General features: G+C 36.7%; 4 protein-coding genes across 9 annotated transcripts; 2 read left to right on the plus strand and 2 right to left on the minus strand.

Annotated features, from left to right (window-relative positions):
* Positions 1 to 7,061: 7,061 nt before the first annotated feature.
* LOC108994736 (FCS-Like Zinc finger 15) lies at positions 7,062 to 7,644 on the plus strand. Its single transcript, XM_035683781.1, has 2 exons — positions 7,062 to 7,207; positions 7,353 to 7,644. The coding sequence occupies exons 1-2, from the start codon at positions 7,062 to 7,064 to the stop codon at positions 7,564 to 7,566; spliced, it is 360 nt and encodes a 119-aa protein (XP_035539674.1). The 3' UTR covers positions 7,567 to 7,644.
* Positions 7,645 to 10,287: 2,643 nt separating this feature from the next.
* Positions 10,288 to 13,450, minus strand: LOC108994837 (dynein light chain 1, cytoplasmic-like). 2 transcript variants are annotated; one of them, XM_018970225.2, is made up of 3 exons: positions 13,143 to 13,450; positions 12,919 to 13,024; positions 10,288 to 10,618 (listed from the first exon to the last, which is right to left on the minus strand). In XM_018970225.2, the coding sequence occupies exons 1-3, from the start codon at positions 13,317 to 13,319 to the stop codon at positions 10,536 to 10,538; spliced, it is 366 nt and encodes a 121-aa protein (XP_018825770.1). In that variant the 5' UTR covers positions 13,320 to 13,450; the 3' UTR covers positions 10,288 to 10,535. The 2 variants fall into 2 exon arrangements, with proteins under 2 accessions (XP_018825770.1, XP_018825771.1); XM_018970226.2 differs by having other exon boundaries at positions 13,099 to 13,444.
* Positions 13,451 to 17,439: 3,989 nt separating this feature from the next.
* LOC108994717 (Fanconi anemia group I protein) lies at positions 17,440 to 23,831 on the minus strand. Its single transcript, XM_018970042.2, has 13 exons — positions 22,739 to 23,831; positions 22,091 to 22,172; positions 21,790 to 21,981; positions 21,656 to 21,720; positions 21,417 to 21,576; positions 20,940 to 21,185; positions 20,725 to 20,841; positions 20,414 to 20,602; positions 20,253 to 20,334; positions 19,160 to 20,088; positions 18,532 to 19,033; positions 18,242 to 18,432; positions 17,440 to 18,132 (listed from the first exon to the last, which is right to left on the minus strand). Exons 1-13 carry the CDS (start codon positions 23,770 to 23,772, stop codon positions 17,707 to 17,709), a joined length of 4,215 nt encoding a protein of 1,404 aa, XP_018825587.1. The 5' UTR covers positions 23,773 to 23,831; the 3' UTR covers positions 17,440 to 17,706.
* A 107-nt stretch (positions 23,832 to 23,938) lies between these two features.
* LOC108994697 lies at positions 23,939 to 46,551 on the plus strand. Of its 5 annotated transcripts, none has more exons than XM_018970012.2 (8): positions 23,954 to 24,044; positions 24,152 to 24,218; positions 25,221 to 25,404; positions 25,984 to 26,309; positions 27,555 to 27,596; positions 44,971 to 45,009; positions 45,277 to 45,606; positions 45,794 to 46,551. In XM_018970012.2, the coding sequence occupies exons 4-8, from the start codon at positions 26,181 to 26,183 to the stop codon at positions 46,361 to 46,363; spliced, it is 1,110 nt and encodes a 369-aa protein (XP_018825557.1). In that variant the 5' UTR covers positions 23,954 to 24,044; positions 24,152 to 24,218; positions 25,221 to 25,404; positions 25,984 to 26,180; the 3' UTR covers positions 46,364 to 46,551. The 5 variants fall into 5 exon arrangements, with proteins under 5 accessions (XP_035539109.1, XP_018825555.1, XP_018825557.1 ...); XM_018970011.2 differs by having other exon boundaries at positions 45,274 to 45,606; positions 45,794 to 46,510; XM_018970009.2 differs by lacking the exons at positions 44,971 to 45,009; positions 45,277 to 45,606; positions 45,794 to 46,551 and adding exons at positions 36,280 to 36,324; positions 36,434 to 36,769; positions 36,873 to 37,756.
* The last annotated feature ends 14,397 nt before the right edge of the window (positions 46,552 to 60,948 follow it).

Here is a 60,948-nt window from a genome sequence, read left to right on the forward strand (position 1 = left end):
AGAGATAGAAAGAAGGAGGTGGTGGCTTACGGGTTGCATTGCATGGCTATGGTTCAATTGGAGGAGGAAAATGGCATTGGAAGCAGCTGGAGGAGGAAGGAACCCAAAGGAAGAAGAAAGAAAGAAGAATAAAAGAAAGGGACGGCGCATGAAGAACAGGATGAAATCCTAAGGGTTTCTTCAAAACGGCGCCGTTCCAATTAGAAAGGGGCTGGACTACAAAAAACACATTGGTCGGGTCCTCATTACACCTGGGTTGGGACAATTAACTACACGGGTTGGCCATTGGGCTCTCCTAACTCACACACCCATGACCCACAAGGAAGAACACACACACACAAAGCCCAAAAATAAATTACAAAGTAAAATAAATTAAAATAATATTAATAAAATAACACATTTAAATAAAAATATAAGGAATTAAAATACATGAAAATTTAGGGATCTCATAATAGATAGTGGGGGACCTGGGAGGAATTGAAATCTTTCACACAAGTGCCAGGCTCTTAGGGGACTACCTCTAGTGGCAGGAGTTCCGCTTGCGTATCAGGAATCAAAGGTGAAGTCACTAAGGGGCATGCTGTAGGGAAAGATGTTCCCGTAGAGAACAACTGACTGATTCACCGAAAGGTTGGTAAAGGATCCATCATCCCTGCTAATCCTCAGAGCGTTAGTTGAACTATTAGCAGCAGCAACCGTAGGGACCTCCTCCCCGGAAATGACAATGGGCGAGGGTGCACTATTTTGGGAAGTTGCCACCCCGCAAAAATCTCCTCAACGGCAAAGAGAATTTCCTCCCCCAAAGCCATGAGATGTCCTAAGGATGCAAATTAATAAGTGGCAACTTCGACACTCTTTACTGACGTCTTAGGAATGCTTGGAGGAAGCTTTTCACCACCAACTTTCAGCACTTCAAAGATATGCTAAAGGCCAAAGAAGATGTTGACGACTTCAGGTTATCATGTAGTACCTCAAGAAAGGAGCCCGGAAAGATGTCAGAATTCGTGTCAAAAAATGCAGTATCTAACAATGAGTCCAGATCTTGGCCCCTTGGCTAATCACATCAACAAGGTGATTAGGATGCAATGTGGGGGTGAACGTTGGGTCTCTTAACAATTCCCAGAAGAAGGAGTAGTAGGAGGCAACAAGAAGGGTTAGGGCAAGCGTGTGACCACCACGGACTCCTTCACCCTTGATACAGGGTATTTTCCTTTGATGTTCAATGAATTAGGGCAAACCTCTTGCTCCTACAGGCCGGGTGTGCCTCAGATGCGCTGAACTAGGAATTTGACGACCCACAACAAGTAATTGATCTAGTAACACCAAGAAATGGTTGATTTCCTCTCAAGTAAGGAGTACATCGGAACCAACAGAATTTGAGTTTTCTTTAACCTTCACAAGAAACTCACGACAGTTGGCCTTGCTAACGGGAAATTCCCAACCAAGTGTACAGGCCTTGAGGAGTCAACTCCATGGATGGATTCCGTGGAGTTGAGTTGAACGAGAAGATCAAGAAAGATTGCAAGAAGGATTTATGGGAGCCATTGAAACAAGAGAAGTATGAAACACCCAAAGATGGAGGAAATGGAAGGCAAAGGAAAACGAGGAGTAAGGGAATACAAAATGCGAAGTAGGAGAAGTAAAGAAAGAAGAAAAATGATATCATTTATAAAAAGGTGGAGTACAAGAATGCATGCAGCAAGCCAATAAGAGAACAACATGTGGCAAAGAGGCATCAAAAGAGGCGTCATCTTTTGCATTGCACCAAGTGACGGGTGTGATATGTGTCAAAAGAGGCGTCAAATTTCACGCTGCATAATGAGATGAATCAAAGCGTGTCAGATGAATCGTCAAATAGAAGAAACTCATGAATTGTGTGCACTACAAGGCAAGGATGTGTGTCTAGAGAAATGTATTAGATTTGAAATGGGTGAGGTGGAATGAAAAAATTCCTACCAGCACACGTGCGGCAAAAATTTGCGAGGTAACTGTTGGGTACAAATTAGCTGACGGGCAAAGATAGTCTCACATGGGACTCACGTGGTAGAGGACAATTAAATGATAAAGATACGTCAAATGCACCATATGGAGTCAAGGATAAACTCAACTATGTGTATCCTCTAATATCGAGATCAATCTATAGAGATAAACCTCATTAATATGGAAACCTAGTTAACTATATCCAAATGAGATATGAATATACATAGATAAGTTCAAGCAAGATACTCACACCGGATGGACGCTATCAATAGTCGAATCATGCTCAAGCATATCAAATTGAGTACCGAGAATCATGCCTCCGAAGAGGTTTTGTCTTAATAAAACACCTCAATCTTTATAAATAGTTTACCAAGTGTGTGCCAAAGATTCATCCACTATTAATTAGAAAGGTTAACTACTCTATGATTTATCATCAAAAGCATCGGTCCCCCACTAGATTTTTCAAGTTTTTTCTTTTTAATTGCATTTTGTTTGAGTACATTACAAACATGACTAGAAATTGCATAAAAAAAATTAAAAGGTAATGATACATGATACATCTACAACTTTTTTATAACTATTTTATAAATTATTTTAAATCAATCAATATAATTTTACTATTTTTTAAAAATAAATATTTTACATGACTACCCTTCATCATAAATAAAATTATAAATTAATTATAAATTAATGGTAAGTTTAAAAAATAATTATAAAACCCAAACCCATATGCGGGCTGAGTTCAATTAAGTTGAATCAATAAATAGTGGGTGCAAATTGGTCGGTCTAGTCCAATTCAGCGATGGACCGAACATTTTCGATCCATTATTTTCCGGACTGGACCGAACACCCTTAGAGACCCGTTGGTACATTCGGTCCGGTCTAATTAATTTTTTTTTTAGTTTTTTAAATCAATTAATTTTATTTAAAATACTAAATTAAACTAAATGACTTATTAATGTGTATTATGTAACAAACTCAATAAAAAAAATATTTTATATGGTCAATGATAATAAATTAGATGAAAATTATATTGTTAATTTATATAATTACTATATAATTAACTAATTGATACTATATATTAGTTAATTAATAGAATATTAACAAGTGTTAATAATATAATTAAAACTTTATATTGTTAATAGTGATAGGTTAGATGAAGATATTTATAAAATATTGTTAATTTATAGAATATTTACAAGTACTAATAATATAGTTAAAATTTTATATTGTTAATTGTACAATTATTATATAAATAATATATATAAACATTTTTTTTTCATTCAGTCTAGTCCAGGATGAAAAAATTCTAGACCGTGGACCGGACCGAAACATTTCGGTCCTCTAAAGACTAAAACATGGATCGAGACCAACCGGTCTCAATCTTGATCTTGTTTTCAGTTCAGATCGAGACGGTCGGTCCGATCTATCACCCCTAATTATTAAACACCATGTATACTAATAGACGAAAGTAATTTATATAAGGGTTTTGATAGATACAAGCGAGTTCGTGCACCATATCGCGTACCGATGATTTTTTTTATTTAAAAAAAATGAAAAAAAAAATTTAAGAGAAGAAGAAAATCTCATATATTATAAAAATTATTTTCATCTTTAATTCACATCGTTTTGTTAAACATATATATTATATATTAATATTAGTGCACGAATTGGTGCACAAACTTACTTGCAATAAAATTTTTCCTTTATATAATATTGATGAGCATTGATGAGGTGGCTGGTGGGTATATGTAGGTATGTTGGAGAAGTGCCAGCAGTCTCTTGTGGCTTTAGATATAGAATAATATTAAATACAGTTATAAATTATGTAAATATCACGTATTTATTTTATAAAAAAGTGAGATTTATTTTTAAAAAATTAATTTTTTTACATAAATTTCATATTTATTTATTTTTTTAAAAATAATATAATAATAAATAATATATACATATTTTATAATTACAAATATCATTTACATATATATTTTTTTTAACTGGTGATTGATCACTGCGTATTTGTTACTAGCGAGAGAGAGAGAGAGAGTGAGAGAGAGAGGAGCTGGGAGGTAAAAAGGAGCATGGTTGGCCTCGACAATCGACATGACCTCATCACCCTCCTCATTGTACTCACCTGGACTCAGACTCACTGGATGGAAGAAAGAAAAGAAAACGTAATGTTGTTTCGTCTTTACAGCTGCCTCCTGCATGCATGCAGTACTGCTATCCATTATTTAACCTTCCTTCCGATCACCCTCATCACAGCGTCATCATCTACGGCCTGTGCCTATCTTTCTTTTTCAACTCTTCCACCTTCAACTTCCATTTTTCGAAAGAAAAAAAGAAAAAACTACTAATTGCCTCGTCTACTCCAAACAAGACGCACTTTCATGCGGCCACCTAATTTGTTAATTAATTATTAAACCCGTCTCTTCTTGGAACTATGTACATGATATTCTTGTACTGGTGCATGTGTGTGGCTTTTTCCAGTATATTCATTATACAAAGGGTTTAAATATGATCGGAGGCTAGCTACGTATCACTCGATCGTTTAAATATGAGCTATTTTTCAGTTTTTTATTTTCAAATTTTATCAGTTTAAATCGATCACTAATTACTAATATAACGCATTATAATTAATTTATATATTAATCATTTAAAACATATTACATTAACAAGTCATGTAAATAAAATCATAAGAATTTAAGATAAAAACAACGTCATTCGTTAACGAATTTTAACGTCGTACTTATAATTATCACAATCCAAAAGAATTTTAACGTAGAAAGAATTTTTTGAAAAGCTGCTTTAAGAAGGCTCATGATATTTCTCTCAAGACAAGTACTTATGTATTAAATTACTGTATCCATTTTTCTTTATAATTTTGGAATTAATTGTAAAATTAATACTTGAGTTTTCAATTTTCACTATATAATTAAATACTTAACCAATTAATAATATCTCAATCAATTTTTTGTAAAAAGTTTTATTAACCAAAGCAATGCCTAATATATATATATATAGTAAGATTGATCATGTGGTGGATGAAACTGAAAGCTGGTGATCATGATCAAACAAACCCCTCTGATCCGAGATTAATGTTTTGCTTTGTTTGCCGATCGATCGAGTTAATTTCGTCTTTTGAGAAAGAGAGGTTCGAAGTTGCTCATGTAGATGATCAGAGTCAGGATATTGACAGGTACATTCGTATGGAACTTATATAGTACTAGGACTGCTCTGATCAAATAATTAAGATAGAGATCAGAATCCCAAATCATGCATTTTGTGATAAAAAAGAATAATAATATTAATTGATGCGTCATTTATATATATATATATATATATATATTATATATATATATATATACTAATTAATTGACTTTTTATTTAAATAATCTATATATATATAATCACTTAGAATAACGTTTAATACAGTACTACTTTCGAATAATATTGATCCAAAATAGTATGCTTAATATTTTGATTTCAAATTGTATTTATTAATGGACCGGCAGTCTTCCATATGATCTTCAGTACTACGTTTAATACGTTAACGTTATATATATCTTCCATATGATCTTCAAATTTATAATATGGTTCGATTTTCACATGACCAAAAAGCTCATCACAATCATGCACTTATATATAATATAACCACCATGAAGTGGATATCCCGTGAATTGAATAAAAATAAATAAATAAACTATGGAATATTGGGGGTACTAGATCACTTTAATTATAATGGACCCCCTAACGAACTAGCTAGCTAGATGCATGGGGAAGATGAAGATAAGATACATCAATGATCAGGAAATGTTTGTAAAACATGAAAGTGATCAAAGCATCCCCTACATATACATATATATCATCATATATATTAATCCGATCTATATATATATATATATATATTTAGTTTCTTGTAGGTGCTTTCTTGTACGTGGTCAAAGAACATCATGATCATCATCATGAAAGTAAATGCATCATGTATATATAGATGTTAATATATATATATATAGTTATATACGGGTTAGGCCCAGTCATGATACCAATTAAGTGCAAAAATAAAACCTATATATATATATATATATGAGCCTCCAGTGAAGAATATGTATAGCCATGCATGTGTTACTCTGCATATGGTTAACATGTTCTCAGATTAGGTTAGGTGTAACGTTAAGATTACAAGCGGTAAGGATCGTAACAGCAAATGGTAGGTATAAGGTACCGCGTGAGATTTATGTGTGTATGTATGTGTGTATGTAATTCACAAATAGATATTATAAAAAATAGTAAAGTTCATGACTAATATCATGAATTAATGTGTAGTGTATCAGATTGGTAAACCTTTTTTTTAGGGCAGGTTTGGGGCACAAGACAAAATCTAAAATTCTTATCTCAGCTCATCTTATCATTACACTTTTTTCAGATCTCCATATAAAATATAATAAATAATTCAACTTTTTCAAATCTCAATACACATTTTTTAAATTCCAAAACAATAATAATATTAAAACATAATATTTTAAACTTTAAAACAAAATACAAAATTCTCATCTCACCCCCCAAACCTGCTCTTAGTGTAAAACAGATCTACTACTATACATGCATGCATGCATGAAGTACTGCAGTTGTTGTGTTTAAGAAAGGAACATATATGATGCATGCATGTCTACTATATTATATACATACATGATTATAAAAGGCTTTCATCATGCATGTGGGCTTGCCTCTGAATTTCAGTTCCCTGTAAACTCACGACAAGTCCTGCATGCATGCATGAAGTGCAGTACTTCATGTTGTGTTTTTCAGTTTTACAAGAGATCATCGAATGTTTTAAGAAACACAAAGACCAAACCAGAACAACTAAATTAAAGAAGCTGTCTTTGCTACTATATTAATGTCATGTAATCAGCTTATAATATTTATATATATATGTGGTATCTATTGGCTCATATATATCTCCTGAAAAACGACAGCAACTTGGTGTGTAATGTGTTTTCAGGACACTTGGATTTACAGGAAACTGAAAACCAAAGATACAAAACCCTAGAACAGTTTTTTTGGCTTTGGGAACGAGACATGCAATGAACAAGCCCTTATCTCCTTCTGATCTCTCCTCCTCTTCCTGTAAAAACCTCCATTCGCTAATTCCTCCAGGACCCACTTTCCTTGACCAGTGTTTTCTCTGCTACGAAAACCTCTTGCCTGGAAAAGACATCTACATGTACAAGTAACCCCCCCCCCCCCCCCCCCCACCAACCAAATCTGTCTGTCTGTCTCTCATGTTCTTCTTTGGGGCTTTCTTGGGTTTATTTGTTTTGTGTTAATGTTTTAATTTTTGTTGTAATATATTTTGGTGTATATGCCTTATGCAGAGGGGACAGGGCATTTTGTAGCGTGGAGTGCAGGTGCAGACAAATTTTTATGGACGAGGAAGAGAGTCTTAGCAAAAACCACTGTTCATTGGCTGCCATGAAACCAACTTCTTCGTCGTCGTCTTCTACTTCTTCATCTTCTTCTTCTTCTTCCTCCACGGCTCGTCGTCAACGCAAAGGGGCAAAAATCCGAGCAGGCGGGTTTGCGTACTGACTACTGAGAGAGAGTATTATGAAACTGAGAAAATGGATTTTTTTTTTCTTTGGAACTGTAATCCAGTGTTAACCTGATCCGTTGATTTTGTATTGACATTGATATCCTTTCTATTTTTATTTTCTTCTTTTATCAAGCCATATGTGATTCATTACCCCCAACCCCCAAACACATATACGAGGTCATTAATGGTATTTACTATATATGAGCCGGTTTAGTTAGTAATATCACACATCATATTTTATTTTTTATCTTTTTGTTTTACTCTTGCTAAATAAAAGAAATTTTTCTCATTTATCCACAACATATTTAATAAGAAAAATAAATTAGGTGTGGTGTAGAAATATGAGTAGAATTTCCTATATATATAAAAAATAAATATTCTCATCAACTGAAACTTACACTCCACACCCTACATTTGAACCGAGTTCACTAACAAGTGAATCAGTTCTGAATTTTTTCCCTCCTTGTTGAAGAGAGAGAACTGGATGAGAGAGAACTTAAGAAGAGAATTGGATGAGAGAGTTAGGGGTTTGATGAGAGAGAGAGCTTGAGGAGAACGAGAGGTCGAAGAGAGAGAAGTCGGAGAGAGAGGGGTTGAAGAGAGAGAAATTGGATGAGAGAGCTAGGGATTTGGTGAGAGAGAGCTAGGGGGTTTGATGAGAGAGAGATAGCTTGAGGAGAGAGCTAAGGGGAATAATGATAGAGAGAGCTTGGGGGGGAGAGAGAGAGCTTGTTCGATAAGAGAGAGATTGAAATTAGAATGATGGGCCTGTGATGAGTCTGACATAAAATAAAAATAAAAACTACGTCAAGTGCGAGATGAACAGTAATTAATATATAATATATCTCATATAAACATGGTGCTCTTTAGAATGAGAATGTGTGGTTTTTTTATTCTTTGTAGAAAAATGAAAATGCAAAGCCATTAATATTGTTTCCTCGGATGCTGGTCTTTATTACAGTTTGTGAGGGTGAATGTGTAGCTAAGGTACCTAAAAGTAGAAGAGTGCTTTAATGGAGGTAGGGAAGATGGTCCGTAATTAAGGAGAAATATGCTATATAAAAAGAATAATTATACTTATTATCTCTACACACTACACACATTACACATATTTTATTTTTTTTTTTATTTTTTCTATAACAAATATATAGTATATGGAAGATAAGTAAAACAATTCAATTAGTTTAATCAAAATAAAATAAAATAAAAAATAATAATTTTAAAATATGTAAAGTGTATGGTATGGGATGATGAATAATATTCCTCATATAAAATAGAAATGATAGTAACAGTCGTGAGTGCGTAAGCGTCATGCAACATTTTGAAAAAAGTGAATAAATACGGAATCCACGTAAAAGGAAATTAATTTTTTAATAGTGGATCTCACTATTTTTTCAAAGTTACTGTACGATATTTACGCATTTCACGATTATATGTAACATTACTTTTAAATTAAAATTAAGGTGTTTATAAAACAAGTAGAACTGTATTGATATCCCAGAATATTTTCCTAAACCTATAGCATTTTCAAAAAAAAAAAAAAAACATAAATATCTTATATCAGTGTAGCGGTTACCACCACCTCTTCAACAATGTGTCACGCAAATGCCATTCTTGAAGTTCTGGAATTAAAACATGGTGCTTGATTTGATTGGAACATGTCCATCACCAGGAGTGTTCTCTCTCTCTCTCTCTCTCTCAAATGGTGTGATTTATAATAGAACGCACGAATCTCATCTCTTTATTATAATTTTTTTTAATTTTTATATAAAATATAATAAATAATTTAATTTTTTTAAATTTTAAAATAATAATAATAATAATAAATAATATTATAATATTTAACTTTTAATTTTTATCTTATCTTAATTCACTTTTCAAACCGCATAATTTGTGCATGGCCCTGAATTCAGGAAGTTGGTTAGATTTGGGGTTTTCTGTTCTCGCCCCACAACTTCACAAGGTGGGCCTGAAATAGATGTTCAAAGCATAGAATATAATTGGGGAACAGGAATTTGAAGTTTTGGACCACAGAATCTATACTCTCCGATGTGGGCATGCAGTACCTTAAAGTTGGAACATGGAACCCTAGAAAGAGTACCATAAGGAGGGAGAGAGAGAGAGAGAGAGAGAGAGAGGGGTGTACTAAAGGACTAAGGAGGGGTTTACAATTTGTTTGTCTTTACGCTCTGTCACACGTCCATTTTACATTAGTGGAAAAGGACAGAGGCAGCTGTTTGGCTCGCAAGATGAAAATGCCTTTTCATTTCACTTTTGAGAGGTGGAGAATGCTTTGGTTCTGACAGTGTGAGAACTCATTGTGCCACCTTGTAAAAGGGGGGATACGTTCTTCTTAAGCCACGCCAAATCAGATTTACCCCATTGCCTCATTCAGCCTTTTGGAACCACGTATAATATACACAACATCAATCAAGATCAAGGCGCACTAGGTACAGTTATAAGCTTGAATATCCAGTATATCTAGGAACACAAAAGCCATCAAAATAAGGTTTACATTTCAGGCTAATTAGCAATTCTCTAGGCTGGAATATGGCTGAAAAAGCTTTCATCGAGGTATCCTACTGGGTTGGCCTCACTGTTCTTTATATTTTTAGACCTGGGGATACTTTTGCCACAACTATAAGCAGCAAAGATGGAAGAAGTCAGGCCATTCATCCAACCTGAATGCATATTAACTTTAAATTGGACAACAACAGTTAAACATAGATATGCTTTGATACCCAATGCACTAATTCCGAATTGCACTCGAGTCAAGAACACGACTGCTATCCAAAGTTAAAAGCCAATTGAAGTTATACAAGATATACAAGTTGAACACAGGAATGTCCTGAAAAGGTTTGCATGCTAGTGCTTTCAATTAAAACAAACAGGTTCTAATTACAGTGTCCTAATCACGGATTTTTCATGATCGTTATCACCATCATCATAAACGTCATGATGACAATCATCCAGACTTGAATAGCAAAACAGCCTTCTGATCCAAATAGAAATAGATGAAGTGGTTTGTTTCATGAGTCACATAGGAACCTGCACAGAAAACAAGTATGTCCACACGACTCAGTTTTAAAAATAGGCAGCGGTAGTTCCAAGTTTATCAAATATCTAAAACAATATCAAAATGGTAACAATAACGTAGGTGTATTTGTATTGGTGAAGCAACAATGAAGGGGTTTCTTTTGGAAGTCCAAAAATGTCAGCAGCTGGAAGGCCATAGTCACTAATAGAAGCAAACCAAAGCACTTGCCTGTAACATATAGCATCCCCCCCCACACATCAACAGAACCTTGAAAATTAAGGGTCACTCTTATCTTGGTAACAGTCAGTCAAGACTTTGCATGGAAGCAGATCTGCAGCAACTACTTAGTGCTTGTAGATAGAGGTTCATACTGAAACCGGCTAAGGAAACATGACGAGCTGACAAGCTCGAGTCTCCCCAAGAAAGAGGAAACGTATTGATTGTGGTTTCTATATGTCATGGCAGAGAAGATGACCAATGATAATCACCAAATAATAATAATAATAATAATTAGCAAGTTATCTGGAAGACGTTACTTAAACACCAACTCAGATTTGATAGTTAAATATCACTTTAAATCAATACCTGTTTAATGGTAAATCAATATTTGACATTCAAGACGTATCCCATCAATCATACCTTTTCAAAAGACAACCCATCTATGCTCACATACAGCTGGAAATACTGAAACTAAATTTAAATGCTCCGGTTAAAGAAACAAGATTTGATATTTTTCACATGGTGATTTTACAGTGTCCATGCAAATGCAAGTTTTAGAACAAGCCATGCTAAAACTGCATGATACAGAGAATGGCCTAAATTTTTTATTCACTTGGAGCTACTCACTACCAGCACTTGATATATCACTCTTTATCATGCCTAAAGACAATGATAACTTCAAAAATGTGCCATAGTAGTACTAGAAATATAACTTACATAGAGATCTAGGCAGACCGCAGACATGCTACAAGCAGGGTAGCCTATTGCCTGGCAGTGCTATCGCAGACCATATACAGGCTTGGATGGCAAGTTTCTATACTCAACATCATAGGACCATAGAAATAGCATACAGAGACACGTAGGCAGACATACTACAAGAAAATCACAGCATGATGGTTGCGTATTGCTGATAGTGTATCACAACCCTTATATGGACTTGGACTGCAAGTTCTTATGATGATTTCTACGATCTGAAACAAATTCAGCCCTAAGCACACACCAATGTCAAGTAATGCAATAACATTAATTTCCCCCTCATTTATGAAATGGAATTATGATTTATTTTAACCAAAAACTATCATTCAATGCCCCTCCACATTTGGGGCCTTCCAAGCATAATTGCAGTATAGGATTTACATATCATTGGATAGAGAAAAAGAAAATCCGTGGTTTCATGAACTGCAACAAGATCTGAACTTGTTTTCCGTCACACTTAGGATGCTAAAAACATCAATTGCAGGGTCTAGCAACGAGTAGGATTAAGGACTATGAATAAGGTAAATCCAAGATCAAATGCATTTAGAGGTTTTTTTACTACGGTTTCTCATAAATAAATTATTAAGATTTTGTTTTTTCACACCAAGTCCAATGACATCAGCTCAGAGTTAGTAACCTATCAACTAGGTTCTGCTTTCAAAATTTCTACTAGACGCACAAAAAGGAAGTAAAGACGAAAGACCAAAGCATGCCTAGATTAAAACTAAAGAGGGTTAAGGTGAGACCGTCTCAACATCCAAACTCCATTGAAACACGGATAATTTTCAATTTCAAATTTTCAAAATTTTCATCTAATAATTACTTAATCATTATAAATTTCTCAAACTTCCAAACAAAAAACAAAAAACAATTCTTTTTCAAATTCCAAAACAAAAATAATATTTTAACAATTTTTAACTTTATAATTTTTTTATTCCAACTTTTTCTCTCATTTTCCAAAATCTCATAAAACACCTTCACTTAAATTATTTTACTACTATTCACAGATTTTTCATCTTTATTTCATCTCATCTCACATCCAACAAGGCCTAACCCCAAAATAGGTAAAAAAAGATTCCCTTGCATCAAAATCAACCACTACATATATAAAAGTAGCAACCACATTCCCAGCATCCGATCGATAACTTGAGGGTAGATCTATTTGCATAAGTCATATCGAACAATACAAAGTACCCAATAACCAAAACAGAACTTAAACCACAAATCGATTCGATAAACATACCATCAGGTAGAAAACTGAATCTGAACAAAAACCCAGAAGAAAACAAAAAACAAGAGACGGAAAGTGCAAAAATGGAGGAGAAGGGAGGGTTACCAAAGTTACGACCAACGATGCAGTGCCAGGTGGAGCCGTGCCGCTTGTCGAACTCCTTCTTAATGTGCTCCGCAACGTCCTTCTCCACACCGTGCTTCTCAAATGCCTAATGGAACCCAATTCCACATTAAACACGAATTTTTTCTTTTTTCAAAAGATGAAAAGAAAAAAGCAAAGAACCTCAAATTTAAATATATAAAATTAAGTATCAGAGAAGAGCTGACGGCGATGGCGGTGTCGATGGCCTCCTTCTGCACGTCGGGGAGCATGTCGGCGCTCTTGATAATGACGCGTTTATCAGGGAGAGGAGTTGCCGCCACCGAAGAGGGAATCAAGTCGTCTGAGATCGGAGACTTGATCAACAGACCTCCCGGGATGATCCTCTTGGCGTCTTCGTTCATTTTGCCTCCGGCTTTCCTCCCTCTCGCTCCTGGCCCCTGTCCACAGCAAATTACCACTCTCTCTCTCTCTCTCTCCCTCTCCCTCTCAATAAGTACTCTTTTCGCCCTGGGTATGTATGGTTTTACTGGCTTCCATATGTAACAACGTTTAATAAGTGTGACCAGATATTAAATCTGGATAATAATATAATTTATTGGAATAATTACCGCAAATGTCTGAGTTCCTAAATAACAGTAAGTTATGTTTGAATTTAGTTGCCAATAATATTAGATATAAGATTCATGCACTATCATCCAGGAATCGTGTTAACTGTTTATAAAAAAAAATTATAAATTATGTTTATAAAATAAAACAAATCTATAAACTACGCTATCATCTTACTCTTATCTCATTATAATAACGTGACATTTTTTATTAATTTTTAATCTATTGTTTTATAAAATAAAAAAACATCTAAAAATAATGAAAAGTGCCACATCCATAAAAATAAAATGAAAGATATGAGTGCAGTATGTGAAGCATACATAAATCACTTTTCTAAGCGAGAAATGTTATGTATTATCTTAACATATGTAAATTATGCACATTCTCTTTGAATAAGTGGAACAAATCTGAGACCCATGTAAAAATCTACTTTAGGGGTATAACTGCTCTGATTCGGTCTGGTTTTTAACATATTTTAAAACCGAACAGGTATACACTGATTTTGAGAATTAAATAACCAATACCGAATCGATTCATCACAGAAACCTAAGCTTTCGACTTTATCGATTTCGGTCTGGTTCGGCCTAGTCTTACCATTTTTTTTGTGTAATTCTAATGACGAAAACCTCACAAAAATTCCTAGAATAGAGAAAGATAGCAAGAGTTGTGCTCAATTATTTACCAAACTAAAAATATATATAATTAAATGTGTAAAAATGTATTTATAAAAAAATAATATATATTATAATTCATTATGCCATAAATCTTATTTATCCTATATATATATATATCAAAAGTAGGTCTATATTAATAACTTAATATTAATGTTCATATTTAAGATTAAAAATTTATGTCATATTAATTTTAATATTCTCTGTTCTAAAATTAAAATTTATATGTTATATCAAATGTTATAGCTTATATTAAGATTTATAAAATTAATTTTATATTATTAGACATGAATAATAAGATTTTAAAATTTGATACTATATTAATTAGCAATTTAGCATATAATATATATAATATGATATAAAAAATATATAATATAAAAAGTCATATAAATAATATTTTATAAATAATATAAAAAGTAAAAAAAATTATATATATATATATATATCTCATTATACTTAAAAGTCTCTATTGCTCGATAAACAGTAAGATGAATAGTAATCTTATTTTACGCTTTCCTTCTTCGTCTCTCTTTACATCCACACAACACTACTCTTCACAAAATCAACACAACAGATTTCCAAATTACCACAAAATATCACAAAATACCACAATAAATCATAAAATCACAACAACAGTTCACAAAATCACAACATAAAATATCACAAAATCACCGCAACAGAGCATGGGGTAGTCGTCGGAAGAAGGAGAGTTCGATGGTGGTGGTGCAGTGGCGTGGGGACAACGTATGGAGGTGGTATAGTGAAGAAACTGTGTGAGACCCATTCGAGAGACGAGGGCTGCCATGGGTGCTTTGACGGTGGCTTGGGTCCATGGGGATGGTCACCGGAGGAAGAGGAGCTCGATGGTGGTGGTGCGATGGCGTGGGGATGGCGTACGATGGCGCTATGCTGGAGAAAACGTGTGAGACCCATTTGACAAAGGGAGTTGTGAGGATAATAGGGTTGCTGTGGGAGCTTCGATGGTGGCTTGAGTCCATGAGAGTGGTCGTCGATGGTAGGGGAGCTACTGGTGGCCGACAGTGGCTGAGTTGCTTGGAGAGAAAGAATCAGCTAAGGGGGGCCTGCGCACGGTTAAGAAGGGAAAAAGAGAGAGAGGGAAACGCACGTATAGACCTGAGGATTAGAGAATTTTTTCCTTTTCCTTGCCTTGAAGCCGACGGGTATGATGGGGGTAATAAGGATGGGGATTAAATTTGGGAAGATATTTCCCTTACCTAACAAATTAATGGCTAGGATTAAAAGAGCTTTATACTTCAAATAAATAAAATAGTAAAACTAAGGGTAATGTTGTAAAATCATATAATTATACCCTTCCATCATTTTAATAAGTCCCATTTTATTTATAAAATCACATTATTTTAAAATTAAAGATCTTTATTTTAAAATACATAAAAGAATATTTCATTTAAGGAATTAATCAAAATTACATAAAAAACTATTATTTATTAAATATTGAAGAAAAGAAATTGAACAACATCGCATTGAGATCTCGACGCACGAACTCTCTTCTATAGTTCTATAGTAAGGGATGTAACATAATTAAAAATATAAATTCTAAGTACTTAATGTACAAATTAATATATACTTGTGACGCGTTGCCAGATCACAATATATATGCCTCATCCACGACTTAATTTACACGATGATCATAAAGAGGTGTCATGCATTGCATGGTCTGTCACAAACCGGCCAGCCAACATTTTGACCTAATCTTTTTGTTAAACTTGTATTAAACAAATTTAGCAAAATGATCAATTTGTAAAATTTGTATTAAATTATAGCGTATTTTGAATTAATCCTTTTGTTTTCTAATCTATCCAAACATGTAATTATTATACTTTACTAATGTATCATTATCCAAAAATATTTGTTAAAATTTGTTAGATAATTTATTAATCATTTTTCTTTTGTAAAAAATCTAAATTAGGCAAACGTCTCTTCTAAGAGCATCCACATTGGCTTCTTCAAATAATATTTCATTTCTAAATTTAATTAATTTTATCAATAGTTGGCCCATATTGAATTAGCCAAACACTGGTTTTGCAATGAAAATGTGTCTTTGGCATATTAAAAATAAGTCATGCTAGGTTGCTGTCCAACAATGATTGTTGAGCGTGCCGACTAACACAAATTTATATTTATATTTTTTTCTTTTCATATTTTTTTAATATATATTTAAATATTTTTAAAATATAGAAAAAAAATATATCAATACATTAAAAGCCACTTCCTCAATCATAGTAAAAAAAATTTAAATACATGAGCAGTCAAAATGAAAGAACAAACTCAGGCGGTATACTAGCATTTTCCATTAAAAATACATGTAATATACCATGTAACCGTAGGTTGCAACTTGAATGAGTTATATTATTCTCATTTACTTGAATTTTTTTCTTGTACACTAGATGTTTATATTTTTAGACAATTTATTTTAAAATAATATAGGATAAACGTACCTCGCACGTAGCTCTATCGCGCGTGTGTATATCTATATATATATATATATATCTCAACCGGACCCATTTTGCAAAATTAGAACTGGTACCGAATTGAACTAATTTTACACCGGATTGAACACACCGACATGGTCTGTTCCACCGGTTTTCCTATTTTTTTTTTAGTTATTCTGGGCATCAGCCCATAGCCGCAGCACACCCGTGTTGTGGTTTTTTTTTTTTTTTCCACTCAATCAGTGGAGTGTGCTGCGGCTGTAGCACACAGTAGGCTGCAATATATATATATATATATATATATTTTTTAGTCCTAACCTATTTTGTCATAGTGAACCCCAATTTTTTAAACAGAGTGTGAAACTTAAACATTCTGAAACTAAATCAAAAGCCATCATCACTTAAGGGGACTAGGATGGAGCCCCTCCCGAGTCCCTTCCCAAGCATTCCCTATGCGCCTCCATATTTTGAAAAAGTTTTATATTTTAGTTTTTCAATTTTCAATTTTAGTTGGTTTTAAAAAAATTCTTAGTTTTTCTTGTGTTTTCTAACTTTTTTTAGCTTTATTTTTTTATATATTATCAATTTTATTTTCATATTTTTAGTTTAAGCGTCACCTTTGTTATTCGTTTACTCTTGGCGCCTGAGTGCTCTTCTCTAACTCAAACCTAACTTTATAAGTAGAAGATGAGCTACAAGCTTCCATCCTATAATCATGTTGTTGATATAAAACATGTCTGTGGCTGTATAAATAATATATCAAATTGCTCAGGTCTCAGGAAAAAAAGCTCTCGGTTTCTTGATAACTGGCATCTAGTTTTCTAACCTTTTAACCAATTGAAGTGTTAAACTGCACCAAGATAAGCTCTCTCAGACTCCAATTATCGAAACAAATGCACTTCTCATCAAGTATCATTCAAAACCAGGCATATCTCTAAGCCTCCAGTCGATTAGAAACACGTAAAACCACTATACACAACCATCCTCAGTTCCCTGTATAAGACATCATCATGTTACCACCTTTTGTTTTTCGGTTTTTCCTATGCTTCGTCATCAGAGTCATGTACTACTCTACCTCTCTTCACCCGTTTGGCGCTGTGAAGAGCTTCACCATCAGAGCCAGAATCCTCTGCAGCCAAAGGATTACCAGACTCGGGTGATAATGGCTTCTCCGACTCGTTTCCTTCGTCGTCTTCAGAAACCTCACACAATTCATTTACAACCGCATTTGGATCATCATGGTTTGAAGCATCTTCTTCACTGACCATCTTCTTGGGGTCTAAAATTTTGAAATCCCGAGAAGTGCTACGTTTAGCATGTCTCAGTAAATTGACTTTGCTGACCTTGCTAAGCCGGATGAGATATTTTTCATAATCTTCTATCTGAAAGATGAGGTCCGGGATGCATCTGTTCTCCCTCTTAATTTTTCGGATGATCCCTTTACTACTAGGATTTTCTTGTTGTTTCTGCAAGTATAACGAACAACCAAAACCTCTAAACATCACGAGCAAAATGACTAATGCAGTCGATGCTGGAGGGTGCAATTAAAATTTTCCAGAGGATCCAGAGTCATACCTTTTGCACCAGCATCACAAAGTTATATAAAGGAACTGTGAGCTGCTTGCAAGTAAGTTCTCCAAGCTTCTGAAATTTTAGGCTGGGAAGAAGCTGTTTGCAACCTTTAGGAGCAATCCGCAGCTTTGACATCTGAGCTAAATGCTTGTAGAACCTTGCAGCCAATTTGAGCAAATGTTCTGCTTGAGTGTCTGCAGATGATAGCAAGAGACAAAAAGTAAATTTCATTCAATTTACCCAAACAATAGATTTTTCCATTTGCTACATTTATCAGTAAATTGCATACATACCCTTGATGGTCATCAAAACAAAAAACGATAGTACTTTCATCACCTCTTCAGCCCTTGAATAAATATTTTCCTCAAAGGTCAATCCAGAAGCATGTTCCCCATTTTCATTAGGATGAGTATTTTTCTGTGTGACTAAAGCGAAAGTCCTTAGTTTTTTTGTGGCCCAATCCATATCAACAAGAATTGCTTCAATCAACTGCAGTACACAAGAACTTATTGCAGAACTTGTAGAATGGTTTATGAGGGGGTATGATTCTGACATCTCTATTGGGTCGACCATCTCAGATCCAGCGACTTTTAACAGCTCCGCAGCCATGTCTTGGGCCAATATTAGATCGTTTGGAGGTGAGCTTAAAGATATAGCAAGCATGACAACAGTTTTTGCAACTTTGGAGTTCCTTATGCCACCACTTTTGCAGACACCAATAGCCCAAGCTCCATGAATGTTCTTCCACTTGCACGGCAATTTCTTCCCAATCATAAATATCATATCGCAGATAACCTGAGAACAATATAATGCTTTAAATGGTTTTTTACTTAGAAATAGAACTCTCAGCAAGACGGCAAACCAGCAAAAGTTCACTAAAAATGCATAAGGAGAAAAGAGGAAGGTCATAATGCATTTTACCTCAACTTCACCAAAAAATGAAAGTGCAAGAAGCTCAGAGAAGAATGGCTTCAAGATTTTCGTAATAAACAATTCTTTGCCTCTTACATGTTGATCATCAATTCTAGTAGCCGCTTCACATTCATCATCAGAACCAGGACACTGAAAAGTTGAAACAGAGGCCATATCTTCAAGCATACCAGCCAGGTTTGGGCTACACAAACTAACTATTATCAGTTCCTTCAAGCAGACAAAGGCAAGATGGAGAAGCTCCCTTTGATCCCCAACTTCTTTTTTACCCTTAGGTTCTTTTTTCTTGTGATCTGTCACAGACTTCGGTAGAGACTTGAGCAAAAAAATCAATTTCAGCAATTGGGGCCCAAGCATCTCGATGTCCCCATAGATCAAAGTCATCAACGGATCTTCTTTTCCCATAAGAGGCAAAGACTTTGCATTATGAAGGAAGGCATTCAAGACAAAAGAAATAATCTTAGAGCCGCATTTTGATGAATTTCCTGAGGATGACTGGCTACAATTCTGGTAAGCTCCAATACCGTTAGAACAGTCGGTATTATATAGTTTTAGAGCTGTTTGCAATAGCTGATAGATACTTGAAGTAGACAAATATGGAATTCTTCCTTTAGTCACTTTTGTGTGGCCTGAATCCATAATATTGGGTGTATCATGAGGTGCGCTTGGTAAATTCCCTTTTCTGATGCCATTACCCTGTCTTGATGTACACGTGTACTTTTCCAATGAATGATGAAGGTCAAGTAACCTGATAATCTCCTTTTCAAGTTCCACCTTCCTTATCTCTGTTGTTTTCTCCATCTCATTGCCAATGGTATTCAACACCACTTCAATTATTCCTGCTAGTATTAAAGCACAACATTTGCCGTTCTCTTCTTCAAGATGTTTAGACCCAGCATTCTCAATTTGGCCAAGAACACCTGATCTGACATTTAAAGAATAGAAACTAGTAAGGAGTCAGGACCCTGGAGATGTCTTTAAAAGATGAGGGAAGGGAACAGATGAAATTCAACACCCTTGCAAGAAGCTATGTTCTGGAAAAAGACAGGTGTGTGGAAACTACATTCAGAAAAAACGTACAAACCTTCCAAATTCTGATTCGTTAGAAACTTTCGGATCTTCAAGAAAGCACTATAGAATGACTCACCAGACAAATTCCTTCCTACCTGCAGTAGTTTCATGAACACTCAAATGTAATAATCACTTTCATGGATTTTGTCGTTGTTTCAATACTGATTACTATACCTCATTATCTTGTGAAAGAGAGAAACCCAAACATGCCCATGCAGATCCAGAAATTCCACTTTTGCTGGGTGGCTGAAGAAGTAGAATCCAAGAGACACAAGATAGAAGACAATCTAGAGGCTCTTCAATTAAGACTTTGCCACTCTCTGATTTAACACAACTCCTAATTTTAAGTTGAACTTCTGTGTCCTGCCAACATAAAACTTTGAGGTGAAGCGTGGAATTCAATACATTCACATATTAAATAAAATGCAAGATGCACGATAAGAACCAATATTTGGGCTTGATAACTAGAGCCAACAAGTACTTACCTCCCCAAAAAAACGAAGGAAGTGAGGCAGCAGAAAATCAAAGATAGAACCTGCACTTGATGGGTCCATCAAGACGAGCTTCACAAGCCCATGATACATAAGTTCTTTGACCTTTGCCTGCATACAGCAATCCAACTATCATAAGAAGCATGGTTCAAATTGAAAAAGAAAGATCAAATCAACATTTAAGAATGGGGGTATGGAAAGCATAAAACCTGCTGATGGAGACATCTCTGCAGCAAGCCACTCAGCTCTTGAAAGAGACCTTGCCCCAGGCTGCAAGGCATCTCAGCTTGCTGGCTGCAGCTGGCTTGGCTAGATGAATCTTGGAAAGATAATGGGCCATCTCTCTTAGATTGCTTTTCTGCCAGAATAAGATCAATAAGGCCACTAGTTGCGGCGATACGAACTGTATCTTCTCTTCTAAACATAGCCTTACGCATGACCAAAATGGTGTAATCCTGCATCATTAAGCACAGGAGTAGACAAAAATACTCCCGTTTACGAGGATTAAAGATAATTTCTCAATTAAAGGGTCTATATTATCTCTGAGATCAATCTGAGGAATATCATTTTGCTTTTACAACTAAAACAATATATCGATGTCTCTATGCTCTGGCAAATTATTTAAGAACTTCCTATCACAAGTGTAATAATGTTATTCTTTAGGTACTAAACATGGAAGACAATACCTGAAGATCACGGCTGAATTTGAAGAGAGGCAATAGAGCAGTAACAAGGAAAGCAGCGACTTTGCCATGCATGAAAGTGAAATAATCTAACAATTCCTTCAGACGTGAAACATGTTCCAACATGGGGTAAGGATAAGTCTGAATAAGATTACCAAGCAGTCTGCACATAAAAATTATGATCATGCCAATGCTTCGCGTGAATCAAAACAAGAGTTCGCATTTGATGTAACTGCAGTTACCTCATGATTGGCATGCTCTGCTCAGGCTTCAACGAGAGAATGCGAAATTTGCATTGCTCAATAATCTGAAACACATTCACCTAATCAACCAACATTGTCATAGAACAAAATAAAATTATGCTAGTCATACCAACCTCATTTCTTGCCATATCATGGACCTCAAACAGAGTTTCCAGCATCTTAATACCAAGGGCTTCAATGCCCAATAGATCATTAGAATTCCACAGCTCTTTATTGCCCCCCTCTTCCACTGACTCAAGCAACACGAAAGCAAACTTCAAAATGCTAGGCACCATATGCTCTCTTCCGTAGCTGCTCTCATTGACCTAAAACGGCAGAAGAACAAATAATGTATAGTTAAATCATCTTAAATTGTACATAAATGTAAAGTTACAACTCTGCCAAAATAATAGATGCGAGAGAAAAGCAAATTACAGCTCTTAACACAGCCTTCTCTACTACTTTGGCATTTTCAAGATACTCTTCCTTCAAATCATCTGGCAGCCATTTACAGTCTCTGTACGACAAGGAAGCATTCACAAAAAAGTTACTGAGATGTAATAAGAAACACAAATTTACATTTCGTGCACTGGAACTGCTTGATTATGTTCCATATCAAAATATTCGCCGCATTCAAAAATTAGCCAATTTGTTTTATTTTAATTGACAGAGAAAAAAAAAAAAATTGCTGCACCATGCAGAAATGCCTATCATAAGATGTTGAGATCCAAATTTCGATGCATAAGTGAAACACATAACCACCAAAGTACTAGTTCTCAGATTCCACCCGACAGTCCCAACGGTGATCTTGCCATATGCTTACGTTCATTAACACAAATTCATCTTCATTCCTAGTGAACTCTTAGTTACAACGAAAGCAAAACCTACGACTTATAACAAAAACAAATGTATTCTTTAACCGAAGTCATAAACACATTGGAAGGTGTTAGTTTCAGTGGGACACCCAAGCATTCATCGAGTACCATGCCCTTACTCGTTACTTCATGGATATGTATGCTTTTACAACCCCAGTTTCAAATTGAGCTAAAATTGTAGTAACACGTTAAAGACGTTCGGCCTTACTTGGTAAACTTGTAATCTCGATAGGCTGTGAGCACCGCAGTCTTTAAAATACACATCGAACTCTCACCGAGCCTTCGAACCCTTGCCACCGACAACAAAACAGAGACCGTAAAATGATTGAAAGCTCGAAAATCCGACCTAACAAGCCCCATCACCTCCTGCCCCAAAGACGGGTCCTGCTTCACCGCGAAATTCAGATGAAGCAACACGGTTCCTTCCACTTGCCTAATTATCGAGCTTGTCTTCGACCCAGTTTTAGACCCGAAAAACAACACAATGCCTTCGATCACCTCTTTCTTGATAAACCCCTTGGACCCCAAGACCAACAATTGGTACACAAGCGAAGGCAAGTCCTGCAAGTTCGCGCACTTCATTCCGACGAATACTTTGTCCAAAAACTCTCTCCCCCTCACCTTATCAATAAACGAAAACTCCCTCACTAGCGAGACCATCTTCAACAACAAGCTCTTGGACCAACTACAATCAAGCATACGATCAAAAATCATGTTAGCGTAATCCCCACCACGCAATTTCTCCTCCTCCGAATTACGAATCAAGTCTACAGACGTCGGAAGGAGATCGAGGATCTGGGCATCGTCAGAGTCGTTGATAAGAGGCAAATACGAGAGAATTGAGTCGATGACAGGAGTGAGGGAGGTGGGTTCGACGTGGTGGAGGAGGGATGTGAAGAATTGGAGGGTTCTGAGGGAATTGGGGTCGTGGGGAATGAAGAGGGAGGTGAAGAGGTGGATGTAGGAGGAGAGGAGAGAGGATAGGAGGGAGGAGAGGGAGGGGGTGTGGGGGGAGATGGAGATGAGAGAGAGGAGGGAGAGGGTATATTCGGAGACGGCGAGAGAGGGGGAAGGGGAGGAGGAGCGAAAGCGGAGGAAGGAGAGGAGAGTGGGGTGGAAGTCGAGGGAGAGGAGCCAGGAGGGGAGGGGCAAACTATTATGGGCGTGGCGCTGGGCCAAAAGGACTATATCGGCGTCGGTTGGTGGAGTGGTGCCGGTGGTGGTGTCAGCAGCAGTGGACATGGTAGCGATGGTGGTGGTTTGAGCGAGGATGTTTTTGTGGAGCGGGCGGGGATTTGGGTTTTTATGGGTTTTTGTATTTTGCGCGGGATTTTAATTTTATATTTTTTATTATTATTTTTTTATATTTTTATTTAACAAAAGCTCCAAATGGGCTCTTACGTTCAGAATTATTTCATAAAACTTCCAGCGTACGTTACCCCGCGTTCCCCCGCCGCCCCCAACTTCGTCTGTCGGTCATCTCCGCCCACCACCACTGTTCGGCGCCATCTCAGGTGAGTCTCTCTTCTTTCCTCTGCCTCCCACCCTGATTCTCTCTCTCACTCTCCCTCTCTCTTTCTCTCTCTACATGGGTTTTGAACAAAAATGGTTGCGTTTACAGTTACAGCTACCGCTGTCGTCGCCATCTCGACTCCAGCTTCTCCATACACAGCCTCGGTGAGCCTCTGGTAAGCCCCAAAACCCTTCATCTCTCTCCACCATTGCATGTGCCCTAACTTGTCTTGTGCAAAATCCCTAGATTATTGTCCAGCGAGAATTCCTTCCAACATAAAAACTTGCCTGAACTGTACTTAACAAACCAGTTTCTGCCATCTGAAACCGAAGGACCACATCACCCAGCTTCATATTCAAATATCTCTTTGCAAATTCTGATGGTATATTCTGAAAGTAAGAAGAAGAAATCTTAAAAAGGTTAATAAAGTCCTCGTTTTGTACAGAACTGAAAAGATTTGCGGTGTTGTTTAGAAACAAAGCATCTCTGCACAAATTTGTTCTATCTTTTAAAAGTAAATCATCTGCAATTTGAAGGTGGTAGAACTTGTGATGATGAGGTGGGTTTCAAATTGAAAGCTTACCAAACATCGTCCAAATTGCACATATGATGGTTGCATGACAACCATAAAATATGGGTTTGCATGACAACCATCTATGATTAAGTTTACATAAAAAAAAAATAAAAAATGCGGCAGAACACATCAAACACGCACAATTCTTGTCATGCATTTGAAACCCTTACATTTGGGTTGTGACTTGAGACTTTCTCTTACTTTTACTGTCACTTGATAGAACACTTTGTTTCTTTAGAGGGCAACAAAATAACACTCTTAATACTTGCTATAAAGGCTACCTACTTAACTACTCTAAAGTTACAAAGTGAACTGAAGCAAATAAAAGAATTTTCCTTTCTGATTTTGTAGTACACAGGAAATAGTTTAGAGTAAGTCCAGGCCAACGTTTGGCCAGTACTAGTTGTCATGACAGTTCTAAACTTTGAAAGTTTAAGAACCTAATGGCTTTAGAATCCCTTTGCTCTGTGTGCTCAGCATCTTACATCAAAACCAAAATAAACAGTTCTTTATTTGATTAGTTTTATTTGATTACAAAACAGTAGAATTTTCTTTAATCAGATGGATAGAAATGAATATGCTTACAAGCTTCCCATGTCATAGAGAATCTGCAAGAATTATCTTGAAAAAATCTGGAGCTTTTACTGCAACTGCTGGACTTTGATCGTCTCTCTGGCCTTGAGAAGCCATAGTTAAACCTGAAGATTTCCAAAGTAAGGATCAGAATACGTGTAAAAACAGCTCATATTAACAGTGCCTGCATGCTGGGTGGTTGTGCTCAATAAAGGTTGAAAAACATTTCCTTAGTGTTTTCTTTTTCTGTTATGAATTTAGCCATTCATTTCTCACCAGATTCTGATGTAACACCTGAATGTAGAAAGTGTCCCCCATCAGCAGCGTTTTAATAAATATGTATATCTATGGGATAATGATACTCCACCCATGGCTTTACAACCTCTTCACCTCACATGGTTTTTTTTAAACAAAATCACCGAATGAGAGCTCAATCTTTCCCTTATGCTTTTGTATTTGATTTACGATTAGCATGTGAAATTAAGGGCTCGTTTGGGGGATGGGATGAAACACAAACAAACTCAAACCATTTCGTACGGTAAAACCAACTCAAACCCCCAACGTGTATTTCTATATATCTCATCTCAGTATATCTCTCTTTGTCTCAACCTGTTCATTGATGGAACAATACCACCCCACTGACAAAACCCAGAGGAAAGTTAAAGGGCACAATACCAGCCTTGACAAACCCAGAGGAAAGTTAAAGGGATGAAGCGTATGAAAAACCACATGTGACCTACTTATAAAAAAAAAAAAAAAAACCACATTTGACCCTCCACATTTCATGGTGCAGTCTCTGTACAGAGCAACCCACGTGGTGCTTGGGAGGCCCGCCGACCCTGCAAACAAGATATACCCTGCATTGCCCAGGAGATTCATCTGGCCTCTGCCATCTCCACTGTAATTTTGGCAGTGCTTGGAGATTTTGGCCATCTCTTGAACAGACCTTGGTTTGGCACGTTGTAGAGCAAACATCGTTACAAATACAACATGCCCAAACAGAAGAAAGCGACAACCACCAACAATTGCAAGCATCGTAGCTCCGTCCGCAAATTTCAGTGTAAATGGCGTCCCCGCCATACCTCGGCCACCACGGATCCAAAGATGCGCTTGTACCAGGTAAGCCCTTCTGCCCTCCCATTTCAAGCGATGATCATAACACACTCAATATTATAAAGTTTGGTGTGGTATATGCGTGTTGGCTGCCCATGAAGGATTCCAGATTTTGGTAATTGATAGAGATTTTGGTAATTGGTGATATGAAGCAGTCTGTGTGCGTTTGTGTCTGTGTTTGAATGGGGAATCTGTCTGTGCCTTTGTGTCTCTGAAGTATGCTCAAAGTTGAATAATTGATTCATGTATTTGTATTATGCTGCTCTTAGGAATTGTTCGGTTCTTTCTATTTTTCGGTTATGATATGCTTTTATGGTTTGAGACGTGCTTGTTTGGTGCTGCCCTGTTATTTTGGTGCACTGTATAGGATGAAGTTCACCGGTTGCTATGTTATGCATTTGGCTTGTTATTGAATTTCTGTATTATGAATAACCAAATAATACTGAAATTATTATCATGTTTACTTTCTGTACTACAAAGAACCACATGTTTCCAGAAATTGCCATTGTTTAGTGCACCACTTCTTTCTTTCTCTTCTCCTTAAAAGTTCATTGTTTAGTGCACTTATGAATTTTGACTCTTTAGTTTAAAGATATCCATGGGTTGTATGCGGTTGCTGGGAAATTGTAGAATCAGACATCAGAATGAAATTTGGAAATATTGGTATGTGGGGCTTGAGAAAACAAAGGCTAGACTCAAGTGATCTTTAAAAGAGATTCTTTTTTTCCCCCAAGTTCCCATTTCCTTTATTTCCCTCATTTTCTTTGCAACCAAACAAAAGGGTATAGCTTTCTTGGTGTTAATTCGTGTTTCTGCATCTATCGTTTAAATTGATTCAGTTTGGTAAATGGTAAGCTATATGTAACAGCAAAAACTAGATGTGTTCTGTTATTTGCTGCTCATATTACAGAACACATTTTTGGTTATAAATAAGAGAAAAAACTAGATGTGTTCTGTAGTAATTCTACAAAACTTCAGGAGTTTTTGGGCCTTCTGGAAATGATCTCTGTGTGTTACTTTGCTTCTTTATGTACTTGTACAGTCAAATGATCTGTTTGGTGGCCTGGACGGTCAAAACATTTGCTTCTTTATGTACTTGTACAAAAGGGATTTGTAATACAGTTTTGTGTGTTACATTGGCCTGAATGCAGAAGTTTGGATTAAACTTGGGAAGCATTATTCTTATTTGCATCAGTTTTTGTTCTACCTCATTTGCTTCCTATTATTGATTTGCCTTACCTTATGTTGTAGCGTTACCACTTACGGTCATCCTCTTGTGTTCCCCATCGGCAGGTATGACCTCTTTGTATATCTATTAAATTTATATTTGCTAGTTCTATTGTTATGTTTTGAATTTGCTAGCTGATATCTTGATGTCCACGCTGTCAATGCCTATTGGTACTATGATGTTTGCAATGCTTGTATATCTTATAGTTGTTGTTTTCAAAATATATGCTTTTATTGGTTTCAATGTGTTGCATTGTCATATTGAGCATGCTATTCATTCCCTTGCTGTGTCCTATGGCACCTGTCCAAGACCATTTGATTATGGATGTTTTTCTGCAACTTTTATACATCTACTCTTCTGTGTAAATTTTATTCGTAAGTGCCTTATGTGGATGTTATGAGAAAACCCTCTCTACTCAGTTGTGCCAATATTGTTTTTTACTTGTCAAAATCGCAAACCCATTTTTTGTAAGAAAGAAAAAGAGTGCAAATGGACATAAAAACCCACAAGTTCTAGTTATGTACTACTTACAATCTTAGGCCTTGTTTGCTTTCAGAGATAAAACACAACTTTAAAAACTTTTTTCAAGCTTTGTACGGTCAGACACTCTCTAAAAACAAACACCCATTTTGAATCTAAAGTTTTCGATCTCAGTCCATCTCTCATTATTTCATCACTGTTCATTGACTTAACTCTACACAAAAAGAAGCATAGCGTCCGATCCTCTCCTTTCTCTCTTTCGCGTTGTCCTTTCGGCAGCAAACCCAGCCCCATCTCTGCCAAAGTAGCGTGCGATCAGCCTCATCATCTGTGCGAATCTCCATTACTCCCCTGTAGAAGAAGAAGACTACTTAGCAACCAATGGTCTTCTCCCCCATCCAAGAGAACAGTTGCGTCGTGTGGGTTTTGCACGGTTAAACCATTGTTCAGCCTCTACGAGAACAGTGTTCTCACATGGGTGCTTGAAGGATTTCTCCAATCTCCAGCCCTCACTGTGTTTAAGACCAAATTTTAAATCCTTAGAACATGCCCAAATCTAGGAAAAGCACCCCGACCGCCACAATAGGCATTTGCAACCGTCGACCCTCTCTCTACAACTGGTGCCATAAACGACATTCAACACATTCGACAGGCACCACGGGTCCGAGAACTAGGTCGTACCAGGTAACCCTTGCTACTCTCCAATATGTTGCTGATTATCATAATTTTTGGCTGGACTTTGTTGTTGGTATATGCGTGTTGGTGGGTTTGGTGTTTTTATTAGGAGTGGACCTGGAATAGTTTTGATTTGATTTTGGAATGGTTGTTTTGAATGGGTTTTTGAAATATACCAAATTTTTTCCTGTCATGGCTATTTTTTCCTTCTAGTGCTCTAGAGAAGTGTTCTTGCAATCACATAGTGCTTTTTTTTTTTTGATAAGTAAGAAGTAAGTTTCATTGATATGAATAAAAATAGGCATAGTCCATGTATACAGGGAGTATACAAAAGAAAATGTCTAAATACATTCTAAACGCACTACATTAAAGATAAAAAAATCATGTACATTGTTTCCATTAAGGACAATGGCTGAAAACCATAGGAGTAAAGTGTGTAGAAAACAATTTTGAAGCTCCACCATTGTTCTTTCTCTATCTTCAAAGCACTTCGTGTTCCTTTTCGTCCAAATACACCATATAATGCACAAAGGTATCATCTTCCATACTGCTACCACCTGAGGACAGCCTTGGATACCCTTCCAGCAAGCAAGCAGATCAGCCACCTTTGACGGCATTACCCAAGCAACATCCACTCTACTAAGGCCATGTTTGGGTAACAAAGATATCTCAATACTTTTCAAGAATTTTCATACGGATGGAAGTAGTCAAACTGCCAAACACAATGAAGTATCTTTTATACAAACTTTTGTCAGACTCCATGTGCAACTCAGCACTGTTTGCGTGAAAGGAAGTGACCATAATTTCTCCCACCAACCCTCTCTCTCTCCCTTCATCTCGGCAAGCCTCCCCCAAAACCTTTTCCTTCTTCATTTTCTCTTTCTTTCTATCGCCCATCATAGTCCAAGCAATGACCGAATCCCCCCAGGGTGAAAGCTGAACCCTCTAGCTTTCGTACCTCTATGCTTGTTGAACCCCCCTCTCTATCTCTTTTTCTTTTGGCAAGCCTCCCCACGAAACCAGTGCCTTCCCCCCTTTTTCTCTTTCTTCCTTTCCCCCATCACAATCCAGTCCAGTGTGCAATCGACGAAGTCCATCGATAGTGAAAGCTGACCCCCTATGTCCAGCGATCATACCTCTCTTTGTTGAACCCCTCTCTAACTCTCTACATTGATATGAAGAAACCATCTCTCCCTCTCTCTCGATGTCGGCATTGTGTCCCCGTTAGCCCTCCTGAGGGCCGTGTCCTATCTCTGCCAAAATTGTCAGCTACGGGAGATTCCTCTACCACTAGACGAGCACAGCCTTATTGTGAATAGGTGAGCTAGGTTTTTCCCGAATTTGTTTACAAGGCAGCCATGACCAAAGGCACAATACACAGCTGCTCTTCTTTCATTACCCATCGATCACAACAACCCCTAAGAGTATTGAGCAGATCCTTCATCATGGGGCCAAGAACACGCTCCTTCAAGGTAACATTAATCAACAAGTTAGATTTTACCTTCTATGCTGTTAATTTGGTAGCAAACTACCTATTACTGATATTTACAGAATAGGAGTGGGAACTGCTTGCATGTATTTGTAAGGCGTATATTGTTAAACAACACTTCAGAAATACTTGTATATATTTTTATAACTGTTGGGAAGCTAAACATTAAGGGTGCGTTTGGAAGATAAAAGCAGCTCAGCTCAATTTAAATTTGAACTTGATCTATCATCCAAACGCACTTTGAGCTGAGTTTTCAAATGTAAAAAGCATTCAACTCATTTCACCACTGTAGATAGATGTAAGACATCGACTTTACAGGATTCCTGACATTACTCTGTGCGTGCCTTTACTTTTTTTCCTTTTCGTTATAACTCCTCTCTCTCTCTCTCTCTCTCTCTCTCTCTCTTTCCCGTCCATCTTCTTCCCCAACCCGTCTTCCAGAACATCCCAAAATTGAAGTTCCATTCAAAACCCCCTTGACAACTAATGTAGAAAACTTCACTGCACGTCGAAGGATTTTTTCCCAATCGCAATCGGCAACTTCAAATTTTGAGGCAATTGAACTCCATAGTCATCCCCCATAGTTGACGGGTTGGAGAAGGAGATGTGTTCTGTTTCAACGGAAAAGGTTCCCACCGTCAACTCCTCCAATGTTTGTAGCCCTCGTGCTCCAATAGTGACTAAAGTTTGAAGGGCTTGTCCTTCTCGTCTAAACCGTTGCAGCCCTTTGGCTTACATCCTTTTGGCGTGCTAAATAAACAACACGCATCTAAGTATTGTTGTTCCTTTCTACAAACTGATCTCTGTGTCTGCACTGAAGTTTCTTTCCAATCTCTCAACTCATAGGTGCTACTGTAAACTCGTGTGAGCATCTCCTCTGTGCTCCTATTCGTTTCTTTGCATATCTAATTTCCTATACCCATGCCAAGATCACCCCAAACCACCACAATTTTACTACGGAAGCAAAGCTCCTCCACGGTCAAGCTTCACAACCGAAGGCTTACCTTCATGAGATCAACAATCACGACTTTGAGGATGTGCTCGTACCGAGTAAGCAATGATCTCAATTTTTTTGTCTATTTTTTGACGTACATGCATTGATGAAGAATTTACTCAAACATGTGGAGTGCAATTTTAATTCACTTATGCATAGATTAGATATGCTATGTGAGATCTCTCTTGAAAAGTTGTTGTCCAAATACAAAGATTCTAGGGCTATTAGATTCGAATTGACAGGAAATAATTGGCCACTCAAATGATTTTTGGACAATCTAAGGTACTCTAAGGGTTTGTTTGGAAGTCAAAAGCAGCTCAAGTCAGTTCAAATTTGAACTGAGCTTGCCATCCAAATGTATTTCAACGGAGTTTTGTCATTTAACACAGTTTAGACTGTAGATGGACGTAACATGTCCTTTGCAGAGATTCCTGACTCTGCAAACAACTTTTAATTTTTTTTACTTTCCGTTGGACTGTTATAACTCCTCTCTCTCTCTCTCTTCCCGTCCTTCTTCCCCAACCCATTGCACAAGAAAATAAACCCATTCCGTAAAATCAATATCCCTCTCCACAGCGACTACACTGCACCAAAAATTGTTTAAAATATTTTCCAATTGCAACCTTGAGCTTCAAATTTAGAAAGCTATCGAACCCACAGTCATCTCCCATAGTCGACGGGTTGGAGAAGGAGATGTTCTATTTCAACAGAAAAGCTTCCACTGTCAACTCCTCCAACGTCTGAAGGGGTTGTCCTTCCCTACTGTAAACCCGTTGCAGCCTTCTGGCTTACATCCTTTCGGCGTGATAAATAAACAATGCCGATCAGGGTAAGCTTGTTCCTTTTTACAAACTGAACTCTGCATCTGCTAAAAACTTTCTTTCCAATCTCTTAACTCATAGGTGCTACTGTAAACCCGTGTGAGCATCTCCTATTGTCACCTATTTGTTTCTTTGCGTATTGAGATTCCTATATAATTTCCATGCCGATATTAGCCCCAACCACCACCAATTTACTACTGAAGCAAAGGTCCTCCACGGTCAAGCAGATCAACCGAAGGGTTACCTTGAAGAGATCATCAATCACGGGTACTAGGACGCGCTCGTATCGGGTAAGCAACGAACTCAACTTTTTGGAAAACATTTGACTACATGCATTTCAGAATAGTTTACTCAAACACGTGGAGTGCAATTTTCCCTAGTCTTGTGCAAAATTGGTATCATCGAATCTATGAACAAGTAAACACTTACATATGTTAATCTGAATGGAAGATTTTGCTTTTATAATATTTGGATTTTTGTTTATGAACAAGATTTGAACTTTCGGCTGGATATTGAATAATTGTGGAAAATATGTTTTATTTTTCTGTTCTTTTTTTTTTTAGCTGGGTAGTGAGTTTTTCCGGGTAAAGGATTGAGTTTTTCAACTGTTATTTTTTTCTTTTTTAGTTTCAGATTAGTACTTTGGTTTTAATGTAGATTGAGAGTGGAATTTACTAATAGATGTATTTTAGTTTTATTGGTTTGTTGGAGTCAACATTTTATATCTTCTTGTAATATACTCTCTGTTTGGCATGTGGGGAAAATAGAGGAAAAGGGAAAAATTGAGAGTTTAGACTTTAGAACTGTCATGGTTAATTTCGGATTAGAAGTTAACTGGGATAAGCCATAGCCTCGTATTAACACAAAGCTGAATAGAGATCTTTGTATATACATGCTTGGCCCAACGAGAAAGTGCCATTTAGAATGATGACATTCATTTGGTGCCAACTCTGGCTGGCTATGATTGGTGTGGGATATATAGGGTTGGGCAGGGTTTCCACATGGAATCAAGGTGAGAGCTGTGAGTGAGAGATTCAGGCCAAGAAATTAATGATACAAGACAAAAGTAATATAATTTATAAACTTCTTCATAAGAGTTTTCATTTCCAACTCTTTTTAACAATTTGTTTGTTGGTACTTTGATTAATTTTCACACTGTGAAAGCTGGTGGGAGTGTGAACTTAAATGCCTTTGATCCCACTGCTAGTCAAAGCTCCCAACAACCTCAATTTATATCCACTTTTTCTGTATATTTTTTTTTAAAACTAATTATGAACAATCATGGCGTCATTTAAAAGTGAGATTAGGAAGGAAATTTGTTATATGTGTTAATACTATATTGTTAGAGCTTAGAACAATGGTTGACTAGTCCATAACTATCGACTAGATTTGTTGCGTAAGACAGAGGTTTTGTTAAACTTGTCTCAGCAATCATGTTTGTTTGTTATTTTAAAGCACCCCTAAAATGGCCCCATGCTTTTATCAATAATGAAGAAAGGTACTGATGAACATCAGACACATTAAAGTTAAATGAACATCATTTGCTTTTAATTGGCCAAAAAACAGAACCAGTAACAGTTTAAAGTTTGAATCATCGAAAGCATTCTTACAAAAAAGCAAGATAACTCTTCTTTAAGCTTATCCATGCAAGGAAGAACTAAACTTGAGTGTGAAACACGAGTGTAATGTTCAGGTGATTCCTTTGCTCCGATTTTCTTTTCATCATTTAACAGAAGCTTTTATTTCGGACTTACTTTTGTCACTCTCTATGCATTAATAGTACATAATAATATGCATTACACTCATGTTCCTTCCTCTCTCTTTTCTTTTCCTCACCATTTAATGGCTCGTGTTTGTGTCGTGTCAGAGTATATACATTATAGTTAATGGGTCAACACGTACTCGATCCGTTAAGAGTTTCGTGTCAAAATTCTAAATATGAACACGATACGGTTTGATAACAGGTTGACACGATACGATCCGTTATGACACATTAAGAAATAAATTGATATGGCACGACCAGATCCGTTCCAACCCATTTACGTTAATGGGCTGAACAAACACGATACGATCCCGTTTGACCTGATTATAAACTATAAATATAAATAATATCTAAAAAAAAAAAAATTAACTACAAGTTTAAAATTACAATCCAAACAAATATCCACACCCATTGTAACAATATATTAAATTACAGCTCAAATATAATAAACAAAATACATATAGTAAATATATTAGGGGCTGTTTGGATTCGAAGGTGACTTCGAATATATGAGGATGATTTCGTACGGTAAAGTTGTCTGTCCAAGCGGTCTCATCTCAGGAAATTTTCGCATAAGACAAAATGCCTTTTATGACCGTTGCTTTATGCCTTTTGACTGGGCAAGTTGACAGAGGGTGTAATGGCTCTTCAAGGCCCTCCCACCCACCCTTCACCCATTCGGTTCACGCAGACTCCTGGTGCAAGACACGAATCGCCCTCACCGAAGCTCCTTAGGCTCAGCGGTCATCTCCGCGCAGAGCTCGTCTCAATGCTGGACAAGAGATACTCCCTGCCATCATCAACGCCAGACCGAATGCCTCTCGATGCCGTTTATCACCGCTTGAATGCAGCAGCTCATCTGCAATCATCGATAATAGGCGTGTTCGAAGGCGACAGAGCAAGGCGATAACGAAATTTCCCATGGCCAGAGGCAACCCAGGGAGGTCAGTCCCGTACAAATCTCAGTCCAAGCAATCGAGAATCAGTTGATCTTCCATATCTGGTAACCGTACCCAATCACGTCCCCCTTCCATTACAGAGATTCCCCTGCCCCTGACCCAAACGTTGCGACCCTTTGTCTAGGGTTTTCATGATAGATTCGCATCAAACAGTGTAGATTTAGGGGTCTGTTTCCGTGGGATTTTACATTACAAATTGATTGTGTCCCCCTCACTAATGAAGGCTACAATTCCGAAAACCACCAAACACCAAACACCCAACCTCAAGAACTCGAATCCACCGTAAGCACCTTCGGGGTACCCGTATCACCACCACGGCTCCAAGAACACGATCCTTCCAAGTATGTGTATCTCATCTCAATGCATCTACTGCCGTGTCCCTTATGCGAAATCTGTAAATTTTTCTGGGCATTACTCTTGTTTTTTGAACATGAATTTGAGCCTAATTTGATTCGGCTTGTGGTTATTGACCGAGATTATTATGAATAACAGAAAGCATGTTATCCTTAGATTAGATGAATCGAAAAGTTTGGTTACTCACAAATCTCTGTGGATGCGCCCGAGGCTTTTATTTTTCCCCCATGAAGTTCGGACCTGAAGCAGAACAAAAATTAGGAGGTATATATATATATATATATATATATATATATGGGATGTATCATGCACTTTCATTTTAGTAGCATTCCTAAACTTGATTTATAGTGCATGAGCTTAGACAAATTTAGACCGTATGTAGATGCTGGGTAATTTATTCCAACCGTATGGATAGTTGAACATTGCCTTTATTCCCCACATATTGAACTTGTACAATAAGATTGTACAAATGAAATTGATCCCGTACCTGGTTTTTGGCCTGTAAGTCTCCATGGAAGAGAGAATGGCCATAACAACTTGATCAAAAAATAGACGTGGAAAATTGGAAGTTTTAACTTTAAAGTGGTAAAAAAAAAAAAATAGGCATGTTGGAAGATTGTTAATTGTTGGCCAATTAAAAGGTACCCCTCAAGGTATTGTGTGTTCGGGCTTGGCACTTCACTGCTGCCAAGCGTGAAGTTTCTGCACTGACCACATATTTTCCTGTGCATTTCTCCAACTTCACACTGTTTTCCAGTGTACACAATTTACAGGACTTTGAGGGGTTGTAGTTTGTATGAACATCTTGAGACTTCACGGTTCTACTTGGCTCGGGTATTGGAGCCAATTAGTCGCAGTGATAGACCATCTCTATTGAGACTTTTGAGTGCTACAGAGCTCGGGTATTGGGGCTCGGGTATTTGTTCCCTAATGTGTTTTTTACAAGCATCTGTTTAAATTCTTATTTTTATCCACAATGAGCATTAATAAAATAACCAAAAAATCTGCAATTCTTCCAAGTATGTTAATTTCTATCATGGCCCTGTGTATTTATTAATGTTATGTTTCTGGGGTTGTTATTGTGGTACGCATGTGGTTGAATGTGGTAGTGGGGTGTTTTGATTTTTGTCAATTTTCCTCTACTACTGTTGTGTACTTATATATAATAAATATATATGGGGATTAATAAACTTCCGTCATCCATGTTCCCATAGCGATACTCCTTACGCTCATCTGCTAGACATCAGCCGTATCAACAGGTATGGGTCATTTGTAATTCCGGGTCGTTACTCATATTAACGCATATAACGTAGCGTAGTTGACATGCAAAACCTTTTTTTTTTTTTTTTCCTTATATTACCATTTTAGCTATTTGAAATTGATGACCCCGAAGATACGAGCCGGGATAATGTGCTTTGGGGCGATGCCATGGAGGAGATATTCATCGACATGCTCTACCAGGACGCCCTTCAAGGTAGATTAAAGGGCGGAAAGATAACGTTTAGAGAGCATGGAGTTTATGCTCAGCGACTCACTGCTGTTGGGAAGAAAGTGTTTGACGGGAACCAGGTTCGTGGAAAATTGACGAGGTTGAAGGGGATGCAGCGCTTGTTTACCGATTTGTTGAGCCAAACTGGTATGGGTTGGGATCCCGACACAAAGACAGTTGTCGCGAGTGACGAGTGCTGGGAGAATGCCATTAGGGTAAAATTTTAATTAAAGTTAACCAACTTTATTGCACCAAATAGTATGTTTGAGCACTCGATGTTTGATTATTAACTGCGTATGTTTCTTCTATAATTGTTAGGTTAAATCGAAATGGGGGAGGTTTCGTACTTTTGGCTGCCCAAAGTACGAGGAGCTGTGCACTATATTTGGCGCTTCCGTTGCATACGGGACTATGCAACACGCATCAACACAGCTACCCGCAGATAGCGACGACGAGCGGCACCTGGATGAGGAGATGCGAGCTCGACGCCCTCCCGCACTAGGCCATCGACAGGGATTGCCCATTGGCAATGATGACTTTATTGACTTGATGGGGATCGGGTCACCTGCAGTCGATGCAGTGACTGGATCATCAAGTAGGCCGAAGACAAGAAAGAAGAGCGATTTTGAGGTGCAGCTTTCAGAGGCCGTGGAGGAGGTCAAACTGACGCAGAGAGCGAGGCGTAAACGATATGAGGATCAAGAAGTTGTGGCATCATCGAAGCGCAGCAAAGAGTCACAACTTAGTGATGGGACCAATGGGGGGTATGATCCGATTAATCATTGTGCGACATTGCTAAGCGAGCTTTCCCCAAGGTTGGAGCCATCCCAACTTGTTCGCGCAATTAAGGAATTACTAAACCCAGATATGCGACAGTTTTTCTTGTCCTTGGATGCTGCAAGGAGGGACGATTGGGCCCGTAATTGTTAAAGTAGGCTCATTTTTAATTCTTAGGCTATATTTTCGATGGCATTGTCACCCTTTATTTTTCACGTGACTATTTGTATTCCTTTGATGCGTTTATAAACAGCTACTTTTCCAATGTGGGTTGTCTGTTTGATTTGTTGTAATCTCATTGAAAAGAGGACGGATTATGGAGGACCTGTTTTAGGCTCTGTTCGGGTTCTGTATGATTATATTGGATTATGTTTAATATATTATATGATTATCGTAGTACCTCTTTATTATTTTGTTAACTTGTGAGAGATTATTTACAACTGTTGTAAAGATAAAATAGTACGAATTAACCCACTGTGCACAATGGGAACTGGTCAGCAGGAAGGTACTCGATGAACGTGAATCGAGATTCAGATGATATGTTCCCTAATGTGTGTTTGACTGATAGTAGTGAAGATGACCTTGCAACTGAGGATCTTGAGACACTCACATTTCTTGTGAGGGCTGGTAGAGAAGCACAACAACAGCTTAGACAGCCACAACACAATATTGGATTACGGGGACATCAATATATTTTGGAAGTTTTGAATGGGAATCCAAGAAATTGTCGCGAGTTATTCCGACTTGAGGTTGATGCCTTCCGCGCATTATGCAGCTTGTTACGTTCAAATAGTTTTTTGAAGGATACTAGAAAAGGGCTGACCGTCGAGGAACAAATAGGCATGTTCACATCGGTAGTGGCAGCTGGAGACGAACAACGGATTGTGGGGCAACGATTTCAACATTCAACAGAAACTGTTAATGCCCATGTGAGGAACGTTATGAAGGCCCTGTGTAGGCTAGGGACACATCTTATTTACCCAACTCACACATCCGGGGTGCACCCAACAATCGTAGGCAATCCGAGAAATTATCCTTGGTTTGAGATAAGTTGTTTATGGTAGATAATAAAATATAATTCTGATTATATTGGATCATTGTTTTGTAAATTACTTAAACCGTATGTATTCGTATGTATCATGTCCGGTTCTTCGTTCGCAAGGATGCATTGGTGCAATTGATGGGACCATGATCGACGCTGTTGTACCTGCAGAGGTGCGTGAGGCATATCGCAACCGGCATGGCAAAGTTGCCCAAAACGTATTGTGTGTATGTGACTTGGACATGAAGTTCACATTACTGTACACTGGTTGGGAGGGGAGCTCGCATGATGCACGTGTATTCATCGATGCATTGTCTCAGGGCCGCAACGCATTTCTAATGCCTCTCGATGGTAAATCACTTCTATTATAAAATTATTTTTGTCTGATTATATTGGGTCTTTATATCTGTTGTTTTTAAAAAGCTCGGGATTCGTTGCTTGGGGCCTGATTATCTCATAATGTTAATGGTTGACAGGTCATTATTATCTAGTCGATTCGGCGTATCCATGTACTCGATGATTTATGCCCCCTTACCCTAGAGAGAGATATCATAGAAGTGACCGTCAGGGTCAGCGGGGATTTAGGGGGTATAAAGATTATTTTAATCATCGTCATTCATGTATTCGTAACGTAATAGAACGTACATTTGGGGTCTTGAAATCACGATTTAGAATTTTAAGACTCATGCCTGGTTATAAAGTTGGGAGGCAAGGGGATCTGATCATTGCATGTTGTACGTTACACAATTTTATTAGAATGACGAGCCCGAATGACTGGTTGTTCGAGGAGTGGAGAGATATGGAGCTCAGTCCAAGCGGTCGTGCATATAGCGACGCCGCAGTTTTAGGAAATCATCCTGACATGACCGTCGAATCAGCCCGAGCTATGGCTGCAGTTAGGGATGACATTGCCAAACGTACGTGGGAAGCTAGGAGTGGTCATTGACTTATATTGATAAATATTGACATTATTGAGACTATATAAGGGTGTAGTTAGAGATTCAAATGTATTGCAAATTTTATTTTGGTCTGGCAATATATTACTAATCTATATAGATAGGGAAGTTTGTAGCAAATTTATTTAGAAATATGGTTGCTAATATTATAAGCTATATACGTAAATTTAGTTTCATAAATAATTGGTCGATATGTAAATTTTATCGTACACAAATTTACAAGGATTGATTTTATAATTTAATGATGTTATTTTCCTAATTGATTATCATTGACTATAATTGAAAATTAGAGGTAGGCAAAATGAGCATTACTACGGTGAATATGAGAAATGAATTTAAGCACAGCTATTTGAAAAAATTATTTTATAATATATTAATATTATTTAACGTTTTTTTGCAAACAATTACAATTGGGATTTTTGAATAAATGATTAACTTTATTATCGAAATTTTGTTGTATTTTTTACAACAAAATTTCATTAGAAAAGACTATTGTAATCCAAAAATTTTTATCATTCACTTCATTAAAAAAAAAAAAAAGTACCTGGGTAATTAATAATTTATTAATACTTCTTTATCAATAATTTATAAATAACATTTAATATAAAGTTAAAACCATATCAATTCATAAATAAATTACAATAACTTATAAATTATCTCAACTCATCTCACTACTATTCATAAATCATCTCAATTCATCTCAACTCATCTCACTATTATTCAAAACTCATTTCAAATCATCTTAAATCATCTCAACTCATCTTCGAATTCAAACGACACCTTAATGTTACAATTCCAAATATAATAAAAATTAAAAACACAAATCTAAACAAATCTAGAACTTGAAGAATGAGGGGGAGCGTCCTCCAAGTTCTTGCTCTTGTTGTTCTTCAACTCTATTACATCTTCAGTTAACTCGTCCAATTTAACTTCTTGTGTTTCTATTAAGAAAAATACATCAGTAAAGTTTTATATTATTGAAAAATTATAGTCATTTATTCAATAAAATAAAAATAATATTACCTTGCACCTCGCCATATAACCAATCTCTAGTGCAAACTAATGCTTCAACAATATCTGCTTTTAGTACACTCCTAAACTGATCAATGATACGCCCACCAACACTAAAAGTAGATTCAGATGTAACTGTAGAAACTGGAACACTCAAAATGTCACGAGCCATACGAGCAAGATCAAGATAACGAAATTCATTTCATTTCCAAAAGGAAAATATCAATATTTGCATTTCTTTCTGCCCTAGGTTCATCTAAGTAAAGATCCAATTGACTTTTTTTCATATAGCTAGAAAGTTCATTAGGTCTAAATGTATCAAATTCTTGTACATAAAAAATAAATAAAAATATTTTCAAGCCAATATGTGATATGAAACAACAATATAATATAAATTATTAAACAAAAAATATTATTTGATATTACCTCCAATAAAAAATTATCACTCTTTTTCACATAGCTAGAAAGTTCATCAGGTCTAAATGTATCAAATTCCTGTACATAAAAAATAAATAAAAATATTTTCAAGCCAATATGTGATATGAAACAACAATATAATATAAATTATTAAACAAAAAATATTATTTGATATTACCTCCAATAAAAAATTATCATATGAAGACTGATTTTCCTCTCTACTAATAGTGCTATCAGAAGTCGTGGTAGAACATGTCATTGTGGGAGCACTAGATGAACCATATTCCATGAAAAGAGATGACATTTTGCTCCGAACATTCATATACTCTATGGAACATTCTCTATAAAGTTTTGTATAAGAAAAATCAACAAAATGAAACTTGTATCGAGGATCCAATATGACTGCTATAACCAACAACACATTGAACTCGGAATAATATTTCTCAAACTTAGCAAGCATTTTACAATACATTCTTTTCATGTAGTCATCTTCACCCTCAGAGTGTCGCTTTAATGTAAAATAAATCGAAAACACTGATGGAAAGTAGAGATTGGTTGTAGGGTATTTCATCTCAGAAAAATTACAGGTGGCTCCATAAAAAACTCTCAATAAATTGTTAATCTTCTATACTCTTTCCCACTCATATATTGATGGACAATGTTTAAAATTAGAATCAATCAACTCCAAATGAGTAAAGGCACGACGATAGAAAAGAGCACTCTCAAGCATAAGATAAGTAGAATTCCATCTTGTGGAGACATCCTGTCTTAACCTTTTCTTGCTATCCAAAGACATTTGATTTGTTGAATCGATAAATTTTACTTTCCTTGTTTGTGATCTTTTGACATACTTGATACTTTAACGAACTTTTTGGATAGCAACATCAATATCTTTTAACCCATCTTGTACTACTAAATTCAGAATATGAGCACAACAACGAAGATGAAAGAACTCACCATCACAAAGAAGAGCTTTCTTAATGTTCAATTGAGTTTTTAACAACTCTATTGAAACATCATTAGAAGAAGCATTGTCTAAAGTCAATGCAAAAATCTTGTCTTGAATTCCCCCCTCACATAGCAAATTATAAATTTTTTCAGACAAATATATGCCATTATGTGGTGGTGGCATAAAAGAAAAGTTCAAAATCTTTTTCTACAAAATCCAATTCTTATCCAGTAAATGTGCTGTAATGCACATATAACCATCAGTGGTTATAGAAGTCCACAAGTCAGATGTTAGACTAATTCTACCAGGAGAATTATTTAACATGCATTTAATCCTTTTTTTTTTTCTCGATGATACATCTTAACCATATCAGCCTTGACAGTATTCCTAGAAATAATTGGAACATTTGGACGTAAATATTGTAATAAAGATCTCACTCCCGAATATTCAACAAACTGAAAAGGCAATTCATGCTTCACAATGGCAGCTACCAAAATTTCTTTATATCGTTCAGTGTCAAATTTATGAGTGCTTACCGAAATATTTCTACTATCTTGTGATAACATCTTCTGACCAATATCTCGTGAACTTCTCCTAGGGCATGTCTCAATGTGACGTTTCATATTGCCGGTTCCATATTTGCTTGCTGCCATGTAAGTAACTCCACATATCTTGCACTTGGCTCGTGGTTTGCCATAATTGATTTCAGAATCAGGAACCATTTCAAAAAAAGTCCACACGTTTGACCGTTTCCTTCTTTTTTATTTAACTTCCTCATTTTGAAAACTTTCTGAGTCAAACGGGTCCAAATCAATCAAATCGTCATTTTCACTTGCTGTCGAACTCATCTGACAACAAACAACAAGAATAAATGTAAGAGTGACATTATATATAAGAGTAGGACAGTGACACTAGTCCATCAAAATGGTCATACTTAGTGTAAAGCTTAATCAAAATGTATTAAAATTAAAATTGAAGCACTACAATTTATAGCTGATAATAGAAATGATGAAAGCAAGATCAATATAATTTGAATCTTTTTTTTTCCTTCTTCTTCTAGTGTAAAGCTTAATAAAAATGTATTAAAATTTAAGCATTAGGACGTTCAATCAAGCCTGCAATTAAAAAGGGCAAAACATGTTAATTTTTAAGCATTAGCATGTTCATTGGTCCCCACGAGTCTCACATATAGAAACGCAAAACCGAAATGCAAATCACCATTTTTTCTCCAAATTTGCAATCATGTTCTTAGTTTTTAGGATAATCATCCAACTTCTTATCTATGTTCATCCTAGATTCCTACAGATTTATAACTCAAAAAAGTTTTTTTTTTTCAAATTTTTTTTTCGACCTTATAATTATAGCCCCTCTGCTGCAATTTAAATGCAAATATATAATAACAAATTAACAAGTTAACAACCCATATTAACAATACACGAAACTGGAGTCTGGAATACATTGAGTATTGACTAAGTACAACACATCAAATATAGAATAATAGAAATGAAATCAAGCTAATCTTCTTATAGTGGGTGGTGCGGCGTGGGCGACGGGCGACGGGCGTGAGTAGCGGGCAGTGCGAATCCATGGCTTTAAGTCTGTGTGGGCGACTAGGCATCACCGTGAAATTGGAGGGGCGGCATCACTATGAAGACTGAAGAAAACTTGAGGGTGGTGCTTGGTGGTGCCTGGTGGTGATGCGGCGTCACCGTGAAGAGGAGTGGAGCCTGGAGTGGGGGCGTGGGGCGGCGTGGTTGGAGACTCGTGATAACTTTCTGAAGAAGAAAAGGAACAGAGTCTGAAATGGGGGGAGGGGGGCGGCTGGATAGATCATAGAATCTGACTTAGGCATATATATAAGGGTATAAGGGTAGAAGGGTAATTTTAACATTTAGGTCATAAGGGTATAAGGGTAATTTTAACTTTTTTAACGGGTCATAATGGGTTAACCCGTTAGTGACCCGTTAAGCAATCGTGTCTTAACAGGTCAATCTGTTTTGACCCGAACCCGTTAATACTCAACCCTAATTCGCTTTTATCGTGTTGTGTTTGTATTGGGTTCACGGATCGTGTTACATATTGTCACCCATAATATATATATATATATATTTTAGACTGGGTAGTATTTGTTTCATTTGTGGGTTTGTATTCGTTGGTTCTATAAATATTTTTTAAGAAATTCTACTTGAAACACCTATATACCACCACTATCGACACGACAAACAATCAAATCAATCATTTTTGTAATTGATATGATAGGCATATACATATTTATCACATCAATAATGTTACACAAATATACACTTGGGTGCCGGAAGTAGCAAAGCTCTTAATTTTTAGATTGAGTAAGATGGATAAAGACTTATTTAAACACTAGCTAGCATTTAATAGAATCTCAGGTTTTGATTTTGTCTTTAAGTTAAACATATACAGAGTTTTGATTCTATCAACGTTCATCCCCATTGAAAAGTGACAAAATGATGGCATCTTATGTAATTAAGGATATTAAAACAGATGGATATTCTTTCTCAGTTTCAAAATGCCATATTATGGTTTACATACAAAGATTTTGAGAAATTCTATTTGTAGTTTCCATTTGGAGATGACATGTGTAAACCTTTCATTAAATGGAAAAAAGTATCATTTTAACAACTTGAATTGAGAGTGGGGGATTGGAAAAGGAAAGCAGCTGCTTCTACTTTAACTTACTGCTTGATCATTTCATGAAGGAGAAAGCCATCAATTATTTGATGAAGGAGAATGTACATGGTATTTTTTTTATCCATCTGAAATAAAAAACAGATGGATATTAAAACAGATGGATATTCTTTCTCAGTTTCAAAATGCCATATTATGGTTTACATACAAAGATTTTGAGAAATTCTATTTGTAGTTCCCATTTGGAGATGACATGTGTAAACCTTTCATTAAATGGAAAAAAATATCATTTTAACAACTTGAATTGAGAGTGGGGGATTGGAAAAGGAAAGCAGTTGCTTCTACTTTAACTTACTGCTTGATCATTTCATGAAGGAGAAAGCCATCAATTATTTGATGGAGAATGTACATGGTATTTTTTTTATCCATCTGAAATATGATAGATCTTTGGCAGATGTACATGAAGGAATAAAAATCTATTATGCTTGTTTTGGATGTTTGATCTCATTTTTGTAAAGTTGGCGCAAAATGGACTTAAAAACCCATGATTGCATATTATTCTTTTTTTGTGCGGATTTGATTCTAATTGCTATGTATGACTTGCAGCCCTACTTTCTACGCTCATCCGGCAGGTCCTCGTACAAGGTATTAAAACATTTTCAATAAAAATACATTCTAAATTTATCTAAATCGTATATAGGCCTCGATTCCTTGTATGATATATTACATGCATTTGACTTATAAAATAAAAATAACATTACTATGCATTTAATATACTGAAATTTACTAGTTTTGGATTGATGCATGTACCATGTTTATGATGCATAGCAATACGTAATAATATGGATTTAAGTGCATTGTCTATTGTGTGCATTGTCTATTTTTTGTATTGTCATTATTCGCCATTAGCAGCATACCATAGATGACGTAGAGGTTGTACGTGATCATGACCTGTGGTCTGGTGGGTTGGAGAAGATGTTGGTTGATATTTTGTACCAAGAAACATTGGAGGGTAAATTGGTGGGGGCCAGAATTACAAACCATGACACAGTTCGACTTGCCACGCGCCTCAATCAACTGGGTATTAGGCCAGTTGATGCATCACAAGTGAAGGGAAAAATTGTCCGTCTTAAGAAGACACAACGCGAGTTTACAGATTTAATAGGCCAAATGGGCATGGGTTGGAACCCCATCACAAAAACTGTTGTTGCTACGGAAGAACATTGGGCAAACGCGATCCGGGTAAACATCGTCTTCATTTGGCTTAACCTTGATGTATTTGAAATTTCTTGCATTTTGTTTATATAACTTATGACCAATTATATGATTAAATGATTTTGATCAATTTATATAATTTATGGCCAGTTATATGATTAAATGCTTTTATCAATTTGTTTCAACTTGTGTTATTATTTTTACCATTTCTTAGGTTCGATCCCAGTGGAAAAAGTACAAGACCAACGGTTGTGCCAACTATGACATCCTTTGCATGATTTTTGATCAAGCCGTCGCAACAAAGGAGCAGCAATTGGAGGAGGAATTGAGGGCCCGAGGTCCAGTGTTGGGTAGTGGCGTTGGATTAGACTCCACCATTGATTTGGATGACATTTCCATGACTCCATCGACGCAAGGAGGGGTCTCACAGCGAAGGCCTCCTTGTAGGCGACGTAGGGACATAGTTGGACCATCATACTCACCAGAGCTTAGTGCTGCCATACAGACACTTGCTGCCACTTCTAAACAACGGGCAGATTTGGATGCAAAGATGTTTGAACAATGTAGCTCCAAGCGCAGTAGAGGCGAGGGTTCGAATAGTGGGTCAGATGCAGGCTTTAGCAGTGTAGCACAGTGTATGAAGTTTTTGCAGGATATCACCCCTCCCCTACCGTCGGATGTTCATCTTCGTGCAGTAAAAGCGTTTATGGATCCTAATGTCCTAATTGTCTTCCAACACATGCCCCCAGAGATGAGAATACAGTGGGTTTGGTCATTGGGCTGACCATACCCACTTTGGCCTTGTTATGTTTTTTTAAACTAAATGAGACTTTATTTTATGTATAACTTTATTAGATGTAGGGATGTCTTATTTTGTGTTGGCTAATTTAACTTTATTAGATGTTGAATGATTTCTAACAATCTTATTTTGTGTTGGCTAATTTAAGTTCAAACTTGATATTTGGTTTTAAATAATTTTGCATTGCTAAGGTCTTGCTCTATATGAATTCATTTTATTTTTTAGATGACAAATTCATATGCAATATGTAATATTTAATGTTTGTGTGAACATCGTTTTTTCAAAGGAAAACATGACAATGATAGCGATGCTTGGAATGATGAGGTAAACACTGAGGAGAATGAGATGTGCGAGGAGGGCTCTAGTAGTAACTTATCAAGTATATTTGATTTGATAGATGGGCGGAATGGTACGCATGGTCTAGCCGTAACGATGGTACGGAAGAAGCGGTTCTTCTTTTGAGCATGTTGATGGAGGAGCAGCAATCCCATGCCCAACGTCTTATGCCCAGGCCACAACATAACATTGGCTTGCGTGGTTATCAGTACATCATCGTAGTACTAAATGGGCATCCTGACACCTGTTAGGAGATGTTCTGAATGGAGGTCTATGCATTCCGGGCCTTATGTGATCGTTTACGTAGAGATGTTAGTTTGCGTGATTCGTCACGAGAGGTCACAGTTGAGGAAGCCTTAGGAATGTTTTGCTACACTGTCGGACATGGTGTTGTTCAACGGAATGCAGCTAACGTGTTTCAACATTTGGTTGAAACTATAAATCGACATGTGTACAATGTAATGCGTGCATTATGTCGCCTATCACGCCATGTGATTAAACCGAGCCAGACGACGGGGGTGATGCCTTATATTGAAGGAAATTCCAAACATTATCCATGATTCAAGATAAATATTTCTTACATGATCTACTTTCGTAGCTTAAATTTCTACAAATGTCAAAAACTGTTTGCAATACGATATTTTGGAATTTATGAAGATTTTAAACGAAATCTACAGAAATGTCATGGTGCAATGGATGGGGTGATGATCGACGCAGCTGTGCCGGCTTTTGTAGCAAATGCATACTTAAATCGGTATCACAGGGTTACCCAGAATGTCGTGTCTGTGATTTTGATATGAAATTCACATTCGTATAGGCCAAGTGGGAGGGTACAGCCCATGATGCTCTTGTTTTAGTCGATGCGTTAAGGCGTCTGAGGAACCATTTTTCATGGCCTGAAGACGGTAAATTTTACACATTATTTTATTTGACCTTGAAAGTTTGCGAGAATTTAGATTCTTCAAACATTATAAATGATTAATGTTGTACTCTAAGTTTTCAGGTTATTATTATCTAGTAGATTCAGGATTTCCCTGTACCAAAGGATTTATGCCACCGTATTCGAGGGTAAGGTACCACAAATCTGAACGTCATGGGAATCATACCTTCCAAGGATATAAAGATCTATTTAATTATCGACATTCATCCATTCGGAATGTCATTGAATGAACTTTCGGTGTGTTGAAGAAGCGTTTTCAAATTTTAAATTTAATGCCCTCAGACCTTCCAACTCGGCAACGATATCTTATTATTGCATGTTGTACGATTCATAATTTCATCCGCACGGTTACACCTAATGATCGAGATTTTCTATCATATAGCAATCCTGATGATTATCCAGGAATAAATGCGGATCAGAACACCAATGAAGAATCTCATGTTCCTGACATGTCGACTGCATCAGCACATGCGATGGCTGCAACTAGAGATGCTATTGCATTACCTATGTGGGAGCATATTTATGGTCTACAAGGAAACACCTAATTGCTAGCATGGTGTTGCAATCTTTTTTGTTACATCAATATGAAACAATAGATTGTCAATTTGGGACACTTTATTTACATATATCAATATTTAATATGTAAATAAATTATTGAATAAAATGTGGCCATGCTCTTGGTAGTATTTTATCCCACTAATTGAATATATATATATATATATATATATATATATTTTACATTTCAAGAAGGAATTTACATACAAAATGTAGTGAAAATTGTGTTTTTACATCCATTGACTCATTTAAATAATAAAGTGATATTCTTTATTAATTTTGTCATTTTTAAAAAATTAAAAATTAAAAATAACAAAATCAAGAAATATTTTATACAATCAAATAAAAACTTTAGGGAAGATATATAATGGTACTTGATATTACTAATTTCGTGTCATATCTTAAATAAGAAATTATAGAAATAATGAAATAAAAGTGATGAAAATAGTGAAATGATAATATGAAAAATGATATAGAAGGAAACGGATAAAAAAAGATTAAAGAAAAAGTAATATAAAAAATAACAAGAATTGTGAACAGTGAATACTATTATGAAAATAATAATAAAAAAAAAAACAATGGCATCCAAATTTATTTCCTACTTGCATGTTCTCGTTGGCGTCTAAGCTACAGTGCCAAATCCTTTGATATTTTTCCTGCTGCATTTGGCGCCAGATACGGAAATCATTTCCCTTTTTACTGTAATGTGAACAGTATAAAATAATAGTGGGATTCATTTCTTTTATATCTTCTTATAAATATATCTAAACTCATCTTAACATTCAAATACATTTTAAACTCATTTTAAGTGGACCCCACCAAACTCATTCAACAATCTCAACTTACTACTATTTATAAAAAACTCAACTCATCTCAACATCCAAACGCAAGCTAAGTAGCAACCCATTGTCAAATTCTCTGAAATTGTTCCAAAAAAATTATTTAAGTGGATGGTGGAACTAACCATTTCATTTTTCAATGTTTACTCAAAATTGAGTTAAAAACCTGCAACTGCAGATTATTATTTTTTGGCAAATGATGCTAAACATTTGATATGTATGACCTTCAGCCATACTTTCTATGCTCATACGGTATCTCCTTGTACAAGGTATTAAAACATTATCAGTATAAATATATTCTAAATTTATCTTACTCGTATATAGGCCTTGATTCCTTGTATGATATATTATATGCATTTGACTTATAATTTTATAAAAATCATTGATATGCATTTAATATAGTGAAATTTAAATGTTTTGGACTTAATGCATGTACCATGTCTATGATGCATAGCAATATGTAATAATATGGATTTAAGTGCATTGTCTATTGTTTGCATTGTCTATTTTTTGTATTGTCATTATTGGCCATTAGCAGCATAGCATGGATGACTTGGAGGTTCTACGTGATCATGAGCTGTGGGCTGGTGGGTTGGAGGAGATGCTGGTTGACATGTTGTACCAAGAAACGTTGGAGGGTAAATTGTTGGGATCCAGAATTACAAACCATGACACAATCCGACTTGCCACGCGCCTCAATCAACTTGGTATTAAGCCAGTTGATTCATCACAAGTGAAGGGGAAAATCGTTCATCTTAAGAAGACACAACACGAGTTTACAGATTTAATGGGCCAAACGGTCATGGGTTGGAACGCCATCACAAAAACTGTTATTGGTACGCAAGAACATTGAGCAAACGTGATCCGGGTAACCTTTGTCTTCTTTTGGTTTAACCTTCCTGTATTTTAAATTTATTGCATTATCTAATCAATTTATGGCCAATTATATGATTAAATGCTTTTATCAATTTATGTGTACAAGCTAATTATTTTTACCATTTCTTAGGTCCGATCCCAGTGGAAAAAGTACATGACCAACAATTGTGCCAACTATGATGTCCTCTGCACAATTTTTGGTCAGGCTGTCGCAACAGGGGTATTGCATTATGCCTCAACACAGGAACCCCCCTCTAGAGAGGAGCAACAACAACTGGAGGATGAATTGAGGGCCCGAGGTCCTGTGTTGGGTAGTGGCACTGGATTAGACTTGACTATTGATTTGGATGACATTTCAATGACTCCCTCGACGGAAGGAGGGGTCCCGCAACCAAGGAATCCTCGTAGGCGATGTAGGGACGCAACCAGATCATCTTACTCACCAGAGATTAGTGCTGCCATATAGACACTTGCTGCCACTTCTCAACAACGGGTAGATTTAGATGCAAAGATGTTTGAAATATGCAGTTCCAAGTGTAGTAGAGGTGAGGGTTCGAATAGTGGGTCTGATGTAGGCTATAGCAGTGTTGCAGAGTGTATGAAGTTTTTGCAAGACATCACCCCTCCCCTACCAATGGACGTTCATCTTCGTGTAGTAAAAACGTTTATGGATCCTCATGTACTAACTATCTTCCAGAACATGAACCCAGCGCTGAGATTAGAGTGGGTCTGGTCGCTACGCTGACCACACATTAACTCACATGCCCTTCATGTTTAGACCATATATATAATGCCTTATCACAGCCCACTGCACTAAAAGTAGATGCCTTCAGATAAAGTTTGAAAGCATAAATCCAGGGCATTGTCAAGCAAATGGAGTACTTGAATAGTCCACAAGGCCATGCAAGAGTAGATTATTAGAGCCATTTTGTCGTGAAACATTAATTAAGGAGATCTGTTGTTGGCTTCTGCATGCGATTGCCAGCCTAGTCCCACAATGTTCATCATCACTTTTTTGATCAAAGTAGAGACATCCATCATGATCCACGCAAGAACTAAATTCCCAGTCATAGATTTCTTAGTAGGCGGGGTCTTTGCAATGCCTTTTGGGTTTTAAACATTCATCAATGAATGTGGAAACACGTACATGAGGAGACATCACTACTTTATTTATTTGCATCCTGACTCAGAGATTCATGTCTTCTTTGTTTAGTGCTTGATCAACTTTGCAAACGTAATTTCTTCATCCTTTAGAGCACATCATTGTACTCTCATTTTGTCCAAGTTTTTCCTTGAATTTTGGGGGACACAAGAAGATAGCATCCAGACAGACTGAGACCACCTACTTAGGTGGAGGTAGTTAAGTTGCCTAGCTGGGTTTAAAAAAAATATAAATAGGAGTAGTTGGATCAAGGTTTGTCTACCTGGTTGGCCTATCCCAACCCTCATGACATTGCATTATTTTAGAACTGTGGATTGGTACTTAACCAACCCATTTTGCGAAAAAAAAAAAGCAGCAGCAAAAACCCCCACCGTTCTTTCTTCTCTATTTAACTAGCTTTCATCAAGGAGATTTGTATGTTATGCTTGATGTTACTTTCACTTTTCCCAGTAGTGTAAGCTAGGTCCTGTTATTATCATTGCTTCTGATATGTCAAGATTGGTTAATATTATGTGAGATTATAGGTGTAGAATCAGTGCTGCTGAAACCAATGGTTATGGTTTTCTGCTAAATATTAGGACTATAAAGTGTTCAAATACAAGACATCGACTATGGGATTAGGAGGGACAGTATATTAAACTCTGATCACTTTCTGAGATTCATTTATTTAACGTTGTTGATTGGGAATCAACCAAGGTTTGTGTTTGGCTATGGAGATAATCTGTTTTTTTTTTTCTTTTTTGGCGTTTTGTTTTTGGGGATGGGTTCCTTTTTGGATAGGAACAGTTGAGTGCAAGCACCAGACCATATATAATTTGGGTTGACTTTATATCATGGATTCCAAGCTTCCAATGTAATCAGATTTTTCTGATTATTGGGCTGTGGTTTCATCAGCAGAAAAGTTGAGAAATTAAATAAAAAATCCCCCAATGAAAAGAGGACAAATTATCTCCCATAGGTTCGAACAAAAGGCCACAAAGTGCCAAGAAGCTAATACTTTGCTTGTTGGGTCCGAAACATTTACTTGGACCAATCGATTTTAGCCATAGGAAATTGGTTGACCAAGTATGGTTGCTGTCTTCAATCTTCACAGACCAAGAGAATCAATTGACATTGAAAGCTTACTTGTTGCTTTTATTTACTCAGTTTCAATTTTTATCCCCAACCTTTTTACTAATCAAACTAATTGCTGATTTTTTTTTTCTTTTATCTATATTACAGCGCTATTGGTTGAGATCTTGCACTCGTGCATCGAGGGAGGTATGACGGTTACTTCACCAGACCATTTTGCTATGTTTTTTTTTTGTCACATTCACTACATTATCATATTAGAATATGACTGCTTATGCCTTTCTTTTTAATCAGTTCATGATTACTTGTTAAAGCTAATATGTGAGTTATTATTACACAAGGAGTGGCTACTCTAGGACACTTTAGCAATACTAACCGTTGACTATTTGTAGCTTAGGGAAATTGGATTTCGGATTCTTATGTTTGTATTGAGCAGCACTTGATGGAGGATCCTGAGGGGAGGAATACCGGTGAACTATGGACCGATGGGATGGAGGAGATGTTGGTAGATATTCTCTACCAAGAGACCCTTGAGGGACAATTGGTTGGGTCGAAAATCACCAACCGAGACCACGTCAGATTTGTAGAAAAGATGACTCGAGTTGGGAGGAAGTCAATTGATCCTAACCAAATTTGGGGGAAAATCACTCAGCTGAGACAGATGCTACAACTGTTCACTGATTTACTGAGCCAAATTGGAATGAATTAGAATCAACAGACGAAGACTGTAGTTGCCACAGAGGAACATTGGGCTAGGGCAAAATTGGTAATCAATTGACTAAACTTAATTGATTTGACATCATTTATTACTTAGTAGAACATTTCTTTGCTTTCTGTACTGTTGTGCATGATTACTGTACTAACATAATCGTGTCCTATAGTTAGGTGCGTGGCCAGTGAAGGAAATTCAAGACTTATGGCTGTCCAGACTACGATCTCTTATGCACCATTTTCAGACAATCTGTTGCCATAGGGGTCCTCCATTATGCGTCCATGCAAGAACCCCCCTCGTCAGATGAGGAAGACCACTTTGAGGAGGAGGTAGGGGCACGAAGTCCTGTACTGGAAACTACTACGGATACGCCCATTGAAATAGACGGCCCATACATGAGTGCACCAGGACTGAGACAGGGGAGTTCTTCTGGGATCACTCGTCGCAGAGCAAATGATATGAACTCGCGGGCCCACTTTGGTTCTCATCAGCAAGGGAGCCTGTTCGGGGTAGCATTTCCCCATAATTGAGTAGAGCTCTTGAAGTGATGACCGCTAGCACTGCCGCTAGGACTGAGTTGGAGCAGAAGATGTTTGGCGAATCTAGTAGAAAGCGTAGCAAAGACAAAGGCTCAAGTGGATCGGACGCGTCATTTAGTAAGATGGCTCAATGTATGAAGTTGTTGGAGGAGTTGACCATGCGGCTGCCTGTAGAACAATATAACAAAGCATCAATGTATTTTCTTCAAGAAAATATGCAGGACATGTTCTTATGCATCGCCCCAGAGCGCAGACTTGATTGGATCTGGTGGTTGTCGTGACGTCGGGTATGAGGATTGGCTTTAGAGTTGTCTTTTTTATTAGTTATGGTTGTTTTATTTTTGCTAGGACTGTTGTTTGTTTGTTGTTGCAGACTATTTCAAACAATCAAATTTGAGACGGTTGTTTAATGTATTATTGACATATGCATTTGCTGCATCTATGGATCATGTTTTATTGATTGGGTTCATTTCATATCATCAGCATAAATGATTTGCATAATTTGCTAATGTTTTATTATCTGCGCTAAGGACAATTTAGAGAAGTACTTGGATACTTTGATAACTGTCTATTTTAATATATAAGATTATTACCAGATGGATTTTTGAGACAAGTCATGTAGGACATAATTGATAAGCTTTTTTTAATATTCACTATTATAACATAGAATATTAGAAATCCTGTTATGTGCTACGCATGCAAATGGAGGAATGTACTTGGGCTAATTGTTTTTGAAACCACAAAATGGACAGCGAAAGTGGGTCAGATGATGAGTATAACATGGAGCTAAACAACGGGTCAAATGATGAGCCCCAAATAGAGGCAAACAATGCAAATGAGGGAGCATCTGGTAGCAACCACTATCTGACCTGAGAGGAATGACAAGATTGGCAGAGGCATGATCCCTTAAGGTCTAATTACATAGCCTTGCTTATGGCCACCGCAGAACAGGAATCCGCCATGCCAGCATTTGAGCGAATGCTACAGCATAATATCAAGATATGTGGACGAGATTATATCATCACAATTTCCAAGCGTTATGCAATACGTTACGTGCAGATGTCATTCTCGATTCGACAGGAGAGGTTTCCGTGGAGGAAGCCGTTTCAATGTTTGCATACATTGTCACCCATGGCTTAGCTCAACAGATCACATGTGATCGGTTTTAACATTCGCTTGAAATCATTAATCGACATGTGTACAAAGTGATGAAGGCACTATGTCGCCTTGCATCTGAAGTGATTGTACCTACATAAGGTGATGGGGTGGCGCCTTATATTCTCGGCAATCTACGACATTATCCATGATTTGAGGTAACAAATTCTTCATCTTCCTTAAAAAAAAATACAGATGTGGTTGACACAATCCGAGTGTGCTCGGTCCCATTTACCATACATGCATAACTTAAAATTTCCTTATATGCGTGCAGAGATGTTATGGTACAATTGATGAGACTTTTATCGACGCAGTGGTGCTCGTGCAGGTAACTAACGCGCATATAACTCAGCATCATCGAGTTAGCCACAATGTCCTCACAGCCTGTGATTTCAATATGATGTTTACGTTCGTATACTCTGCGTGGGAGGACATTGCCCATGATGCTTGAGTATTTATGGATGCGGTGAGTCGTATAGACACCGATTTCCCATGGCCTCCTGAGGGTAAGTATTCTATATTAATTAATTTTTGGGCAAGCGGTATTTCGTAATTTTTGAAGAAAACATTATTAATGGAATGTTTATATTTTTCAGGTGGATATTACTTAGAAGATTTCGCATTTCCATGTATTAGGGGATTTATGCCGCCGTATCCAAGGGTGCAATATCACAGGTCTGAACGTCATGACAATCATTCATTCCAAGGATACCAAAACTATTTCAATTATCGGCATTCTTCCTTATGGAATGTTATTGAACGGACATTCGGTATTCTAAAGAAACAGTTTAAGATATTGTGGTACATGAATGGGTACAAGCTTGGCAGGCAATGATATATTATCATTGAATGTTGTGTCATGCATAATATTATTCGTAGTATTACACCGAATGATAAATATTTGCATAAGTTTACCAATCTAGATTTCTATCAAGGGCAGATGGTTGAAGATCATCCAGAGCATTTGTTGCGTGTTCCTGATATGTCATCTGCGTCTACATAGGTCATGGCAGCAACAAGTGACTCAATTGTAATTAGCATGTGGGCGAATATGCGTGAGAATTGATTCTTTCATTAAATTCCATGGTATTGTATGACTTTAATTGGCGAAAGCCAGATATTTTGGAAAAAATTATTAGCTTTATGTCTTTATGTCTTTACATTTTACCATTTTTTATTCGCGAACATGTTAACTGAGAAATTGAACTAATGTTGAAGTTGGGTGAAAATAGATGTAGAAGAATGAAAATGGCTTTTATTGCTTCTCTGAGCACATTAGCAGTAAAAAAAATTATAATGAGGGTAGCATGAGGATATTTTGTTAAAAAATGAAAAAACATTTGATTTTTTAACAAGTTTAGAATTAAATAATTTTAATAGTTCTCGAATAATTTTGGATGTAACAAACCTTGTTTTCTCTAATTCTTATTATAATTTTGAATGGATTTAATTAAATAAGTATGGGAGTGCCGAAAAATGCCAAAGAACGTACCTGCGTGTTTAAAAAAAATATAGCCAAAAATTTATTTTTAGCTTAATTTAGATTTAAATTAAATGTTTTTAAAAAAAATTGTGTGAAAAATTATTTTTAAATGATGTTGGCACTAATTTCTCATAATAATTCTATTTATTTAAACAATATATAAATAAAATTATAATTTCACCATCATTATCCGTAAATTCTATCAATGATGGGACCCACAACTTTTTCACCTTCCTATTCAAAAGTCAACAACTCAATATATTTTATATATCCAAACAACTCAAAACACTCTCAATAGGATCCATAAATCCACTCTAATCTCTACTCATTACTATTCATAACACATCTAAGGTATTCTCACTACCTAGACTTACTCTAAATATGATAGCCCATATCTCTTTTGTCACCTCACAATGTAATAATAGATGGTCTACTGATTTCTCATTTTTTTGCACGTATAAACATAGTGCTGCTTCTTGGAGCACTACAGAGAATATTATGTAATGAAACTTTGTTGTAAGGAAAAAGCTTCAGGCCGGATGGGTGCCAAACGTGTCTTCCCACCAGACAATAAGAATATGCCACGTAGGCATTCCATGAGAGAGTGATATGAAGTGAAATGCACTGGATCTTGTCTTATATAGTCAGAAGAATTACCTCTCTCCACTCTCCCTCTCCCTCCCGAATTTGAGTTCATTTTGAGTTCTCATCCAAACACAAAATCACCTCTCATTCTCTCTCCCTCTCCCTCTCCTTCCCGAATCTGGGGCACCAAACACAAAATCACGTCTCTCGACGGAGCCCATCGGCACTACTAAGCCCATCTGCACAACGAAGCTAGCCTTCTCTAGCCCCATCTGCGCTCCACTCCACCACGCTAAAAGCCCCAATAAATAATCTTCAAGTTGAAAGGTAAATAAAATTTGTATTCCTACAATGATCTTGCCTAATGAAGCTAGCCTTATTTCGTGTTTGTTTTCTACTCCTTTGTAATTGTTTTTTATTTTATTTTTGTGTGCTTATTACTGCTACACCATCAATTTCTTTCTTTTACCATTTCTCAATGATGTAGACGACATTGCCATCGAATTTCGTCCATCGTTTTCAGTTGCAATGGATTGCTTCCTCCTCCAACTATTCATATGATCGGCTCATAGATAGCCATCTTTAGGCAGCTAAAAGTTTCAATATTTTGTATAGTTTTTTAAAAGTAATTTAAAATGAAATGTTGTTTACAGAGAATTTGAATAAAGCTTTTATGAAGGCCGTTTTATTTTAAATTATGGTGAAATTTTTCTTAGTTTAATTATTATTATTTGTTTGAATCTATGCAAAAGGTTTTCAAGAAATGAGTTTTTCAGTCTTTGAAAATGGTGTTAAATACTAAAATAGTTTTTTGATATTCTTTTATTTTTTAGTTTCTAATTTTAATTTTTTAAAGACTATGCTTATGGTTTTGGGTCTTATCTGGATACTGCATCAATGTTCTTAAAACCAGTGACCTTGCTTACACTATGTTCAATCAAAGTGGAGGAAAGATCTTGTATGCATCTTTAGGGTGAGTTAATGCTCCTTTTAACTATAGCGCGTCAATCCAACTGACCAGCACCTTATGATTTTTTCAGAGCAATTCTTCATATTCTTGTGCTTACTTGTTTGGTGCTAACCAACATGACTTGCTGCATGGATTTTATCTTAGGGCTTTCTCTTATCTTTATTAATGTTTTGTCCTTTATTGTATATAATGCTGCATTTTATAATGTTGACTAGCTTCTAAAATTGTTGATGAACTGCTTTCTATTTTGTTGAATTTAAGTGTAGTAGAATTGTCAATTTAGAAAATTTGGGTGTTTGTTTGGAGTTTACACTTGGAGCAGTCAAAATCTACAGTAGATAGTTTGCATAAAAAAAAAGTGTTGAGTCTGCTTCAATCTAGTGGTTTCAGTTTTTAAAAAATTTTGTGGTTGTGTTGGTTGGCCATGTTTTCTAAATGTGATGCCCCAACAATGTTTTGAAATTATTCTTTTGTTTATGATCTGACATAATTTCATTTTTTTAATGTTTGATTGTAATGTTTGGATATATAAAGGTTGAGTGAATGATGAGTACATCAAGACATCATGTTAAGATTTTAGACAGTGATAATTCTCGCACCGATGAAGTTGAGATGATTGTATAGGATGGTCAGGTTGAACAAAACAAGAACATGCCCAAAGAAGGCCATACAATGTCATCTTCATATGTGGAGCCGTATGTGGGCTAGAGTTTGATGGTGTAGAGGATACACTAAGTTGATATAAAGCCTTCTATAGACGAATTGGTTTTAACATTCGAACAAATCATAGTCGGTTGTCAGGCATAGACAAATCATTAATTGCTGTAGAGTATGTGTGTTCGAGAGAAGGATCCCGTCGAAATCATTCTAAACTTAAAGAGGGCAAGGCTCGAGGCTCCGGAAACAAAGTGTGGGTGAAAGGCAATGATGACAATAAAGAAGAATGGAGACAAATGGGTTGTGTCGAAATTTGTACTCCAATATAATTATGAGTTGTTGACACCAGAAGTACAAGTTTACTTCGTAGGCATAGATGAGTGACACCAGTCCAAAAACATTTAATAAACACACTAAATGAGTCGGGGATACCAACACGAAAAATAATGTCCGTGTTGAGTAAGGAGTCAGGTGGTGATTATAATGTCGGTTGCATTGCAAAGGACATTCATAATTATTTGGGCAATCGAAGGAAGCAACTTCTTGTTGAGGGAGACGCACAAGAGTTATATGAGTACTTTTTGGAAAGCGAACATAATAATATAGGCTTTGTATATTTGATCCAAGTTGATATAGATGGGTCGATGGAAAATTGATTTTGGGCAGATGCGAGATCAAGAGCCGCATATTGATATTTTGGCGATATTGTTACGTTTGATGCTATGTACCTAACAAATCGCTACAAGATGCCATTTGTTCCATTCACTGAAATTAACCATCATCATCAATCTATCATGCTTGGATGTGCGTTATTGATAAATGAGACAGCCGATTCTTACACATGGTTATTGAAAACATGGCTAGAAGCGATGCTTGGTCGTGCTCCCTCTACAATAATAACTGATGATGATAAGTCAATGGCTAAGGCCATCACGGATGTTTGCCCAATACAACTCACAAATTGTGTTTATGGCATATCCTATAAAAAGTTCCTGAACATCTAGCTCATGTTTATAATAGAAATGCACAATTTAAACATGATTTTAACCACTGCATTCACGAGACACTAACTATTGAGGAGTTAGAGTTAGAGTGGACTGAAATGTGTTTGAAGTACAAGTTGGAAGAAAATAGGTTGTTGCAAACTATTTATGTTAAGATAGAAAAGTGGGTGCCTGCTTACTTGAGATCTACATTTTCGTTGGAATGTCCACAACTCAACAAAGTGAGAGTATGAATAAGTTTTGTAAAGACTATGTTTGTTCAGGTACGATGGTAAGTGACTTCGTCCATCAATATGATAAAACTTTGAATGCCCGTTATCTAAGTGAGAAAGAGAAAGATATGAAGACAAAAACATCGAGGCCAATTATAAAAACTTCCACCAATGTTGAAGAGGAAGTGGCCAAGCTCTACACAAGAAAATCATTTTTGATCTTCTAAGATGAGCTATTTATTAGCCAACGGTTCAAGGCACATAAAATACATGAGGAAGATGGACGAAAAAATTTATTTGGTGGGCATTAATGGGTATGAAAAACCGACATATGAAGTAACACTTGGGTTAGAGGAAAATGTTGTTTCTTGCACATGTTGTAGGTTTGAAATTATTAGCTTTCTATACTGGCACATCCTACAAATTTTGACAAAAAAAGATTGTTTGGACCTTGTACAATTATATGTGTTAGAGAGATGGACGATCAATACAAAGAGTCGCGTGGCACATGGGATATATGTCGATGAGAAGCCATTGGAGACTATCCCAACTGCATTAGTCATGAAACATTGTTTGATGAGACAATTTTATATAGTTGCCAATGAGCATGCTTGTAGGGGAATAGAGACTATTCATCAAGAGATTCTCTTGATGAATGATGATGACAATGCTGGTAAGATGGAGGGACATCCGGTCCAGAGCAAAATAGTCTCAGACTTTTCATTGCAAGATCCTCCAATCATTGTATCTAAAGGAAGGCTCAAATCATTACGACACAAGAACCCAAAGGAAAATGCACCAATGAAGAAGCGACGATGCAACATTTGTAAACAAGAAATGCATGTTAGAACCAACTGTCCTTCACATAGGTAATTGTCGACATAGTTTATTATGTTTCTAATTATGTTGTATGTTCCTTTTATGACCTTTTAACTTGATGAAATATTTTTTTATAGGAATATGGGCGAACCAAGTTCAAATATATTACCTCCAGGAGTTTCGCTTCTAAACGGTTGGGCTGTTATTAGAAGGAAAGTAGCCCTCCTTTCATCTGTTGCCACGTCAAAAATTACACAATAATCTCAATAGTCTCACTCGCACTGAAGAACTTCATTTGTAGAAAACGTCCACGAAGAAAAGCTCGCTCCCCTTCCACTTTGCTCTGCTTCCGTCTCTTTGCACCGCCGCCAGTCAGGTCCTCTCTCTCTCTCATGCCACACCTTCTCAAACGTACTTTGTAAACTCTCTCTCTCTCTCTCTCACCTCTGAGATCCCTTCGTTTCACTTCCCAATCTCCACGCCATGGTACTCGAGGTAATAGCCCCGATTTGATTTTTTTTGTTCTTTTTCCCCAAAACCCTAATTTCAACCTCAATTCCTAATGTTCCCTTGTTGACATAATAAAATGGAGAAGATGTTGTTCTTACTATTCACCATGGAGTAGAAATCATTGTGGTTGAAACTGAAACCTCCA

This window comes from Juglans regia, chromosome 12 (assembly GCF_001411555.2).
Source record: "Juglans regia cultivar Chandler chromosome 12, Walnut 2.0, whole genome shotgun sequence".
NCBI lineage: Eukaryota > Viridiplantae > Streptophyta > Magnoliopsida > Fagales > Juglandaceae > Juglans > Juglans regia.

Excerpts from the sequence above, each read along its gene's own strand:
- LOC108994697 (XM_018970010.2), top strand. The coding sequence starts at position 26,181 with ATGCCCAAACAGAAGAAAGCGACAACCACCAACAATTGCAAGCATCGT. Across the intron at positions 36,325-36,433 it reads GACATCAGCCGTATCAACAG|CTATTTGAAATTGATGACCC; the intron begins GTATGGGTCATT and ends TTACCATTTTAG. Across the intron at positions 36,770-36,872 it reads GCTGGGAGAATGCCATTAGG|GTTAAATCGAAATGGGGGAG; the intron begins GTAAAATTTTAA and ends TATAATTGTTAG.
- LOC108994717 (XM_018970042.2), bottom strand. The coding sequence starts at position 23,772 with ATGTCCACTGCTGCTGACACCACCACCGGCACCACTCCACCAACCGAC. Across the intron at positions 21,186-21,416 it reads AATTCAGCCGTGATCTTCAG|GATTACACCATTTTGGTCAT; the intron begins GTATTGTCTTCC and ends TTAATGATGCAG. Across the intron at positions 20,603-20,724 it reads TCCTTCGTTTTTTTGGGGAG|GACACAGAAGTTCAACTTAA; the intron begins GTAAGTACTTGT and ends TTATGTTGGCAG.
- LOC108994736 (XM_035683781.1), top strand. The coding sequence starts at position 7,062 with ATGAACAAGCCCTTATCTCCTTCTGATCTCTCCTCCTCTTCCTGTAAA. Across the intron at positions 7,208-7,352 it reads AAAGACATCTACATGTACAA|AGGGGACAGGGCATTTTGTA; the intron begins GTAACCCCCCCC and ends TGCCTTATGCAG.
- LOC108994837 (XM_018970225.2), bottom strand. The coding sequence starts at position 13,319 with ATGAACGAAGACGCCAAGAGGATCATCCCGGGAGGTCTGTTGATCAAG. Across the intron at positions 13,025-13,142 it reads CCATCGACACCGCCATCGCC|GCATTTGAGAAGCACGGTGT; the intron begins GTCAGCTCTTCT and ends GGGTTCCATTAG. Across the intron at positions 10,619-12,918 it reads CATCGTTGGTCGTAACTTTG|GTTCCTATGTGACTCATGAA; the intron begins GTAACCCTCCCT and ends TTTTCTGTGCAG.